A 70,000-nucleotide genomic window follows, 5' to 3' on the forward strand; every position below is an offset into this window, starting at 1 on the left:
GGGTGCTAATCCTATATAAATCAAATAGGCTATACGATACCGTGTAAGCAGATATCAGAGGCAGCACTCCAGTAGATAGTCAAAAAAAAGGTGTTTAATGTGACATATAAACCAACGTTTCGGTCCTCCACACGGGACCTTTCTCAAGGTGATGAACAAACAGAGTGAGTCATAACACACATATATACCCTAAACCCCCAAAACAAACAGGTGCAACACATGATGTAAAGTGATAATTGCTTACATGCTGTATGTAGGAGCTGCACAGTAGCACCAGACTGTCAGATGACAGTGAAAACACTTTAACACTCCTGCCACGTCTGCAGTGTTATCTGCGCATGTGTGTGTGTGAAGTTGAAATGTCAGAGTGCTTGGACTCCTGTCACATGATAACGGGCCAGTGGAGGGCGCATCTAGGCAATGTGAATGGTTACTGCGCATGTGTGAGCTAAATGCTGTAGCAGGGAAAGATAGGATCTGTAGAATCGCTATTGCGCATGCGCGAACCGCCGATAAATAAATAAATAATGCGGAACTGTTCGCGATCGCCAGCTGATGTACTTGGGCTTAGCTGCCACGAAAATGTGTTGTGGGAGACCCTAGTGCACATCTGAACTGTGTAGAGCCAATCTATGCCCCAAAATAAGTGCTGATACTCATGTGTATGGCCCCAAAGAGAATTCAATAGGAACAGCAGGGAGCTAATGCGCATGTGCAAACTGACAATCATAATTCAATAAAATATGATTACTGGATAAACTCAATGTCTGCTCTCTGCTAATATAAAGAAGGACTGTGGGACCAGGCAAAACACACCCATACTGATGTCCCATGGTGGCTACCTCTGCTGTGTGGCAGCAGGACTGTATACCCAAAGGTAGAGTCTGATGCTCTGCATCATGTAAGCAAAGCTGCCAGCTTAAAAAATGTGGTAGCATGAGCTAATGTAAATGGGCTATCAAAGAAAAGACGTTGGTTAGCCCCTGCACAGATATCATCATGAAACATGTTGCACCAACATAAAACACCAATGTAACAGTGCAATACAGTGATCCCCAATACATGTGAACATATAACCTGAGATGAGCTGACGCATTAATAATATGCATATATTTGTATATATAGTGTGTTGGACCAGAATCAACAGTGTGTGGATGGACCTGTGTATTAATAGATTACACCAACTTGCCTGATACCGTCTAAATAACATCAATCAAAGGGTGAAGTATTGAATAAGCCTTCTGAGATAAACATTATCCTATGAGGCATGACAACTTGTATATACAGTATTTATAATCGTGACAATGTATGGCGGTGGCAATCGTGGTGTCTATTGGCTATGTGCAGGAATTGGTATCATAGCATAAAGACAACTGCTGAAACAATGAGTTATATAATCATTAATTGGTGGTGAAAACCAATGTATAGAGACAAGATAAATCCTGTGGAATTGAATGATAATGTGTGAGTCTGCAATTGATAATGCAAGACCTATCCAGTAGATAGCTGATCTGAGGGCAAAGAGATACATGAAACTGGGTCCCCATTGGGCACTGTGTCCGTCATAATAGATAATTCAAAGGAAACAGCTCAGCGACAAGTCTTCATTTAGTCCGCGTGGACTTAATGTGTCCAATTTAAAGATTGTCCGTGCCTCCAGTTGAAGGAGAGCCTTGTTGCGGTCCCCTCCCCTGGGGGACAGTTGAACTTGTGCAATAGGCATACACCGTAGAGTAGCTAGACTGTGCTGTTTTTCTTTAAAATGACGAGCCACCGGTTGTTGTGTGAGGTCCTCCTTATTATCGGTGTCTGCCAAGGCCTTCCGGATTGCAGACCGATGTAAACTGAGGCGTTCTTTAAGCATCCTGATGGTCTTGCCAATGTAGTACAGCCCACAGGGGCACCGGATGAAATACACCACGTATTTAGAGTCACAATTCATGAAGTCCTTGATGTGGATGCGATGTCCATGATGTGGATGTGGGTAACTTTTGCCCAATACCATACTGCACCGACACACTTTATTCGAGCAAATACCCGGTATGTACCTGGCAGATACCTGGAATGCGCCACTCCTCACCTCTGACAAGCCCCGTTGCATTTGCCTTCCCAGCCTGGGTTCATGCCTGGCTGATGGGCGGCTGATCTGTTAAATGATAATGATTAGGATTTAATAGGCTGCAATGCTTCGCGTGTCTACCAGATGGCATAAATTCATGAATTGTAATGCAGTATATATATATATACTGTGCAGTATTGCAGCCAGCGGGAATAAAATGCTTCAATCCCTGCTTGGAAAATAACTCAATGCACTCGGGCAGAAAACAGTCACAAACCTCAATACACCCGGGTATACCCGAATTCGTGGGACTAGCCAAGCTCGAATAAAGTGTGTCGCCAGTGTATACTGGCAGTTGACACAACCTCTGCATTTATGCACTCCAACTGGTCTAGTCAACCAGGACTGTTTCTTGCTGTATTTGGAACGCGGGTCGGCCTGTGTCAGCAAGTCTCCCAAATTGCGACCTCTGCGGTAGCAAAACCGGGGAGGGTCCTTGAAATGCTGTCCAATTTGCTTATCCTTGGCCAAAATGTCGACATGTTGCAAGATGCTGCGTCTGATGAAACCTGACGCTGTTGTGTAAGTGCTTTTAATATTGAAGCGGTTGTCACTTGTCTTCTTATATTGCGGTTTTAGCAAGGTGCTTCTTTGGATACCTCTTGCTTTTTCCAGTGCCATTGTCACCTCTGCCCGGTCGTAGCCACGTTCCAGGAAGGATTTCTTCATGCCTTCGAGTGCTGCCTCTAGCCTTGATGGTTCACTAGTAACTCTGATTACCCTCAAAAATTGTGAGAAGGGTAATCCTTGCTTCATTGGTGCCGGATGGTGGCTGGTTGCCAATAATAATGTATTTTTATCTGTTGCTTTGCGGAACAGCCTCGTTGCTAAATGACCATTTGCTTTGTACACAATAGTGTCTAGAAAAGTTACCTCAATTGTGCTAAAACATAATGTGAAGCGTATGGTGGTAGGTAAATGGTTGAGTGTATCAACAAATGTAAGTAACTCTGCCTCAGTCCCAGACCAAACCAAAAACAAATCGTCAATGTAGCGAAAAAACTTGACCAGATATTTGCTGTACATTGGATTGTTGAAAAAATGTTCACATTCATAAGAATCCATGAATAGATTGGCGTACGATGGGGCCATGTTGGACCCCATTGCAGTGCCAATCAGCTGCAAATAAAAATTATTTTCAAATTTAAAATAATTTTTATGCAAAATAACATCCATTAATAGCAGCAAAAAATCAGGTGGAGGGCCAGTATGTGCAGTAAAGCTCATTAAATGTTCTCTGCTTGCCTGAATACCATCAATGTGATTAATGTTGGTATACAGGCTTGCAACATCCATTGTTGCCAAAATGTAGTCGTCAGTAATGTTTGTCAAAGTAGCTAATTGATTAATGAAATCAGTGGTGTCTTTGATATAAGATTTCATGTTGAATACCATTGGTTGCAGAAAAAAGTCCACAAATTGTGAAAGTGGATGTGTTAATGAGCCACGTGCTGAAATGATCGGCCTACCGGGAGGTGATGTGATGGATTTGTGTATTTTGGGAAGAATGTAAATGACTGGAACGATTGGATGGGATTGTTTAAGAAATTTGCTCGTCTCCTCAGAGATCCATCTATTTGAAAGGCCAAGATCAATAATGGTATCAATCTCTCTTTTGTAGTTTAGTGTGGGATCTGAAGGCAACAGTTTGTAATGTGTGTTAACGCCTAATTGATTGTTAATTTCTTGTTTGTAGTAGCTATATGGCATAACCACAACACCACCCCCTTTGTCAGCTGATCTTATAATGATATCAGTATTTGAGCTGAGTGACTTGATGGCCAGATGTTCTTCCCTAGAAAGATTTGAATAACTGGTTTTGTAATGTTTTAATTTGGCTCTGGTATCAAGTCCCACTAAGTTCATGAAAGTGTGAATGCTGTGGTTATGTGTCTGGGGATCAAAGGTACTACTTGGTTTGAATTTATGCAACTGTTTACTTGTGTCACTCACGGTGGGATCTGATGGTATTTTGCTGAAAAAGTCTTTTAGTTTTAATTGTCTATTAAGACGGTATAAATCAACTTCCCAAGAAAAGGGATCTTGTTTGTACGTGGGAACAAACGTAAGGCCTTTTGTAAGGAGGCTAAGTTCAGCGGGATTGAGGAGATGCTCAGACATGTTGAACACTACACACTCTACGTTGTGTACTTGTTCTGACCTCTGTTTTGCCGTGACGGATACCTTGTGCTTGTGTCCGCCCCTCCTGGTTTTGTGCCTATTTTGGGAATGGGGAGAGGTGGTGGTTTGCCTAATCCTAAAAAAGACTGAGGTCCCGCTACTGCACCTTCTGCGCTGTCTGATTGATCAGTGTCACTAGTGTTGCAAGTGCCACTAGTGGCCGTGGTTTTCTTATGTTTTGAAAAAAACCTTCTAGGTTTGTTTTTGGTCTGGTTTGGCTCATTAATCCCCAGCAGCCATCTATACACTCGTCTGTCAGAATAATCTGCTTTGACAATTTTAAGTTTCTCCCTTTTGTATTTTATCAGATTGTCCCTATATGCATCGATGGTATTCTGGATTTTATCCTGCCAATCAGTGGATGTGTCAGTGTCTAATGTGCCGCCATACTCCTTAGTAATTGTATCTATATTGCTTTTTATCTTTGCCAGCTCCTTACTTGACTGCTCAATGACCAAAATCATTAAGTCAAAGGAGCATTTGTTTAGAATCCCTATCCACTTTTTGCAGAAATTGGGGTCCCCCCTGCCAATGGTTGGTTGATTGCTGACGCGGAAACCCCTAGGGATAAGACCTTCTTTATGGTAGTGAGAGATGGTCACACCATGCAAATAGAAGTCAACCTCTTTTTTCTTTAATTTGATCAAATCATTAAATACATCCGATGGTTTATCTGGTCCAAACACCGCTTGTATATCATCAGTGTACCTGATCTGAGCAATCTCAGTATCAGAAAAACTCACTGTATCTGAGATACCCGTGAATATGCCAGCCACATCATCAGTATACTCCATAAGTCACCAAAGGAAATGTTTCAATAGTCGCACAAAATAATACAGTCAATGATTGAATCCTGTATGTCCTCAGGATCAATCCACACAAAATAGAGGGTGCACTTAGTCCATAAAGCAATACAGTGAATAGATGAGAACAAGGCACTCCGTCAGGTAGATATAGGTGGGTGCTAATCCTATATAAATCAAATAGGCTATACGATACCGTGTAAGCAGATATCAGAGGCAGCACTCCAGTAGATAGTCAAAAAAAAGGTGTTTAATGTGACATATAAACCAACGTTTCGGTCCTCCACACGGGACCTTTCTCAAGGTGATGAACAAACAGAGTGAGTCATAACACACATATATACCCTAAACCCCCAAAACAAACAGGTGCAACACATGATGTAAAGTTTGCACATGCGCATTAGCTCCCTGCTGTTCCTATTGAATTCTCTTTGGGGCCATACACATGAGTATCAGCACTCATTTTGGGGCATAGATTGGCTCTACACAGTTCAGATGTGCACTAGGGTCTCCCACAACACATTTTCGTGGCAGCTAAGCCCAAGTACATCAGCTGGCGATCGCGAACAGTTCCGCATTATTTATTTATTTATCGGCGGTTCGCGCATGCGCAATAGCGATTCTACAGATCCTATCTTTCCCTGCTACAGCATTTAGCTCACACATGCGCAGTAACCATTCACATTGCCTAGATGCGCCCTCCACTGGCCCGTTATCATGTGACAGGAGTCCAAGCACTCTGACATTTCAACTTCACACACACACATGCGCAGATAACACTGCAGACGTGGCAGGAGTGTTAAAGTGTTTTCACTGTCATCTGACAGTCTGGTGCTACTGTGCAGCTCCTACATACAGCATGTAAGCAATTATCACTTTACATCATGTGTTGCACCTGTTTGTTTTGGGGGTTTAGGGTATATATGTGTGTTATGACTCACTCTGTTTGTTCATCACCTTGAGAAAGGTCCCGTGTGGAGGACCGAAACGTTGGTTTATATGTCACATTAAACACCTTTTTTTTGACTATCTACTGGAGTGCTGCCTCTGATATCTGCTTACACGGTATCGTATAGCCTATATATATATATATATATATATATATATATATATATATATATATCAAACGACAGGGGGTTCCCAGTGCTACGTCCAAATGACAAAACATACATGGTAATAATTACAAGAAATAATGCTTCAGTACTAATAATAATGCTAATACTAATAAAATATGTTTTTTTTAGTTAGATATTTTGGCCAAATCATCATAAGCCTGCACACCAAATCGTCAAGGTAAACCATAATAAGTGCAAGCCCTATATATATATATATATATATATATATATATATACACACATATACAGTATATACACACAAACACATATAACTGCTTAGTTCCACACATATTTAAAACACCCTATGAGTGCTACTAATTGTTTTTGTTGGTTTGTTATTATATTTAGCTTTGTAGCAGCTTGTAGTGTTGTATTATCTGTATATTTACTCACATTTAAGATCATGAAATCCTATTCAGTGAGGTTTAGTAGACTAAATGAATTCATTTCAAACATTGATCCTTGTTGCAGGGTACATGCAACCACACATGCGGGTTCTCTTGATAAGGCTTCTTTATTGAGCCTTAAAAACATACAGCACACAAAACAAAATAGCTTCTCTTCAGCATACAAAAACAAAATAGCTTCTCTTCAGCAGACAAAAACAAAGTAGCTTCTCTTCGGCATAGAAAACAAGGCAGCTTCTCTTCAGCATGCAGGACATAGACAGTTCATCACACATGTACTTTGAAAAACAGACCTTATACTGTAGCAGTAATCTCTTCAGTATTTCAGTCCTGTCTCCTGACTAGCTAGCTTCCATGTGTGTACAGCCTGGGGGTTTTAAAACACGAAGGCCCCCTCAACCCCCCTTCCCTTCCTAGGTAGGAGGGAGCGCTCTCCAGCGGTGTGTGACGCACTCCACCCCCCCCCCGAGCCCGCTCCAGTAAGTTATGACGCACCCTCCCCCCCCCCGAGCCCGCTCCAGTGCAGGGCTGAAGCGTTCCACCCCCCAGCCCACTCCAGCACCAGTAGTTACCGCACTTAGGCACAGATGCGCTCCTTCCTTCCTCCTGGCTGAGGCTCGACGCTGCCATTTCTCCCGCCGCTGCTTCTTCTGCCGCCAGCCACGATCAGGTAGGCATGGGGGGGTGGTTGATGATGGGGGGACTGCGGAAAGGGACTAGGGGAGATGATGAAGGGTGCTGGGGCGATTAAGGGTGCTGGGGGAGATGAACGGTGCTGGGGAAGATGAAGGGTGCTGGGGGGACATGAAGGGTGCTGGGGGACATGAAGGGTGCTGGGGGACATGAAGGGTGCTGGGGGACATGAAGGGTGCTGGGGGAGATGATGAGGGGTGCTGGGGGAGATATCTTGTTTTGTACATTTTTGTATGTCTGCGGTCTCACCAAATAAACCCTATTTTATTCAACAATGTTGTCCTGCCTACTGAATTGATCCAAGAAGGTATAAAGGTGGTAAAAGGGCTGGTCTTCCGTGACAGGCGTTTAAAAAAAGAAATGTATAATTTTGAATAATAAATGCTATTTTACTCGTGCAGCCCAAATCTGTTTTCCTTGGAGCATATCGGCCCTTCTCACTTTACAAGTTTTAGAGGAATGGAAATAATGTTGCATAAATTACCGAATGTATTCCGTTTAATAAAGGCCAATTTTGTACAGTGGAGTAGTTTTGAATGCTCAGAAGAAGAAGATGGTATCATTTATACAATGTGAATGAAGGAGTGCATTTGCAGTTTTGCCAGAGTGGTATGAGAACAAGAGATTGGATTAACACAGAATGTGGGGAGTCTGTAGGCAAGTTGTAGTTAATATCAAGTTGTAGTTAATACAGGTCTGTTAATTATTTTTGTCCTGTGAAAAGTGAACATGGGTTTATTGTAATGGGCCCTAGGAAATTCCAATCTTATCCAATACTTATTTCTCTAAATGTGTATCTCTGATGGTATCATGAGCTCTATCTAAAAAGAACAAAGTAAAATATGTTAGGAAACATGAAGATGGACAATTTCATTGTAAACACAAGGTCCCACAAACAGTCTTATCTGTATTTAGTACCATAAAAAAACATTAAAGTATAAAAACTTTTAAAAATATTTCTACGCCTCTGTTTTTTTTAAGGAACCAGTATCTTATGTTCAACTAGCAAAACATACTACAGTATATCATTAGATTATTTTTTGTCAATGGAAAGCCCCGTGGCCTATATTTACTAAAAAGTGTTATACCATAAGACAATTTCCCGCAATGGAAGAAAGCTTATGGCCCATGCATTTGAACGGGGTCTTACAGAAAAGCACTGCTTAGTAAATATGGGCCTATTTGCTTAGGATAATTTAAATAGAAATAGCTGTGATAATAAAAAAAACAACACAACTTTAGAACTAGCATGTTAAGTGTCACAAAAACAATCCACTGCACAGTTCCGATACATTAAAGCCTTGTGTTTCTATCACTCCTCCTTTTAAATCTTTAGTCACAATACGTATAAAAGACATAACAAAAATTGCTTCACAAAAGGATACAGAGACCCAGGAGTTGAAGGACCTGTAAAAGAAAGATAACTATCATGTATTTTCAGATATTATTTTGGAGTATTACTACACTTAATAAACTTCCCAAACATCTTTAAAGAGTAATAAAAGGAACTCACCAGATTTAGGATAGGAGGCTATGAAGTGGTCGTCTGACCTGACCTGAAACACGTCGACTTTCTCCCAGTTGTCCACACATGCCTGCACCATGGGAATTCCCTGAACGATCTCCAACTCTTTACGTGGATACTCCTCAGGTAGCTCTATCTTTTCCATTTTGTCCAGCTGCTAAATACAGAACTATAAGAACATTTACAAACGTTTTAGGATTAAGAAACTCGGCTGCATAGTGAGGTTGAATACGCCCTAACGTCTCTAATCGCTTTTCTTTCATAGCTCCTTGTAATGCAGCAGAAATCATATAGTGATGTGGCCTGAGGATCCCCATGAAGTTAATAAAAGGAGACCTGTTTCTAACCACGTCGCTACCTGAGGGATTTGCAGCACTTGGCTCTGTGACGGGATTGACGGATATATTCCGTTAGGTCTTAATTGATCCTTTAAGATATAACTCAAATTGAGTTCAGAGTCAATAGTAATGCCCTGCACCACTATAAGGTTGCATGTTTAATATATCTTGATTATAGGAATAAACATGGAGAAACTTTGTCAGGTAGACTTTATGTGAAGTCTTAACATGTAGTGTGACTCTTACTCACTGCAAAATAGTTTAATTTAATTTTTAGAACCAGCGCTCTCAGATTGTAACGCAGTAGCACTGTTGCACTTCAGAATATTGTCAACACTTGTTAATTTTAAGTCTGATATCCCAAAATCTCCCTCCTCTAGGTCCTTGCTGGTGTCAAAACCCCCCTTATTTTCCTCAAAGTTACAAAGTGTTCTATACTTACCAATCTGTCCTGTTCGCCAAAGCACAAATAGGCTAAATCAATAGTTGAAATAACTTTTTATCATAACAGATTGAACCCGCCAAGATCAAGAGTCCAAAAGCAGAATACAGAAATGCTGTCTCAGGACACAAATCGGTTGTACATGACTTAGGTCAACGACTAATACTTTCTGAATCCTTTCTGAAATGGGAATTTAAAGGTACATCAGCAGGGCTGGGTGACAAAATCTATATGGTGTCTATTGCCTGGCCCCAAGACCAACTACAGCATAGTTTCCCAAAGCAGATATTAGGTACTAAAAATACACTACAGAAATGGAACACCTGTATTGGAAATCAAACATACTCAGGTGAATTGACACTGCATGAGCATATACAAAAAGCACATCATGAAATAGCTTGCACAATCTTAGTGGCGAGTCAAAATCAACAGAGAAAAGGTGAGACATATTTTTAAAAAGAAAAGGTATAAAGGAATATAACCAAGAAGTTGAATCATAGGCGCCAGGAAGGAATTTTTTTTCCCCATATGAGAAGCGTGTGTAACCGAGAACAGGGAGAACATGTGCGGTTTGATGGAATTACCAAGACCTTTGGAGTGACGATTCAAAACCGGTACGTTTTACCTAGCCTTTCGGGACAACAGGACAAACGCTCTAAAACCGGTACAGTCCCTGTCAAACTGGTATTGTCCCAGTCAAACCGGTATGTCTGGTCACCTTACTCCTTCCTCGTTTGGATAGTAAAGGACTGCCCTGTAAAGCCACACGGTAGGTGTAACCTCCACCTAGCGAGCCCCAACACTCTTAGAACTGTGACCCCAGTTTACAAGACCTGGGAATAGAGTTCCCATTAGAAGATGGAATTTGTTTGGACTTTATTGAATAAACCCTTTCTTACATAAATTGGTTTTGGTATTGCCTTCCTTCCTTGCTTCCCTACACAACTCACAAAGAAAGCTTTATGGTTGGTCTGGCAATTGACTTCACCCAGTGCTCCTCAGAGGCTACCTGTCTCCTACCCTGATCAGTGAATGATCCTCTAAGGCGATATATATATATATATATATATATATATATATATATATATATATACAGAGAGAGAGAGAGAGAGAGAGAGAGAGAGACAGAGAGAGACAGAGAGAGAGAGAGAGAGAGAGAGAGAGAGAGAGAGAGAGAGAGAGAGAGAGAGAGAGAGATATCTATCAGAATAAATGAGTTCTTCAGTATTAGGTGATAACTTTTTTATTTGGACTAACAATTTACGTAATAGGACAAGCTTTCGAGCGTTCTACTCGCTTAGGTCAGCAATACTGGTTTACAAAGGAATCTATGGCTAAAACAGAGGTTTAGAAGGCAGAAAAAACAGATTTATATAAGGGTGGGTAAGAAAGGGATGTCTGTAGACATTTGTAGACTCCCAGCATACCCTGAGCCTATCAGAGTGCAGACAGAGAGGCTTGGAACACAACAGACCTCCATGGTTGAAATGCTGATCCTTGCTTGCGGCTACACACAATGAACAGGTAGGAAAAGTGTGTGTAAGTGTGTGTGTGTGTTTAAGTATGTGTGTGTTCGTGTGTGTGTCTCATAGCATATAAAAAAAGTGCATCTAGTTTGTCCGGGGGAAGGGGAGGGCAGCTTTCCCCCCTGCAGCAGACGCCTCTAAACTGCTGTTGTGCCTTCATTGCGGGGCCTACACAGTATGTTCGGCGGCTGGATGGCATACCACCAAAGGTGATGTGCAAGGGAGTATTATGTGTGATGTGATGTGCAGGAAGGGGGGACGGGATGTGAGGGGGGCAATGTTCAGGGGGGATGGGATGTGCAGGGGTGTGTGTGTGTGTGTGTGTGTGTGATGTGCAGGGGGGGTGATGTGTGTGTGTCCATTAGCAAGAAAGCATTCGGGAAAAAATGCGGCCTAGCTTTTTAAAAACAGGAGCCACGCTGAAACCGCATTATAAGCGGATCCACGTTGTAGCCGATCACGCTATAACGGGGTTGAGCTGTATAATATCACTTGGTCAGCAAACTTATCTTTCCCCATTATCGCTTAGCAAACAACGCTTCTACTGCAGCCAGGGATTCTGGGTAATGACATGCAAAGGAGCCGTGTGTCACTCTTTAGTTCTTATCGATTTTAACATTTAACACAAACACACACACAATATATATGTATATATAAAAGTGTGTATTCCATATTTACTTTATATAAGTAAAGCACATTTTTACAAAACAGTAGTGATATCATTTTTTTATTTAGATATAATTTTGGTTACATATAAATTATACATATTGCAGATTTTACTCACACTATCTGCAAATCTAACAAAATATAAAATGGACACTTACTACACAGTAGGTGTTCAAGTGTAGAAGATTGAATACATGAATAACCGGTTTGCAATGTGACTACATGTATATCAATCACAAGTGCAATTATTTATTTCATATAATTTGAGTTCAGATTTCGGTCCGGAAACAAAGTGTGGTCCCTGACATTTTCTTCCTGTAATCTTCATCAAACTTATTGTTCTGCTCCACTGTAAAATAATTTTTCCAGTCTCCTGAAACCCCTGCAATAAAAAGCCACACACTGTATATGAGAGTTGTGAAATATGTTTCTCAGTTAATATACATTTGTAATTTTATACCCAGTATTTTGAGCTGACTGAAAACAACTCATTCTTGTACTGTACTTACTTCATGGTTATACAACAGATATAAAAAAAAATCAAGATACATTTAGAACCCATTGGTGGTTCTGACATGAACAAATGTCAATCTAGTACAAAAAAAACAGCTAATATAAAGTCCGGACAAAATATATGCATACATTTTCAGCATATTTTCTCTGTACCTACAGTACCCACATCATTGCACAATGAATTCTAGACAGTATCACTACACCTACTGTACAGTACATACATTTCCTTTCAAATTCCACATTTGGTTTCTAAGCACTACAGTATGTTATCATCAGACCTGGATTTCTTATAGAACAGCATAGCTAAGGCAGTAGATTAACTACAAAGAACCAGTGCAGGTAAAGGCCTTGAGCCATTGAATGTACCCACCTTTTCTCATAAATGGTGAGATTGACTGGTCTAACAAAATAGATGGTATTAAACTGTAGTTGGTCATTGGGTTATCTTTCATTACATCAAATGAAGCATGGCGGACAATCTTTTCCAAAACGTCGTTGTCCAGGTGCTTTTCCAGAAAGCCCACCACTTTTAGGATTTCACGTCTCAAGTCCTGTAGAATTACAATGATATAGCCATAAGTTCCCAAATCATATATATAAACTCCATCACACACACACGTTTAGTAACTCATACATACAGAATGACCAACTTAAATATGGTGTATTTAGAAACTACTAATATGATTGTATACATTTTTTACACAACACATGCTTATTCACGTCTTACACAAACATAGCAATAAGTTCCACCTTCTTCAATGCTCGAGTGTTGCTGGACGCTGTGCCGTCTTTACCTGTGATCAGGCTTTTTTACCAATACGCAACTTTAACCGATGTTTGCGAGTGTGATACATTTGGCTTTTATCTTCCCCTTTTTATATCAAAACTGTACTGTACTATGTAGCCTGTGCTTCTTTGTTTTGTTCTTTAAATTTCTATTCTGGATGTGGTTTCTCCGGTAGAAGCTGCAACGCTGCCTTCTGTGGAAGTTTTGTTTCTCATGTCGGTTTATATCGTTTTTAGACACTTTATTTGACCATATATACTCCGGACTAAGACTTTGTTCCTTATACAGTACTAACCCCCAAGTTGATATTTTGGATATTACATATACTTTCATTATTTATATTTATACGAACTTGTGACCAATAGGTGGTTGTTTGTAATATTTAGCTTTAGTTTACACATCATGAATTGAGCGCTGATTTTTTCCCCTTTTGTTACTGTGTGTGTGTGTTTAGCAACTCATACATACAGTATGACCATCTTAAATATGTTGCATTTAGAAACTGCTACAGCCGCGGCCCCTTTTATGGCCGCTTTTATTCTAACACTTCACCAATATTTTCCGGTGACTTTTTCCGAATGCCACGCACTTCGTCGCGTTCATGCGGCATTAGTGCCGTATTCATGTCGCAATCATGCCGGCGTCCACCGCACTTGATCTGTTTAATGAGAATGTTTCGGATTTAATTGGTTGCAATTCTTCGCATATCCGGCAGGTGGCAGATATTCATGAATTGTAATGCGCATGCGCTTCAGTAATGTGTCGACTTGCAGGTGTATAAAAAATGCCATAGTGGTCCTTTGTGAATTGACCTTGGTACTGAAGAAGTTGTACAACATTGTATCTATTTAGGCATTTCATATTAAAAACTAAATGCAAAGTGTCTGGTGTTCTATTCCATTGTCCAGAGAGGTCCAGAAATGAGTACTGTACATCACTGCAGTCCGTGTTCAGAAAGCCCAACATAACGTACGCTTATTTAATATGGTCAGCAATTAGTTCAGCAGATAAATTTGACCAACTGTGGCCATCTTATCAATATTTTATCGAAAATTATGACTTTTACAGATTTTCACTAGATGCTCTGGGGTGGAAGCGCGCGATAAGGAAAAAGTTATGTATCGATCCGCGGTTTTTTCGAATTGCTCCTGCAACCGGAGTTACAAGCGGAGGGTATTGGTGTGTTGCCCCTGAATTTTCCAGTACCTTTGTAAAAACAACTAGGAATAATCAGTCCCAGGCAAGCAATACGCCAGCGCCAGCACCGGCTTCCAATAACGGTCTGACCGTCTGTGAAAACCTGCTGACCGGCAACCCTTGCTATCAGCCCCCGCCTGGATACCTGCAGCCTGAGCAGGATTTCACGTGCAGATACCAGCAAGCTTGCATGTACCAAAGCGATTTCCAGCTTCATCAGCTGGCAACTACAGGTCTAGCAGGCCCGCTGTCACCTGTCAACTACGTGTATAATCAAGACTACGGGACTGGCAGTGGCTCGGCACCAACCGATTGGCAAAGTCTATGGTGAGTACGGCTGCCGTATTTTATTCTTTTTTGAAATATCAAAATCAATGCACATTACAGCAATTCTCTTGTAATCAATCTCTTTGCTTATGGTTATTTACTGTAGTTCTTTTAGTCACAATTCACCAAACTTTAGTCCAACAATATCATTGGCTGAGCAGCTTCTACAGTAGATTGGTGGACATCTAGGCGCATGTGCATTGGAACCTTGTTGAAACGCATACTGTATGCGTCTCATCACATCTAGGCGCATGCGTGTATTTGAACAAGAGACGCCCCCCGAGAAAATAATTGTTGGGACTGCGGGGACTGACTGTGGGAACTTCTTTAGGGGACTGACTACTGAACTAACCATTACAGTAATTACAGTATTTATTTTTCTTCCTCAGAAAAAGAAACTTTGTCATCAGGCTGAGAACGGCAAATGGAAGGATTTCGATGGATAATAAATATTTTTGTAACGATGCTTGCACACTGCTGAATCTGAATCAGTGCCATTTTTATTGATTAGGATAGAATAACGGAGCTTTATTACATATTTTTTTACATACTGTACTGTATAATAAACCCCAAAAATAAAAAGTATGCATTTATTCTGTACATGTATTACAGTACAGTATGTGTGTTCTACTGTAATAATAATACAAATACGGATAATGCGTTTTAATACTGTTTTGATGTACTGTAATGCGCAGTAAGTAAAAAACATTAATGGTGTACTGTAATTAAAAACATACAGGTATACAGTATTTAAAAAAAACAGCAATTTCTTTTATTGATGGGTGCAGTAAGTACAAATACATTAATGGTGTCCAATACAGTAAAAACATTGACAGTATGAATACAATCTACAAAAATCAACATTATTTTTATTGATGGAGTACTGTAAGTAAAAAAAACATTAATGGTGTACTGTAATTAAAAACATACAGGTATATTTAAAAAAAAACATATTAGAACAATTTTAAACAATGAACAAGTCAAAAATGAATCAACATTTTAACAGACGAGCAATCATGAAGCAAATTCGATCCCCAGCAGATTGTCCGTCCAGGGCCGATGCCTTGTATGCCGCAAAATGACATTGATGGAGTCTCGCACGATTTTCATTAAAGGAACGGTAATTTAAAAATAGCGCCGCAACTCGTCCACAATAGTCTGTCTCAAATTTTCAGGAAGAGCCTTTTTCTCGTGATTCCCTTCGTAGTTCACATTGTGGGCCCACCCTAAGTACAACGAGTATGGCACGTGGTGCTTGAAAATTAACAAGGCATGCTTCTGGGGTATACGAGCACTTGCAAACCTATACTTCTCCCTGAGTGGCTGGGGCAGCTTGCGCAGGATGATGTCGGGCACCGTCTCAATGCAAGCGTATGTGGGTTGGATTCTGGGAGCGGGTGTTCTTCTGGGAGTGGGTGTGCTTGTGGCGGCGGGTGAGGGTAGGTTGTCTGGGAGGATGCTTTCCTCCTGTCTTGATCTCCTTGTCAGTGTTGCCTCCTGGTGTGTCTTGACTGGGTTTGTCATGACATCCTCGTCAACGGCATACATGAACACATTCTTCTGATGGAGGGGGTGCGCTTTGCGATGGAAGGTTGAAGTCCCATTCATCCCATCCATGCCACCCTCCTGCTCCGGCGTCCGAGATATAGGGGCATGAAATCCGAGCAAATTATGTATCCCCGCTATGTCAGTCTCTATCCTCTCCATCCGTTGATCCATCTTCTCCATCCGTTGATCCATCTTCTCCATCCATTGATCCATCTTCTCCATCCATTGATCCATATTGAGCATGGTCTCTAAAAGATCTATCTTTCCCAGCATAGAGTTCCCAGGGATATCTACACAACCCATTCAGCATGCGGTTTACTGAGCTGGATCTTGTGCATGGGGTGCTGTAGACATTTGGTTGGATGGGTGCATAAGAGGATGAGCTGGGGGTTCCCTGGAGATAAGCGGCAGCGTCGTCGAGGAGTGATGGAGGAGGTGCCCTGTGGATTTCTGGGAGAGAAGCGACAGAGTCGTCGAGGAGTGAAGGAGAAGGTGTCCTCTGGGTTTCCGGGAGAGAAGCGGCAGCGAGGAGTGATGGAGAAGGTGTCCTCTGGGTTTCCGGGAGAGAAGCGGCAGCGGCGACGAGGAGTGATGGAGAAGATGTCCTCTGGGTTTCGGGGAGAGAAGTGGCAGCGGCGGCGAGGGCTGATGCAGAAGGTGACCATTTGTTTTGCTTTGAGTGTACATCACCGAATTTCTTCTTGACATAATAAGGCTTCTTTAAAGCCTTACCTGTAGCCTTTGGAGTCGTCATAAGGTTTTCTTTATTAGCCTTAGCCTTTCGCTTTGGCCTTGGCTTGGAAACGGCTGCCGCCTTTGCTTTTTCTGCATGACAGGCACGGCAGAGGCGAGTGGGTTCCTGCGTCCGTAGAATCGGGGTTGATACATTGAAGCAGATGGCACAATGCAGTATCTGGACAAGGGCAAGTTCAGATACAGATCATAGAGTGGGAGGCTATGCAATGTGTGTCACCTTTTATGCATGGCGGCGAGGTGCAGGTGTTAAAGTGGGCGGTTTCTAATGTGACTCGTTAAAGTATAAATACACCATCCATTTTGTGGATTCACTGCACATTGAATACACAGACTAAACATCGAATATACATTCTTGTGCTTGTATTTCTTTCTACAAGCATCGATGCCTGTTAAAAAGATTTCTAAGGATCTCAGCTTGAGAATAAAGGAGATGTACACCAGCAGCAACCGTGAGCTATCATGCCCACGGTAAGACCAAAAAAGTACTGTAAAGAGGACACCAACGGTAACTACCGCGTAAGTACTGTACTGTATCTATCTATTTTTATTGTTATCGCTGTATATTTATATAACTCTATTCTAAACAGTATCTTTCTATGTTTATTGTTATCGCTGTATATTTTTACAGTATAACTATTCTATTAAAGTAATATCTACTGTATATTTGGCCATACTGTAGGACTGAGCATAAATGTACCTGTACTTGTGGCCTACTGTAACGTACTTGTGTTTTTCCTTTAAACTGTAGGGAGACCACTGTTCTGGTTGACAGAATAAGTGAAGAGAATGATGAGAAGAGTGCCTTAAGGGTCAAAGACACTGCAGAAAAATCACAATCTACCCGTATCAGACACCAGCATTAAGAAGATAACACGCAGAATTGGATGGAAATATGGACGTTTGAGGTTAGTACTGGACAGTACAGGAGGTGAAAAGTGTGGTTTAATAAACTGTACTGTACCTATAAAATTATTCCTTGTCATTACAGAGGGTACCCTATGATAAGGGACGTCAACAAGATCAAGAGAGTGGTCCAGGCACAGGCATGGATCGACAGTGGAGAAACTTTTCAGGATTGCATCTTCATTGACGAGTCTACTGTATCGCTGGAGAGATTTGCCACCTTTGCATTCCACAAAAAAGGTCGCATATCTATGAAGCCGCGTCCAAAACACCCAGTGAAGATGCATGTGTGGGGTGCCATCTCTAGGCGTGGACCAGGATGCATCGTCATCTTTGATGGTACAGTATAATAATGCACAAAGTCACATGCCTTAGTTGTAGCCTTAAACACTGTACTGTACTACTGTAGTGTGCATTATTTTGAGCACTTATCTTTGCTTGTTACAGGAATCATGAATAAAGCGTTTTTCCAAGAGCAAATAGTGCCTGAGATTGTGGAATACATCACACGTGAATTCCCAGATGGTCACCGTTTCTATCAGGACAACCATCCGAAGCACACCGCGTCAACTGCGCATATTCTTGCCTGCGGTATCAACTGGGTGAAGACGCCTGCGGAGTAAGTACGGTAACCGTGTCTCTTTTTTTCACACTGTTTATTGTGTATCTCTTTAACTAATTCTCCTTTTTTTCCCCTCCAATGACAGATCGCCAGACTTCAATCCTATCGAAATGGTCTGGCATCAGCTGAAAGACCATATCCGAAAAGTGGTGAAGCCCTCAAAAAAGGATGAGTTGGCGAATGGCATAATGAGTTTTTGGAACGATGTGCTCACTGTGGAACGCTGTAATAAATATATCAACCATATTGCGACTGTGTTACCCATTGTGATAGAGCGTAATGGGCAAGCATCAGGAAGGTAGTATAGTACTATAGTATGGTAAGTACAGGCACACCAAGTACAGCATGATACAGGTAAGTATGGCACAGATTGTTTTACAGTATACAGCATGCACTTTACTGCACTAATTTTGAATTTTTAGAGAGAGCTGGCTGCACTACCAATCTTGTTACAAAGTATTTTACTGTACAGTAGTTCCAGTATACAGTGGCGGCCGAGCCTTCAGCGGCCGCCACCGCAATGTGCGGGCAGATGCGGCTGGGTTTTTTTTTCCCGCCGCGTGCCGCGCGTCACTGATGCGCAGTCACGCGTGCCAGGGTGCGTGCGCGCGTGGCGCGCGTGCCCAGGGTTCCCCGAAGGTGGTGGCGGGGTAAGGGGGGATGTGGGAAGCAGAGGGGGACCCGGAGAAGCAGGGCAGAGCAGAGGCAGAGGTCGCGAGGGGAGGGGAACGAGGGGAAGGATGCGGGGAAGATGCGGCTGACGCGCGGCCATGTTCGGCGCCAGCCCAAAAACAGCCGCGGGACAAGACGGGAAAGTGTGAGACTGAAGCTGGCCGCAGCAGTACAGTAGTTTGTCAGTAGTAACTGCATACAGTAGTCCAATATGGAGTAGTTTTATAGTACACAATGCAATTATATGCACTTAACTGCACTAATTTTTTATTTCCTTTTCAGAGACGGCAGGCTGCACTACAAAAGGACGGGTGGGGGGGGTATCATGTGTAAATTGTGTGAACTGTGTGTATAGTGTGTATAGTGTGTATAGTGTGTATAGTGTGTATAGTGTGTATAGTGTGTATAGTGTATCTACAGTCATGATTTACACAACCCCCCCCCCTCTTTCAATGAACTACAGAATGCAATGTGGCCATGACGAACAAGATAAAGACTAAAAATTTGTATTACTGTTTTTATTATTATAAATGTGCATTATTCATGATTATTTGTATTTTTCATTCTTCCATTATTATGTACCGGCCCTAAAATTTCAACTGGCAGAAGAACTACAGTACACTACTGTACATTACTGTACGTGTACAAAGAAGATAAACACTGAAAATTATTATTTGTATTTTTTATTCCTGATAAAATAAAATAAATATTTCAATATATTCACATTTTGTTTCCTTGAACTTTAAATTTACTGTGAATGTGTGTGTGGGGGGGGGGGGGATTCTTCAAGAAGGCTTACATTTTTATCCATTGGTTACATTTTTATTCATTGGTTACATAATCAGATTAACATATTCAATTCGAGAAGGGTTTATCACAAGTGCGCATGCGTTACCGTAAACAAAGCCTCAAAGGGTTGGGGGGGGGGGGGGTCATCATAATGGATTATCATAAGGGATTAGCCAAGCATTTGAAAATGATTGTGAAGTTATACACGCATGTGCATTAATCATCAACTAGGTCCCTACCCAAAGAGGATTACACGCAGGCGCAGAGATGTGACGCTCGGCTAGGGAAGATTAAAATCACAAAGCCAAGCTTTTGAAAATTAATGGTTTTCGAGAGGTGTCGATAAGAAGTTGAAATACTTGAGCCTTGTGTTGTCTGCGGGGGGAGGGGGGTAAAGCTGCATGAAGGATTAGCAGTGCTGAACTGTAGTTCAGAGACATATTTTCAACAGGTCATTATAATGTTTTGATCCCCAGACCCCCAAATCAATAAAAATTACATAAAGCATGTGAGTGACCAGTCTAACATTAAAAATCTACAGTACCGATAGAATATCAGAATAACAAGAATTTTTATGCAGGCACAGGAATTGTAGTTCCCAGGGAACTGCCTAAGCATTGGGGCCGCGTGCGCACTTGCCCTGCGCATGCGCGAACTCCTAATGGCCGCCACCAACTCCCTCTACTCTGTCCTGCCCTCGCACGATCTCTCCCTAGCTTTCCCTGCGCTTGCCGCCTACTGCGCATGCGCGAACTAACGCGCAATGGCGGCGCCCTCTCCTTCACAAGCCGGGCCGGTGGCAACGCGATCGCGGCCCTAGCGACGGCCCGATCGCGTCCCCGGCAACCGGCCTGCGCCTCAATACCTCGCGCTGCTCCCTGCACTGGCCCCCACCCTCGCGAAGTGCCGGCGGGTCCGTCGCAGCCTCCGGCGGCACCCGCTACCACACGGCACTCGCGGAGGGGGGCCAGAAAGAGTAAATTTTACTCGGGGCTACATTCTCCCCCACGCAGAATCCCAACGACCTCGCTTGGGTAACAACCATACAGAGGGTTATACAGTGGAAAATACATGGCATAAATCATTTCACATGTAGCATGCATTTTGTCATCAATACTCATATGGATACCCGAGGCCAGCTGAGTCCCCTAACAGATTGGGTGAGGGTATCCCACCTTGACTCCTGTGAGTCGTTTGGAGTGCAAGACCAGTCCCTTGCACCAACCCACCTTCTCCCTCTCGCAAAAAAAATAGTAAGGGGTCCGGGGTATTGACCCTTGCCGGACCCTCCGGTTTCGTCTCACGGGAGACAGGGAGGTTCAGTCTCTTGCCTCGGTCCACCACATGGCGGACATAACGCTCCATCGCGCACCTGGGAGAGGCCACAACTACCAGAGCGGTCTCAACACAGTCTTTGTCCGCTCCAACCATCCCTTTAACGGTGACTTCTTCTGCGGACGGCACAACTTCTTCGGGTAGTCCCGAGTCTCGGGAAGGCCAAGCTTGGAGACTCCTCGTGCAGGAGTATGTGTCGCTCCGGTCCGCTACACCGGATCCCTGGATGAGGTCGGATTCGTTCCATGATCTGCAGAGATCTTCTGGGGAAGACACCTCCACCAGGACGCGATGACGGGGTGAGCCCATCGCCCGGGTGACCCTACCTTTGGAGTCACCAGGCTCCACGATCACCGGGGAGCTCACACCCGACACCCCTGGGGCAGTCAACTTACCCCTATCGTTGTCGGCAGGTACTGATCCCAAGCCTGGGACCGCTGGTACCTCGGTGGTAGGCCGGACTGGCCATTGCAGGGCACACGGGCCCACATCATGGTCTGCATCAGTTGAGGTGGTTGGCTCAGTGACCTCACTGGAGTGGTCCGCCGGCAGGCGCATCACCACGCTCGGTTGGTCGCTAGAATCACCACACATGGGCGGGGGTACAAACACCTTACCCTGGGCCTCCGGAATCTGTGGTTCTGGCATCGGTGGTTCCTGCTCGGGAACCGGGTCTGGAACCGACATCTGGGGTCCCGACATCTGGAGCTCCGCCTTCAGCGGCTCCGGCTCAGCGTCTAGAAAGTCCATTTGGGCACACGGCCCCTCCACCACCTCCATCGCCGAAGTGGAAGAATTAGTAGCGGCTTCACCCACCTTGGTAGCACCATCAGGCGCATCTTTCTCCGCAGGTTCCGCCATCAGAGGTTCCTGCTCTTCCTTCTCAGGGGAAGAACAATCCATTTCTGCTACAGTGTCCTCCCCCACTGGCAGCTCGGTAGGCTGCGGCAGTTTGGGTTGCAGGAACTGCGCCGCACAGTCAGGACACTCAGGCCCTCTGGTCAGTTCACCAACGGGACACTCACATTCATTCAGACGGCCGTGCAGGCATTCTTCCCCGTCTACCACTGTCATCGTGAGGGCGACGGTTAACTCAGGGGACCCGTCCGTCCAACCACCCGTCACCTTCCAGTCTCTTAACGCACACGGGCACACCACCATTGGCAAGACTAAATGGGGGGCCCGTACGATTCTATACAGCCAAGGGTGCTTTTCTCGGCATCCCTTGCTTTCCTTAGGGGGAACAGAAATTGCTGATTTCTGCTCAAGACACTCCCTCCCCCTGGTGGACTCTAGAGGAGGAGCAGCACAGTCTTTTGGGGAATGTTGCGAGCTCGGTACTGAGTCACTCACAGTGTGGGGGCGGGGCTCTGGTTTTCCCGCCAGTCCTGGGCAGAGGTTTGCAACATTCTTCTGTGCAGGCTGGCAGTCAGCCGCACACGTGCCACGGTGATTTGACGGGAGTCGCCATTTTAGGTGGGGCTCACTGTCAATGTCTATAGGGCTCTCGGTGCAGGCAGATACTGCCAAGTCAGGGTAGATAAAGGGGCACCCACCGGTGGGACCCCCGGGCAGATTTAAGAATTTAGGGCCATCTTCCTCGCTTAGGGTCTGGCCTACATATATCAGGACAGCACTCCATTGGTAGGTGTCATCATACCTTTGCCCTCTGACCCACGTACCCGCCAGTCCAGGGAGCTTCCGAACCTGCGCCTGGACATCTAACAAGGGCACGCCAGCCGGGACTGCCCCCACGGCAACCACGCGGCTAGGAGTCACGTTCACTTTCAAGGCCCATGCGTAGACCTCCTGCTTTGAGAGCACTCACATGGTGGAACAAAAATAGGACACAATTTAGAACAAAAACATACAGGGCACCCCAGGTCTGATATCTCAGCAGCGCCTCCAAATGTAGCCCTTTTTGTGAACCGGCCTGACCCACCCAATCTCACATTGGCCCCTGTGGTCTAACCGGTCCCTTTCCTTGCGGCACACCTCTTCTAAGGGACTACTGGTAACTGCATAACACCTGTGGCTCCAGGAGATCTGAGCCTCCGCTAGCTGGGAGCCTGGGGAAACCCTTACCATTTACCGGGTGCAGCGCCTCCACTTACCCAGGATCCCCGTTATGAAAGATAGCCCTGGGTAAGAAATACAACAACAACACATATATGATACTAACACTTTACTTGAGAACATACAGTATAACACATTACATAACATCATGCTCTATCCGCATCACCTTAACCGTATCACCTCGGGCCCAATGTCTGGTGTTCCCACACAGTGTCCTGTAATCCCCCACACCCAATGTCCCGTACTCCTACGGAGGTCGTGGGTGACTGCGCAGTCACTAAATTATCTGTTAGGCCTGTTGGTGCACATGTGTAGAAATACCTTCCGAGCACTCCGATGCTCGGGCCTGCAACACTCTTCTAAAAGGGTCAGACGTGCGATGCATCCGTCTGATCCTATCCAGGTACTTCTCCAGGAACCCCAACGAGGGTCCCACCGCTTCACGGGAACACAACCGTCTCTTGGTAACACCACCGTCTCACGGGAACAGCAACCGCCGCTATCCCTATCTATCCCTAACTAACCCTAACGTGACAGGAACCCTAACCTAGGGCCTGTCCCTGATGAACCGCAACCTGGGGTGGCTTGGGGAAATCTCCTAGGGCCTGCGGAGTAATACCCTGCCCCACTCCCCTAGCTACCCACGTCCCTAATCCTCCCTACAACTAGCTACTCGCTACTCCTAACAGCCTGCAGCAGACACACAGCTCTCACCGTCAGCCTGCAGACATTCACACACACTGCGTCCAGCACATGCAGCGACAACGCACAGCTGGCAATCATATACAGCCACCTGGAACCCCGCAGCAAATCCACTGCACACACTCTGTGCCTATTTGCCAGTGCGCACAGCACTACCCGCTGTGGCACTGCCAAACCTGCACCTTTCACTCCTAAGGGTGACCTCCTTATCTAGGGCCGTCCCTCTTCAGTTACCCCCTGCCCTTACCGGGAATTGGGGCCTGCCTGGGGACCTAAGGAGAACCCTTACCTGGTGCAGGAGCCACGCGCTCCCTACACCCTTCCTACTCCTTCCTTCTGCTTCTTCCTGACTGACTCATGCAAAGCCCGGGAAATGTATCTCTTTTCCCGGGCTGAGCTTCCTCCAGCCCTATTGGCCACTATCAGGCACCTGGTGCCTGTCTCCCTATGTCTCCTGGGAATTGTAGTTCCCGGGGGGCTGCCTAAGCATTGGGGCCGCGTGCGCACTTGCCCTGCGCATGCGCGAACTCCTAATGGCCGCCACCAACTCCCCCTACTCTGTCCTGCCCTCACGCGATCTCTCCCTAGCCTTCCCTGCGCTTGCCGCCTACTGCGCATGCGCGAACTAACGCGCAATGGCGGCGCCCTCTCCTTCACAAGCCGGGCCGGTGCCAACGCGATCGCGGCCCTAGCGACGGCCCGATCGCGTCCCCGGCAACCGGCCTGCGCCTCAATACCTCGCGCTGCTCCCTGCACTGGCCCCCACCCTCGCGAAGTGCCGGCGGGTCCGTCGCAGCCTCCGGCGGCACCCGCTACCACACGGCACTCGCGGAGGGGGGCCAGAAAGTGTAAATTTTTCTCAGGGCTACATTCTCCCCCACGCAGAATCCCAACGATCTCGCTTGGGTAGCAACCATACAGAGGGTTATACAGTGGAAAATACATGGCATAAATCATTTCACATGTAGCATGCATTTTGTCATCAATACTCATATGGATACCCGAGGCCAGCTGAGTCTCAGAGTGGAGTGCCCCTAACAGATTGGGTGAGGGTATCCCACCTTGACTCCTGTGAGTCGTTTGGAGCTCAAGACCAGTCCCTTGCACCAACCCACCTTCTCCCTCTCGCAGAAAAAATAGTAAGGGGTCCGGGGTATTGACCCTTGCCGGACCCTCCGGTTTCGTCTCACGGGAGACAGGGAGGTTCAGTCTCTTGCCTCGGTTCACCACATGGCGGACATAACGCTCCATCGCGCACCTGGGAGAGGCCAAAACTACCAGAGCGGTCTCAACACAGTCTTTGTCCGCTCCAACCATCCCTTTAACGGTGACTTCTTCTGCGGACGGCACAACTTCTTCGGGTAGTCCCGAGTCTCGGGAAGGCCAAGCTTGGAGACTCCTCGTGCAGGAGTATGTGTCGCTCCGGTCCGCTACACCGGATCCCTGGATGAGGTCGGATTCGTTCCATGATCTGCAGAGATCTTCTGGGGAAGACACCTCCACCAGGACGCGATGACGGGGTGAGCCCATCGCCCGGGTGACCCTACCTTTGGAGTCACCAGGCTCCACGATCACCGGGGAGCTCACACCCGACACCCCTGGGGCAGTCAACTTACCCCTATCGTTGTTGGCAGGTACTGATCCCAAGCCTGGGACCACTGGTACCTCGGTGGTAGGCCGGACTGGCCGTTGCAGGGCACACGGGCCCACATCATGGTCTGCATCAGTTGAGGTGGTTGGCTCAGTGACCTCACTGGAGTGGTCCGCCGGCAGGCGCATCACCACGCTCGGTTGGTCGCTAGAATCACCACACATGGGCGGGGGTACAAACACCTTACCCTGGGCCTCCGGAATCTGTGGTTCTGGCATCGGTGGTTCCTGCTCGGGAACCGGGTCTGGAACCGACATCTGGGGTCCCGACATCTGGAGCTCCGCCTTCAGCGGCTCCGGCTCAGCGTCTAGAAAGTCCATTTGGGCACACGGCCCCTCCACCACCTCCATTGCCGAAGTGGAAGAATTAGTAGCGGCTTCACCCACCTTGGTAGCACCATCAGGCGCATCTTTCTCCGCAGGTTCCGCCATCAGAGGTTCCTGCTCTTCCTTCTCATGGGAAGAACAATCCATTTCTGCTACAGTGTCCTCCCCCACTGGCAGCTCGGTAGGCTGCGGCAGTTTGGGTTGCAGGAACTGCGCCGCACAGTCAGGACACTCGGGCCCTCTGGTCAGTTCACCAACGGGACACTCACATTCATTCAGACGGCCGTGCAGGCATTCTTCCCCGTCTACCACTGTCATCGTGAGGGCGACGGTTAACTCAGGGAACCCGTCCGTCCAACCACCCGTCACCTTCCAGTCTCTTAACGCACACGGGCACACCACCATTGGCAAGACTAAATGGGGGGCCCGTACGATTCTATACAGCCAAGGGTGCTTTTCTCGGCATCCCTTGCTTTCCTTAGGGGGAACAGAAATTGCTGATTTCTGCTCAAGACACTCCCTCCCCCTGGTGGACTCTAGAGGAGGAGCAGCACAGTCTTTTGGGGAATGTTGCGAGCTCGGTACTGAGTCACTCACAGTGTGGGGGCGGGGCTCTGGTTTTCCCGCCAGTCCTGGGCAGAGGTTTGCAACATTCTTCTGTGCAGGCTGGCAGTCAGCCGCACACGTGCCACGGTGATTTGACGGGAGTCGCCATTTTAGGTGGGGCTCACTGTCAATGTCTATAGGGCTCTCGGTGCAGGCAGATACTGCTAAGTCAGGGTAGATAAAGGGGCACCCATCGGTGGGACCCCCGGGCAGATTTAAGAATTTAGGGCCATCTTCCTCGCTTAGGGTCTGGCCTACATATATCAGGACAGCACTCCATTGGTAGGTGTCATCATACCTTCGCCCTCTGACCCACGTACCCGCCAGTCCAGGGAGCTTCCGAACCTGCGCCTGGACATCTAACAAGGGCACGCCAGCCGGGACTGCCCCCACGGCAACCACGCGGCTAGGAGTCACGTTCACTTTCAAGGCCCATGCGTAGACCTCCTGCTTTGAGAGCACCCACATGGTGGAACAAAAATAGGACACAATTTAGAACAAAAACATACAGGGCACCCCAGGTCTGATATCTCAGCAGCGCCTCCAAATGTAGCCCTTTTTGTGAACCGGCCTGACCCACCCAATCTCACATTGGCCCCTGTGGTCTAACCGGTCCCTTTCCTTGCGGCACACCTCTTCTAAGGGTAACTGCATAACACCTGTGGCTCCAGGAGATCTGAGCCTCCGCTAGCTGGGAGCCTGGGGAAACCCTTACCATTTACCGGGTGCAGCGCCTCCACTTACCCAGGATCCCCGTTATGAAAGATAGCCCTGGGTAAGAAATACAACAACAACACATATATGATACTAACACTTTACTTGAGAACATATAACACATTACATAACATCATGCTCTATCCGCATCACCTTAACCGTATCACCTCGGGCCCAATGTCTGGTGTTCCCACCCAGTGTCCTGTAATCCCCCACACCCAATGTCCCGTACTCCTACGGAGGTCGTGGGTGACTGCGCAGTCACTAAATTATCTGTTAGGCCTGTTGGTGCACATGTGTAGAAATACCTTCCGAGCACTCCGATGCTCGGGCCTGCAACACTCTTCTAAAAGGGTCAGACGTGCGATGCATCCGTCTGATCCTATCCAGGTACTTCTCCAGGAACCCCAATGAGGGTCCCACCGCTTCACGGGAACACAACCGTCTCTTGGTAACACCACCGTCTCACGGGAACAGCAACCGCCGCTATCCCTATCTATCCCTAACTAACCCTAACGTGACAGGAACCCTAACCTAGGGCCTGTCCCTGATGAACCGCAACCTGGGGTGGCTTGGGGAAATCTCCTAGGGCCTGCGGAGTAATACCCTGCCCCACTCCCCTAGCTACCCACGTCCCTAATCCTCCCTACAACTAGCTACTCGCTACTCCTAACAGCCTGCAGCAGACACACAGCTCTCACCGTCAGCCTGCAGACATTCACACACACTGCACTCACTGCGCCCAGCACATGCAGCGACAACGCACAGCTGGCAATCATACACAGCCACCTGGAACCCCGCAGCAAATCCACTGCACACACTCTGTGCCTATTTGCCAGTGCGCACAGCACTACCCGCTGTGGCACTGCCAAACCTGCACCTTTCACTCCTAAGGGTGACCTCCTTATCTAGGTCCGTCCCTCTTCAGTTACCCCCTGCCCTTACCGGGAATTGGGGCCTGCCTGGGGACCTAAGGAGAACCCTTACCTGGTGCAGGAGCCACGCGCTCCCTACACCCTTCCTACTCCTTCCTTCTGCTTCTTCCTGACTGACTCATGCAAAGCCCGGGAAATGTATCTCTTTTCCCGGGCTGAGCTTCCTCCAGCCCTATTGGCCACTATCAGGCACCTGGTGCCTGTCTCCCTATGTCTCCTGGGAATTGTAGTTCCCAGGGGGCTGCCTAAGCATTGGGGCCGCGTGCGCACTTGCCCTGCGCATGCGCGAACTCCTAATGGCCGCCACCAACTCCCCCTACTCTGTCCTGCCCTCGCGCGATCTCTCCCTAGCCTTGCCTGTGCTTGCCGCCTACTGCGCATGCGCGAACTAACGCGCAATGGCGGCGCCCTCTCCTTCACAAGCCGGGCCGGTGGCAACGCGATCGCGGCCCTAGCGACGGCCCGATCGCGTCCCCGGCAACCGGCCTGCGCCTCAATACCTCGTGCTGCTCCCTGCACTGGCCCCCACCCTCGCGAAGTGCCGGAGGGTCCGTCGCAGCCTCCGGCGGCACCCGCTACCACACGGCACTCGCGGAGGGGGGCCAGAAAGTGTAAATTTTCCTCGGGGCTACATTTACAAAAGTTAATTGAATTCTTCTAACTGAACTTGGACGCATTGGCCCATCTCTAAGAGTAATTGCCACATCCATATTGTACATACCTCCTTCATATCCTCATAGAAAAGGTACAGAATGGGCAGATCCATCCTCTTCTCCCACCAGCCTTTCACGTGGTCATACCAGGAACCAAATGAAACTGGGAATAAATATTATGGGGGTTATACACTGTATATTAAGCTGCAATAATGTCAAATGTGGCATTGTCGCACAGAAACTCCTGTTAACTTGGTAGTCCAATTGGCACAATCACAGTTTAATGAATAACCTTAGGAGTGTTGGAGTAGATGGCTCAGAAACTGGAACAAATATTATAACAAACAATTTGAGAATCTCTCTTTCTAAAACTGATATTTATTCATGCTTATTAGGAAAGTTCATCCTTTGTTCGGTTTTCATTTTTTTCTCTCAGAGTAAATCAGGGTTTTGTCCCAGAAAAATTGGGATTTTACTAGAAATGTGCGAAATTTTTGCATGTTTGCAAACGTTGCTAATTTAACCCTTTTCGGTTAGGCTAAATGTTTGTTTAGATCAAAAAGTTTGCTTAATACTAAAAGTCACTGGACATTGCCTGTTCTATTAATTTCAATAACTCTTGCTTTCGAAATGCGATTGAACTTAAGAAAATAAATAAATGTAAAGTGGTGAGGCTGCTATTTTGACTTAAAAAAAAATGAAATAGGATTTTAAACAATATTGGCAATTTCACTAGAACTTGGGGATTCAATCTAAATTTGCCAATTTATCCAATGTTTTGGAAAGTTTGATCGAATCAGTGACACAGCAAATCGCATCAGGTTTGCACATTGCTTGCACTTACCTCTCCCTGCTTTGAAGTTCTCCAGATACTCCTGCATGGTACCAGGATGGGGGTGAAGTTTGTTAGCCGAGTAAAAATAGTAAGAGGAAACAGCCACATCCTTGGCATTCCGTGCCACATAGACGATCTTTATAAAAAAAAATAAAAAAAATTATATATATATATATATATATATATATATATATATATATATGTTTTTCCAATCATAAAGATAAGAACTAAGTGATAACCACTGGCAATGTTGGAATATATTGTTATTGGTACTGATAATAGGCATTGACATCTAATATATATGTATATATATATATATATATATATATATATATATATATATATATATATATATATATATATATATATATATATATATATATGTAACCCATCTATGGTACCCCACCCGACATGAGATTGGGGGGTACACTCCTTCTGGTCACTCTGAGTGGTCTGGGTGCTGTGACCTGCTGGTAAACAGGAGGGCTGAGGGCTCCGCGGTGTTGTGGGAAGAACCAGGACAGGAGGTGGTGTGGGACAGGTTACCTTGCTCTCTCTGGGTGGTGCAGTGCCTCCAGCCAGTAGGGATCCCCTGGGGTCTCCAGAGGAGAGACCCCCACTGACACTCCATTCTCCTCACACCAGGAACAGTGATACACACACAGCAGCTTCTTTCTGTGGTTCTTTATTCAGAGCAGCATACACAGCATACAGCAGAACATCATAGGCCTGATCTTGCTCTCTGCATTTCTGCTCATGGCAGCTTAACTTCCCCCCCCTCCTAACCCAGGTGGGGCAAGAGGGGGAGACTGATTCTCTGTCCCCTCTCTTCAATCTCTTCTCTCCTACTCCTACTAACTAACTGACATACTATACTTTTGGAGACATGTCTCAATTTGAATATCCTCAGGGAGTGTCTCTAACTTTGAATCATTACAACTCAAAGCTGGATACCGATTGGCTCACACACACATCAGGGGGTGTTCCAACCCATATCCACCCTTTGGATTAACATGCTCACAGGTTGCTTAGGCCCGCCTCTGAATATTGCTACAATACTTCAGAGCTGAAACTCACAAACAGGCCAACTGAAGGAATTAACCTTTCCACTGCCTGTTCTAACAGGACTGACAGAGGGAAGGCCCAGAATTAGCAATAGCTGCCGAAGGCCAGGCTATATACTCCCTCTGGTAAAACTCCAACCGTCCCGGCTTGGACTGCAGCAGGTATAACCCTTACCTTGCTGAGCAACATCTGTAAATTACATGAGCTGAAATGCAATAACTCCTATGCACTCCAGCTTGACAGAACTGACATACTCACTACTGCATGGACACAGATACATGGCAATACAGTGACTTACTAAACAGAACCATTTCTACTACAGCAGTAATAGAACACATTAATAGTAATGAGCAGGCTTCCTGATCATTCTCCCAGTATCATTAGGTAGATATGGGAACTCATAGCCCATCTTTTTGAACCTATGAACTATTACTCGGGCTGCTCTACTAAATTTCACCAAGCTTCTGTCAGTAGCAGTACCCGGCAGCACCCAGAATATAGGACCTACCCATACAGGGGTCCCTTCTGCCTCCTCTCTGACAGGAGACAAAACATTTTCAGATTGCATTGAACTCATCCCCTCATCATCACTATCCCCCCAATGCACAGACCCTTCCAATTGCATAACAGACATAACATCATATTGTCCATAGGGAGCCACGGGGCTTCCAGGTGAAGAGGGCCTGGGGGTCAAGGGTCACACCTTGGGACTGGTGTTGGATGGGGAATGCAGGGCAGAAGGGGCAGATGACTCAGGGACTGGGGCCTCCGGTGACAAGGGGCCAGCACCAAAGTCTCTAGGGGGCATGTTCAGGGAACTCTCCGCGGGAGGAGCAATGGCACAGTCCTGGGTCAAGTTCATTTTGCCCCTCCCTATGCTCTTACAGCAGTGGTCTTCAGCCAGCGCCTGGGCCTGAAGGGCCTCCTGGGACTTCTTCCACTCCCTGCATGTCAGGAGGAAAGGATCAACCGGAAGGGTATTACTCACCGGAGCGGCCTGGATCTCTCTGGAGCTCACCCGGCTGGGCGACTCGGCGGCCATCTTAGCTCACGGTGGCGGAGTAGCGACAGTAGAATCGATGCAGTCATCAGGGGTGGTGCCGGCCGGCACTTCTCCTGCTGACGCCGCAGATACAGCTCCGCAGCTTTCTGGGCTTGATCCCAGCGGGGATCTGTAGACAGGATATGCAGCTCACCGCCATCTGTAGCAGCAGGACGGATCCCAGCAGCATCGGGTACGTTGGAGGCATCGGCCGATACCTCTGTGGTGTAGCACCCACGCTGGCAGCGTGGATCAGATGGAAGGCACCAGCAACAGTTAATGGAACTGACAGCTCAACAGCATACTCGGGTACGGTGGAGGTAATGGTAGAGACCTCAGTGATGTAATCAGCCTCTGTGCTGCTGACAGGCTTCTCAGCACACAGGCCCAGTCTCTCATAATGAAGCAAGCAAGGCAGTCTGGCAGACACAACCACCAGTGTTTGAAGTGGAAGTGCATCTGGCCCCTCATTTCCTGTAGCTCCGTGGAACACACTTAGCTCCTCCCCCTGGTAGATAGGATAGTCCAATCCAGAACAAGCAAAGGGGGAGGGGTTTGAACAGTTCCCGCACTTTCTTGCAAGCTGAAGATCACACAAGCTTGCAAAATGCAGAAATCCTTGCAGAACAGCACATGGCTTCCCTGGTAAGGCGGGAAACGCCATTTTGAGAGCACAAAATACATGACATCCCTGTAGGAGCAGGAAACGCCAGATTGAACATAGTCCAGCACAGTGTGGTCTCCATTTGCATTCAGGAGCCACAAATACATTTCTGTCCCTGAAATCTTTTCAGTATCACGCACCCTGGGGTAGCATCAGGGAACGCCTCGCACAGGGACCGCAGTAACTCTTACTGCAGGGTGCACAGGGACCGACAGACATTTCCCATGTAGTCCCTGCCCCCTTACCTCTCTCTTCGTTGTGGGTACAGGAGGGTGGCCACACTTCCCTGGGGATGCCTCAGGTCAGTCGCCCCAACTGCAGTGCCATTAAGGGACCGTCAGCTCCCTGGTGAAGCATCAGGGACCTGTCTCCCTTTTCTTCTTAGATGGGGTGCACAGGGGTCATAGGCGTAATCCCCAGAGTTCCCTGTCCCCCTCACTCTCCGCTGTGGGTACAGGAGGGTGGCCACACTTCCCTGGGGACGCCTCAGGTCAGTCGCCCCTGCTGCAGTGCCATTAATAGGCAGCCAGCTCCCTGGTGAAGCCTCAGGAACCGGCCCCTATTTTCTTCTTGGTAATGTAGATGGGTGCACAGAGGGTCCTATGCAATCATAGAGCAACCTCTGTCCCCTTGAAGGCATGTAAAGACGTACGCTCCCTGGTGCATAGCCACCAGGAATAGTCCCACAGCAAGGTCTTCTTCATTAGGGTAACCCCCTCCCTGGGGAAGCTTCAAGGAGGGGTTCCCTCACGGCAGAGTGTATGGCTGCTGTTCTGTGCTGCATACAAAGTCTTTGAAACTGCTGCATGGTCCTCTGTCGTTGAAAACCTGTCCCGTTGAAAAACCTGTCCTGTTGGAAAAACCTGTCCTGTCCTGGGGCGCCGTCCTCCTCTCAGCAGCGCCTCCAATTGTAACCCATCTATGGTACCCCACCCGACATGAGATTGGGGGGTACACTCCTTCTGGTCACTCTGAGTGGTCTGGGTGCTGTGACCTGCTGGTAAACAGGAGGGCTGAGGGCTCCGCGGTGTTGTGGGAAGAACCAGGACAGGAGGTGGTGTGGGACAGGTTACCTTGCTCTCTCTGGGTGGTGCAGTGCCTCCAGCCAGTAGGGATCCCCTGGGGTCTCCAGAGGAGAGACCCCCACTGACACTCCATTCTCCTCACACCAGGAACAGTGATACACACACAGCAGCTTCTTTCTGTGGTTCTTTATTCAGAGCAGCATACACAGCATACAGCAGAACATCATAGGCCTGATCTTGCTCTCTGCATTTCTGCTCATGGCAGCTTAACTTCCCCCCCCCTCCTAACCCAGGTGGGGCAAGAGGGGGAGACTGATTCTCTGTCCCCTCTCTTCAATCTCTTCTCTCCTACTCCTACTAACTAACTGACATACTATACTTTTGGAGACGTCTCAATTTGAATATCCTCAGGGAGTGTCTCTAACTTTGAATCATTACAACTCAAAGCTGGATACCGATTGGCTCACACACATATCAGGGGGTGTTCCAACCCATATCCACCCTTTGGATTAACATGCTCAAAGGTTGCTTAGGCCCGCCTCTGAATATTGCTACAATACTTCAGAGCTGAAACTCACAAACAGGCCAACTGAAGGAATTAACCTTTCCACTGCCTGTTCTAACAGGACTGACAGAGGGAAGGCCCAGAATTAGCAATAGCTGCCGAAGGCCAGGCTATATATATATATATATATATATATATATATATATATATATATATATATATATATATATATATATATATATATATATATATATATATATATATATATATATATATATTGTAGCCATGCTGTAAAATGGCTTACAGTCATCTCTCCTGCTGACAGTAAGGCCTGGTAAGTTATGGGCATGCCAGCAGTAATTATGGAGGTTTGCCCTCACACCCTGGTGAGGTGCCCTATGTATGGATGGGAGTGGTCACATGCTCTGAATCCATGATTAGTGATGTCAGAATTGTGCCAGCCCCCAGAGGATACATAAGGCACAGCACTGCTTAAAAGTTAGTCTGTTGGAGGTGTTGGTGTGGTTGAGTTCCAGGTTGCTAAGCTGTTGGAAGATTATGTAAGAAGTTATGAGACAAGGAGCAAGTCTGAGTGCAGGCTTGGGAGGAGACAGCTTATAAGACTGTGACCAGGTATCTGGCACAGGGACTATCTCCCTGAGGGGAGATAGGGAATCCACCAATTGGGTAAAGGACACATTTCAAAGGGAAGTGCGGTGGACATGAGGGGCTAAGTACAACCACTGTGAGGGGCAGCTGGCCCGCCGCAAGTCAACAAAGATGCTCTTGTTAAATCATACCCTCGTGTGTAAGTGTGGAGTGATTACACCGAGGAGTGCACCACAGAGGAGTTCCTCACCAGGACCATCCACAAGCAGACGCTGGGATCCTGATGAGGTGGAGGCACTGCACTGGATATAGGTAGGACTCAAGCACACTACCTCAGCTGCCTGTCTGGGCGGGCAATCCCCACACACCATCATGCGGGAGACTCAGGAGTCATGTTGCCAACAGGTGCACCACCAGACACTACACTGTAATGGGGACTGGTTAGACCACAGGGGCCAATGTGAGATTGGGTGGGTCAGGCTAGGCCAGAAAATCCGTTACAATATATATATATATTAGATGTCAATGTCTATAATCAGTACCAATAACAATATATTCCAACATTGCCAGTGGTTATCACTTAGTTCTTATCTTTATGATTGGAAAAGCATACAGTAAAGTTGCAAAAATGTTTTGTTTTACTTCCAGCAACATGTTTAAGGGGTTAAATCTGGGTGATTGATGCCTTTAAAACTACTTATAGATGTCAGCTTTTGGTAAAAATAATAATCAAGTTTGTTTGTAAACACAGTGAGCTGTGATTTGGGGAAAGGTTTTATTTCCTCTGGCTACTCCCTGTTGTCCGATGTCCCTATGTGTTTAACAAGAGTTTGCACAGGCACAGACCCACTCTCACACTTAGTATATCAAAAGGAAAGCGTGTACAGAAAATAAAAATACCACTTGTGAGCACATTCGCACGTCTCAGACAGGTCGGCCGCCCTGCCTTTCCCATTATCTCGTAGCAAACAATGCTTCCACTGCAGCCAGGGATTCTGGGTAATGACAAGCAAATGAGACCTCACAGTGTGTCACTTGTGCTTCTGGTCCCTTTTAACATGGGCCCCTATAAGCATATGTCTGCTGTATTACACAACTTTGTCAGGACAGCCTGATTTTAAAGAAGTGCATAGCTAGTAAACTACTCACAGACAGACAATGCTGTACAGATAGCCAACTAGTGCATATTTTGGAGAGTAGGAGCGGCTCAGTGAGTACCGTGTTCAATTCCCGGTGTCAGTTCCTTGTGACCTTGGGCAAGTCTCTTTATCTCCCTGTGCCTCAGGCACCAAAAACATAGATTGTCAGCTCCACAGGGCAGGGACCTGTGCCTGCAAAATGTCTCTGTAAAGTGCTACGTAAAACTAGCAGCGCTATACAAGAACATGCTATTATTATTATTATATTTTACAAGCTTTCAATATTGTAAGTGAAAAGCCTAAACTTAAACTGATATAAAAATTGCTACTGATGCCCTCTCCTCTTGCCCTCATTATATGTTCAAACCTCTCTCTCTAATCTAAATGGGGGAAAAACAATAAAACCTAACGATAAAATGCATTGGTACTATTCAAATGGTGTTTACCTTACAATTGTTCTCCCAAAACGATTTGGGAAGGAGCTGGATGGGAAGATGTGTCTTGATTAGTCTCGGTGATGGCATTTTAGACAGCAATTCTGTACCTATGAATTGCAATTTGAAAGTTACTTTTCATTATTCTAAGAAATAAGATAGCGTAGATTACTGATCTTATTAGTAGAGACGGGCGAACAAGTTTGTTTCCCGGAATTTCATCTGCGGATTTGGTTTTTAAAAAGCCGAGCAGATTCATTAAAATCCGTCATTAAAAACAAGACGGATTGGGGAGAGGGGAAACATTCAATTCAGTAGTGTTTCCAGGTGTGTTTGCGTGTGGGTGTATGTGTATATACATATATATATGACATGCCTGTGCTGAAAAAGAAGTGCACCTGAGGTACCTGGCTGGGAGAAATACTAATGGGTATGCAGAGTATACAGTATTTAAATGAGTCTCATCCCACACTTCCTAAAAGGATTTCCATAACAACTATATAGACTCCCCCCCCCACACACACACTGCCCCCCCCCCACACACACTGCCCCCCCACATACACACACACTGTCGTCCCCCCCACACACACACACTGTCGTCCCCCCCACACACACACACTGTCGTCCCCCACACACACACACACTGTCGTCGTCCCCCCACACACACACTGTAGTCCCCCCACACACTGCCCCCCCACACACACACACACACATTGCCCCCCCCCACATACACACTGCCCCCCCCACACACACTGCCCCCCCACACACACACTGCCAACCCCCCACACACACACACTGCCCCCCCACACACACACACTGCCCCCCCCCACATACACACACACTGTCGTCCCCCACACACACTGTCGTCGTCCCCCCCCCACACACACACACTGTCGTCGTCCCCCCACACCCCCCCACACACACACACTGCCCCCCACACACACACTGCCCCCCCCCACACACTGCCCCCCCCACACACACACTGCTCCCCCCACACACTGCCCCCACCCCCCACACACTGCCCCCCCACACACACTGCCCCCCCCCCACACACTGCCCCCCCCCACACACTGCCCCCCCCCCACACACTGCCCCCCCCCCCCACACACTGCCCCCCCCACACACACACTGCCCCCCCCACACACACACTGCCCCCCCCACACACTGCCCCCACACACACACACTGCCCCCACACACACAGCCACACACACACTGCCTCCCCCACACACACACACACTGCCCCCCCCCCCACACACACACACACTGCCCCCCCACACACACACTGCCCCCCCCCACACACACTACCCCCCCCCACACACTGCCACCCCACACACACACACTGCCCCCCCCCCACACACACACTGCCCCCCCCCCACACACACACTGCCCCCCCCCACACACTGCCCCCCCCACACACACACTGCCCCCCCCCCCCACACACACACACACACACACACACTGCCCCCCCCACACACACTGCCCCCCTCCCACACACACACACTGCCCCCGCACACACACACACACACACACACACTGCCCCCCTCCCACACACACACACACTGCCCCCGCACACACACACTGCCCCCCCCCCACACACACACACTGTCATCATCCCACACACACACACTGTGTCCCCCCCCACACACACACACTGTGTGTCCCCCCACACACACACAGTGCCCCCCCCCCACACACTGTGTCCCCCCTCCCCCACCCACACGGTCCGCCCCTCCCCCACACACTGTCCCCCCACGTCCCCACACACACACAGCCCCCCCCCACACACACACACACTGTGTCCCCCACACACACTGTCCCCCCCTGCCCCACACACACTGTGTCCCCCTCCCCCACACACTGTCCCCCCCCCCCACACACACACTGTGTCCCCCCACACACACTGTCCCCCCCTCCCCCCCACACACACAAAGCCCCCCCCACACACACACACTGTGTCCCCCCACACACTGTCCCCCCCTCCCCCACACACACTGTCCCCCCCTCCCCCACACACACTGCCCCCCCCTCCCTTACACACACACTGTCCCCCCCTCCCCCACACACACACTGTCCCCCCCTCCCCCACACACACACTGCCCCCCCACCCCCACACACACTGTCCCCCCCTCCCCCACACACACACTGTCCCCCCCTCCCCCACACACACACTGTCCCCCCCTCCCCCACACACACTGTCCCCCCTCCCCCACACACACACTGTCCCCCCCTCCCCCACACACACTCCCTCCCCCCACACACACACACAGCCCCCCCCCACACACACACACTGTACCCCCCCACACACTGTCCCCCCCTCACCCACACACTGTCCCCCCCTCCCTCCCACACTGTCCCCCCCTCCCTCCCACACTGTCCCCCCCTCCCCCACACACACTGTCCCCCCCCTCCCCCACACACACTGTCCCCCCCTCCCCCACACACACACTGTCCCCCCCTCCCCCACACACACACTGTCCCCCCTCCCCCACACACACACACTGTCCCCCCCTCCCCCACACACACTGTCCTCCTCCTCCCCCACACACACTGTCCCCCCCTCCCCCACACACACACTGTCCCCCCCTCCCCCACACACACACTGTCCCCCCTCCCCCACACACACACTGTCCCCCCCTCCCCCCCACACACACTGTCCCCCCCTCCTCCCCCCCCCCCACACACACACGGTGTCCCACACACACTGTCCCCCCCTCTCCCCACGCACACACAAAGCCCCCTCCCGTGTTACAGAACTCACAGCACCGCTCCTCTCTCCCGCGCTCCTCCGATTGTCGCGCGCCTAGCCCTTCTCTGCTCTCCCTCCTCCCGTCCAGGGAGCGCTGCGCACGCGCCCCCTCTCTGCACCTGTGAGCGTGAGCCAGCGGGAAACGTGCACCAGGGAAGGTGCGGGGCCTGTCCATCTGAGGGGGGAGAGTGACGGCCACCGGGAGGGGAAGGTGCGGGGCCTGTCCGGGTGACGGGGGAGAGTGACGGCCACCGGGAGGGGGGGAAGGTGCAGGGCCTGTCCGGGTGACAGGGGAGAGTGACGGCCCCCGGGAGGGGGGAAGGTGAGCTGCGGTCCGGGTGACGGGGGAGAGTGACGGCCGCCGGGAGGGGGGAAGGTGCGGGGCCTGTCCGGGTGACGGGGGAGAGTGATGGCCACCGGGAGGGGGGAAGGTGAGCTGCGGTCCAGCTGACGGGGGAGAGTGACGGCCACCGGGAGGGGGGGGGGGCGGAGTGTGTGTGTGTGGTGTTGGTCAGAGGCGCACGCGGTCACGGTGTGAAGAGGCTGTGAGTGTGCGTGTGTTTCTTCTCCCTGCCTGGCCCGCAGGCCAATGAGCTGTCCAGCTGACATACACACACAAACATTATTTGAGACTTATATATATAGATGATTTAAATACAGTTTGAAGTTTCTTTAACTCTACATTAGCCTTGTGTGTGCTTCTTCTATTTTTACATTGTTTAATGTGTAATCTCTTAACTATGGCATATTCTCCAGATGTTTCTTTTGATTCTCTTCTGATTTACTATTTTATTATTCCTTCTAATAATTGCCATGCACATCCTTAGAATATGTAAAGGTCCCTCCTAATACAAATCTCCACATTACATACTGTATGAATGTTTAACTGGTACTTACCTGGGAGCATCGTTTTTATTCCAGCTAATTCCAACATAACAACTCTATTGTGAATTGAATCTCGTTTACATTTTTCCACATCCCCATTGTTGAGGATCATGTCCACAATTTCACTGATCCAGGTGGTGCCTGAAATATAAAGACAGTCAATTAATTATGACAAAGACAAAACAAAATCATTAGCAGTAATATTTTCTATATTACAGGTACAGTATGGGGAATACAGTTGGTAAAATATTTAGTTTTGATTAGTTCAAGGTATGGTAACCTATAAAGGTAGTCAGGGCCGCCAACAGCGGGGGGAGGAAGGGCACTGGCGTCCCGGGCCCCGTGGGTCAGGGGGGCCCGGCGGCCGACCCACCTGCGCGACCGGGCGCCAGTTAATTATATAAATTTAAAAAAAAGTTTTAAAAAAATGGCGGCGATTCCCCCGCGATCTCGGCGCGCATGCGCAGGGCCCGCTCCCCCCCGCTCTCAACGTGGGACGGAGGGGGAAGTACCAGCTCCTCCTGCGGCGACCCCTCCCCCCCTCCACTCAACGTGGGATGGAGGGGGAAGTACCAGCTCCTCCTGCGGCGCCCCCCCCCCCCCTCCACTCAACGTGGGACAGAGGGGGAAGTACCAGCTCCTCCTGCGGCCTGCTTCACCCCGCTTCTCCCCGCGGCCAGCTTCCCGCGCTCCCCCCGAGCCCACCTCCCGTGTCCCCCGCCCCCCCCCCGAGCCCACCTCACGCGCCCCCAAACCCACCTCCCCTCCCGGGCAGCTGCCGCGGGGATATCGGGGGCAGGAGAGGAAAGAGTCCGGCGGCAAGCTGCACCCAACCGGTCAAGGTAAGTCACTGTCACCCTCCCAGTCACCCACCCAGTCATTGTCACCCACCCTGTCATTGTCACCCACCCAGTCACTGTCACACTGTCACCCAGTCAGTCTCCCACCCACCCAGTCACTGTCACCCACCTAGTCACTGTTACCTGGCACTGTCACCCACCCAGTCACTGTCACCCACGCACCCAGTCACTGTCACCCAGTCACTGTCTCCCACCCACCCAGTCAGTGTCTCCCAAGTCACTGTCATCTACCCACACACCCAGTCACTGTCATCCAAGTCACTATCATCCAAAGTCACTGTCATCCAGCCACCCACCAACCCAGTCACCGTCATCCACCCACCCAGTCCGTCATCCACCCACCCAGTCACCGTCATCCACCCACCCAGTCACCGTCATCCACCCACCCAGTCACCGTCATCCACCCACCCAGTCACCGTCATCCACCCACCGTCATCCACCTACCCACCCAATCACTGTCATCCACCCAGTCACTGTCTCCCATTCACCCACCCACCGTCATTCACCCACCCACCCACAGTCAACATTGACCCACCCACCCACCCACCATCATTCAAGCAGTCATTCAACCACCCACCCACCCACCGTCATTCAAACACCCACCCACCGTCATTCAACCACCCACCCACCGTCATTCAAACCGTCATTCAACCAACCAACCAACCCGCTCCATGTGGGGCCCGCGACGGCCCCCTCAACTTCCCTTCCCTTCCTTGGTAGGGAAGGAGCGCACCCCCCCCAAGCCCACTCCAGTGCAGGGCTGACGCGCTCCACCCCCAAGCCCACTCCAGTAAGGTATGATACGCTGACGTGCTCCCCCCCACGACCCTGCTCCAGCAGTTACCGCCTATGAAAAGTGAACATGGGTTTATTGTAATGGGCCCTAGGAAATTCCAATCTTATCCAATACTTATTTCTCTAAATGTGTATCTCTGAGCTCTATCTAAAAAGAACAAAGTAAAATATGTTAGGAAACATGAAGATGGACAATTTCATTGTAAACACAAGGTCCCACAAACAGTCTTATCTGTATTTAGTACCATAAAAAAACATTAAAGTATAAAAACATATTTAAAAATATTTCTACGCCTCTGTTTTTTTTAAGGAACCAATATCTTATGTTCAACTGGCAAAACATACTATATCATTAGATTATTTTTTGTCAATGGAAAGCACCGTGGCCTATATTTACTAAAAAGTGTTATACCATTTGACAATTTCCCGAAATGGAAGAAAGCTTATGGCCCATGCATTTGAAAGGGGTCTTACAGAAAAGCACTGCTTAGTAAATATGGGCCTATTTGCTTAAGATAATTTATATAGAAATAGCTGTGATAATAAAAAAAAACAACACAACTTTAGAACTCGCATGTTAAGTGTCACAAAAACAATCCACTGCACAGTTCCGATATATTAAAGCCTTGTGTTTCTATCACTCGTCCTTTTAACTCTTTAGTCACAATACGGATAAAAGACATAACACAAATTGCTTCACAAAAGGATACAGAGACCCAGGAGTTGAAGGACTTGTAAAAGAAAGATAACTATCATGTATTTTCAGATATTGTTTTGGAGTATTACTACACTTAATAAACTTCCCAAACATCTTTAAAGAGTAATAAAAGGAACTCACCAGATTTAGGATAGGAGGCTATGAAGAGGTCGTCTGACCTGACCTGAAACACGTCGACATTCTCCCAGTTGTCCACACATGCCTGCGTCATGTGAACTCCCTGCATGATCTTCCACTCTTTACGTGGATACTCCTCAGGTAGCTCAATCTTTTCCATTTTGTCCAGCTGCTAAATACAGAACTATAGGAACATTTACAAACGTTTTAGGATTAAGAAACTCGGCTGCATAGTGAGGTTGAATACGTCTTAACGTCTCTAATCGATTTTCTTTCATAGCTCCTTGTAATGCAGCAGAAATCATATAGTGATGTGGCCTGAGGACCCCCGTGAAGTTAATAAAAGGAGACCTGTTTCTAACCACGTCGCTACCTGAGGGATTTGCAGCACTTGGCTCTGTGACGGGATTGACGGATATATTCCGTTAGGTCTTAATTGATCCTTTAAGATATAACTCAAATTGAGTTCAGAGTCAATAGTAATGCCCTGCACCACTATAAGGTTGCATGTTTAATATTATCTTGATTATAGGAATAAACATGGAGAAACTTTGTCAGGTAGACTTTATGTGAAGTCTTAACATGTAGTGTGACTCTTACTCAATGCAAAATAGTTTAATTTAATTTTTGGAACCAGCGCTCTCAGATTGTAACGCAGTACGACTGTTGCACTTCAGAATACTGTCAACACTTTTTAATTTTAAGTCTGATATCCCAAAATCTCCCTCCTCTAGGTCCTTGCTGGTGTCGAAACCCCCCTTATTTTCCTCACATTTACAAAGTGTTCTATACTTACCAATCTGTCCTGTTCTCCAAAGCACAAATGCACAAACAGGCTCAATCAAGAGTTTAAATAACTTTTTCTCATAACAGATTGAACCTGCCAAGATCAAGAGTCCAAAAGCAGAATACAGAAAAGCTCTCAGGACACAAATCGGTGGAACATGACGTACAGTACTGCACCGACACACTTTATTCGAGCAAATACCCAGTATGTACCTGGCAGATACATGGAATGCGCCGCTCCTCACCTCTGACAAGCCCCGTTGCGTTTGCCTTCCCAGCCTGGGTTCATGCCTGGCTGACGGGCGGCTGATCTGTTAAATGATAATGATTAGGATTTAATAGGCTGCAATGCTTCGCGTGTCTACCAGATGGCATAAATTCATGAATTGTAATGCAGTATATATATATATATATACTGTGCAGTATTGCAGCCAGCGGCAATAAAATGCTTCAATCCCTGCCTGGAAAATACCTCAATGCACTCGGGCAGAAAACAGTCACAAACCTCAATACACCCGGGTATACCCGAATTCGTGGGACTAGCCGAGCTCGAATAAAGTGTGTCGCCAGTGTAGGTAACGACTAATACTTTCTGAATTCCTTTCTGAAATGGAAATTTAAAGGTACATCAGCAGGGGTGGGTGACAAAATCTATATGTGTCTATTGCCTGGTCCCAAGCCCAACTACAGCATAGTTTCTTAAAGCAGATATTAGGTACTAAAAATACACTACAGAAATGGAACACCTGTATCGGAAATCAAACATACTCAGGTGAATTGACACTGCATGAGCATATACAAAAAGCACATCATGAAATAGCTTGCACAATCTTAGTGGTGAGTCAAAATCAACAAAGAACAGGTGAGTGTAAGAGGCGTGTTCAGAGGTATGCAATGGAGACTGTTTTAAGGTGAAATTAAAATAAGGCTTTATTGCGCCTGTTGCTTTAAACACAGCAAACATGTAAATCAGCAAACAAAATCCGCTCCACTCTGGAGTATATATACACTTGTGATCCAGTTCTCTCTAACTGCATGATTAACCCAGCGATTCACCAGCCCAAATCATAGAGACATTCATATACTTAGATAGACATACTGCTGCGGCAGACTTTATTCTTACAAATACCCGGTTTGTCCCTGGCTGGTTCCTGGAATGCGACACTGTTCACCCGGAGCATGCCGCATTCCGTTTGCTTTCCCAGCCACGGGTCATGCTCGGCTGACACGCGGTTGATGTGTTAATTAATAATGGTTCAGGATTTAAAAGGCTGCAATGCTTCGCGTGTCCGCCAGATGGCATAAATTCATGAATTGTAATGCAGTATATATATATATATATATATATATATACTGTATAACAACAACCCCTATAACCCCTAACATACAGTACTGTACACATACAGTACTGTATATGCACATCAATGATACTATGGGCCGGCGGGGCCGAGATGTGTTTGCAGCAGAGAGAGATCCGCTGCTCTCTCTGTGCAAACATCGGCACATTAAAAATGATTTAAAATACATTTTTATTCCTAGTGTAGATGTGCAGGGGGTCTCGGGAGCTGAACCGCGTTGGTTTCAGGTCCGGGGACCCCCTGCTTCCCGAGATACAGATCCCTCTGCATTTAAAGGTCCCGATCACGTGACCGCGGCCTGTAAACCAAGCAGAGGGATACCGGCACCCCCTAAAGGGGCCTGTATCTCGGGCAGCAGGGGGTCCCCGGACCTAAAACCAAAACGTTTCTGCTCCGGAGACCCTCTGCACATCTACAGTATGAATAAAACACATATATAAATAAACACTCGTTCCTTACCTTAGCGGCTATGTGCTACGGTAACGAAGCAGCATTTCTGTATTTTAATAATATTGTACAGTGAGCAGGGGGTTCCCTGAGCCAGAAATTAATGCTCATGGGACCCCCTGCTCCTGCACAATATTATTAAAAATACAGAAATGCTGCTTCATTACCATAGCGTATAGCCGCTAAGGCAATGAAGGGGTTAACCCACTGTGCCCGCTTTATTGTGGGTAGCGGGGGTGGGTGAAGGGGGTATTAGCCCCAACGGTGTTTTTTTAGGGCTTGCGGGGGGTAGCGGGAGGGGTTAACCCCTTCATGACTGTAGCGGTATTAACTGCTACGGTCGTGAAGGGGTTAACTGCACCCGCAACCCCCCCGCAAGTCCTAAACTCACACCAAGGGCCAAATACCCCCCTCACCCACCCCCGCTACCCACAATAAAGCGGGCACGGTGGGTTAACCCCTTCATTGCCTTAGCGGCTATACGCTATGGTAATGAAGCAGCATTTCTGTATTTTAATAATATTGTGCAGGAGCAGGGGGTCCCCTGAGCATTAATTTCTGGCTCAGGGAACCCCCTGCTCACTGTACAATATTATTAAAATACAGAAATGCTGCTTCGTTACCGTAGCACATAGCCGCTAAGGTAAGGAACGAGTGTTTATTTATATATGTGTTTTATTCATACTGTAGATGTGCAGAGGGTCTCCGGAGCAGAAACGTTTTGGTTTTAGGTCCGGGGACCCCCTGCTGCCCGAGATACAGGCCCCTTTAGGGGGTGCCGGTATCCCTCTGCTTGGTTTACAGGCCGCGGTCACGTGATCGGGACCTTTAAATGCAGAGGGATCTGTATCTCGGGAAGCAGGGGGTCCCCGGACATGAAACCAACGCGGTTCAGCTCCCGAGACCCCCTGCACATCTACACTAGGAATAAAAATGTATTTTAAATAATTTTTAATGTGCCGATGTTTGCGCAGAGAGAGCAGCGGATCTCTCTCTGCTGCAAACACATCTCGCCCCCGCCGGCCCATAGTATCATTGATGTGCATATACAGTACTGTATGTGTACAGTACTGTATGTTAGGGGTTATAGGGGTTGTTGTTATACAGTATATATATATATATATACAGTATATATACTGCATTACAATTCATTATAGGGGACGGCTTCAAAGACAACAGCTCGCAAACGCCCCCATGTGTTTTTACACGGCATTGCAGTATTGCAGCCAGCGGGAATAAAATGCTTAAATCACAGCTGGGAAAATAACGCAATACACTCCGGGCGAAAACGATACAAAACCTCACATCACCGGGATATTCTGAAATTTGCGGAACTAGCCGAGTTAGAATAAAGTTGGTCGCCTCTGTAGATAATAGTCTTAAAAGAAAAGTCTTATCTGTTAGCTGGGTTGCTGTAGGGGAAGGCTGCTTTTTTTCTCCTGGTGTCCACACCCATGTGTGATAAGGCAATGTCAGGATCCAGGTATAGAAGTATTATCCCCTGTGTCTTGTTGTCAGCGTGCAGTCTCTTCTGGCACAAGACATCTGTCTCCTTGTTCAGCTCACTTGTGGACTAAGGAGTCTCACTTCCTGTCTCAGAGGCAGGCTTTTTCTAACCCCTGTAATCAGCCAGGTGGTGTTAGTTAATTGCCTACCAGCAGTTAACCACCACACTGCTGGATTAGAGGCACATTTGTGAACAGTGAGACATATTTAAAAAAAGAAAAGGTATAAAGGAATATAACCAAGAAGTTGAATCATAGGCGTCAGGAAGGAATTCCTCTCGCCCTCCCCCCACCCCCCACATATGAGACACACATGGCAAATGTTTCACTGTTTTTGTTTACCTTCCTCTGGATCAATATATTAACAAATATGAACTTGAATGTAAAATGTTTAATGTAGAAAAGCAGTGATTGTGGTTCAAGTCCTGTAGGGCCTGACACCATTCCAGTCATTAGATTGGTATCTTAAGCTTATCTATATAGTTGGTATTGACATCCTTTTAGGAAGTGTGGAGGGGACTCATTTAAATATACTTTGCAGAGCCATTAGCATATCTCCCAGCCAGGCACCTCAAGTGTGCTAATTTTTCAGCACAAGCCTGTCTCCCTAATATATCTGGAGGAACCATTTAGGGGACACTTGCTACATTTGAAAAGTCTCTCTCTTGAAAAAAAAAATCCGAAATGGTGTATTGGCTTTTTTGAGAGTGATCCACGGACCAAAGGAACTGTGAACTGGCTGATCCGAGGCGCATCCAAATTGTCCAAAAAAAATAATCTCTAATTCCGACTACTACACTACCTACCATCTGCATCGCCCCAAAGGCGGACGCCTGATTTGACGCCCCCAGATCTGCTCCCCTCTGCACAGAACTAGCGTGCTAAGGGTTAACGTTTGCATGTAATATGTGGAACGTCAACCCCACCCACTGGAATATTAATGAACCAAGAGGATAAAGGACTTTGAATCCACAGCTGCATTCAATTTGAACCCCTCCAATTTACACCTTTTGTCGCCCCAAAGGCGTACAGCTTTTGGCACAGCTAAAGGGTGTGAGCCATTTGCTGATGTTTGGCGATGTTAAAGCTTCTCTATTTCAATCTGAAACTGACCAGCCCTTTTATCCCCTGTACACAATGTTCCAACTCTCTGTCCGTGAAATGTCTTTGAATTGGCTGTATAACCTCTGTTCTTTTAATGTAACCATGTATTGTTATAACTCTGTGCCCAGGGCATACTTGAAAACGAGAGGTAACTCTTAATGTATTACTTCCTGGTAACACATTTGTATAAATAAATAAATACCATGCAATGCTTGGCAGTTTTACTAAATCCTGAGGCACGCAGCTCCCCACAACCAACAATCCCCCACCATCTACAGGAATGACTTGCCTCCTAGGAAGGAGGGGTTAACCCTAAGCAAAAAGTGATACACTGAGTGCATTTGCATGTCATTACCCATAATCCCTGGCTGCAGTTGAATCTTTGTATGACAAGAGATTATGGGGAATGGCAGGTTTGTGGACCTGCCTGAGACATGAATGTACTCACAAGTGGTATTTGTATTTGCCACAGGGTTAAGGGAGGTATTTAAAAGCAATGCCTTACTAGCTTATGTAGCCAGGTACCCTCCGGTCTCCCCGTGCTCCCGGTTTCCCCCCCTCTCCTTACCATCAGAGATGTGCGGCAGGGTGACGGAGTCGCTGGCGGTTCCCTCCGCAGGGCGCCGCCATGTTGGTATATGTGCTCGCGCGGCGAGGTTGCACATGAGCTGCCCAACTCCGCGGCGGCCATTTCAGGGGGCCCACGAGTGCAAGCTGCAGAGCGGCAGCCATTAGAGGGAAAGCATGAGGCTCCCTATATTAAAGGCTGCGGGTAGAACTACAATCCCCATGATGCTCAGGGGCAGTGACACCACCTGACACCAGGGAGCCAGTAGGGCTGCAGGATTCTGCTGAATAGCAGGAAAGACTATTGCATGCTGGAACAGGAAGCAGTCAGTGAAGACCAGGAGCCTAAAGCTGCAGGTTAAATCCAAAGAGCAGTGCTCCAAGGATTAGGCCAGAAGTTAAACCCCAGGGCCCAGTTAATTCCCTGAGTCACTGTAGAGAAGTAACTGTATTGTGAAGGGAACTGCCTTAAGACAGGGACTCCTTCACTGTACTTCTAGTGAGAAAGAGATTGCAGGACATAGCCTGACTGTCAGCACAGTGTGTAGCAGGAAGAGACTCTGATTGCATAACAGAGACTGTTTGCAAAGGGATAATCCGGCTGGGAATCCCTCCCCTGTGGAGTCAGCGTGTGCATTCATTTCTGCAGAGAGCAGTGCAGTGCTACGTGGGATCACGTTGCGGTATTGCAGACTCCTCAAGGATTCTCCTGGTTAGGACCATAACCAGGAAGGTATATTAAAGTGCACCAACGGGCCCCAACACAGGGAAGCGCTGTCCTTCACACACACACTCCAATCTATAGCTGGTGGACACTAAGAGGTTAAGTGCCCTGGCACATTGGTACACCAAGGACTAGGGTGATATAAAGACTGACACTAAAGTGGTGCAACCATTTACATGTGTGGGGTGATGTGATGATATTCATGCAGGGGAATGTCATGCTGTTTATGTATGAAACGTTATGCAGAGGTTATTATTATTATGCTAAGTAAATACTGTTTTATCCAACTGCGTGTGGTTACTGTATATGTTGGTTCTGATAAGGGAACACTCCCACCAAGTTGGGATCCCTCATCAGTGGAGGCGCTGCACCCAGTGTAAGTATACCCCAGGCTCCCAGTGGCGGAGGCTCAGGCCTCTTGTTAACCTCACAGGTGACAGCAGCATCAGTAGTTACCGTACCCCAGGGGTACAAGGGCTACATTTGCTTCTAATGTCCTAATGCCTATCCAGAACATGTCTCTACATACCGTGCCGCTTGAAGTAGGACAAAGACTGGGTTGAATTTATCCTGTGGACGACACAGTGACCGTTCACACTGCCCGTGTGGGAGAAGAGCCCGAGGCACTACAATTCGACTTCGGAGAGTCTGCCCTGGAGGAAGAATGGAAGGAGAGGCTACGTGCTCAGTTGAGAGAGAGACGAGATGTGTTCTCTACTAGTGAGATGGACGTGGGATGCAGCAGAAGCGCTCAGCACACGATTCGTCTGAATGATGACACGCCGTTAAGGGAAAGGTCTCGCCGTATAGCTCCCAGAGACGTGGAGGATGTGCGTGGTGTCCTGAACGAGATGGAAACGGCCGGTATAGTGACCGAATCTCGAAGTCCCTATGCCTCACCGATTGTGGTGGTACAAAAGAAAAATGGGTCTGTTCGATTGTGCGTGGACTACAGAACATTGAACAGACGTACTGTGCCTGACCAATACACACTACCACGAATAGAGGAGATCCTCAGTGCACTGTCCGGAAGCCAGTGGTTTAGCGTGTTGGACCTTCGATCTGGGTATTACCAGGTTCCTATGAGTCCAGCTGATCAAGAGAAGAGAGCATTCGTCTGTCCTCTGGGATTTTATCAGTTCACCCGGATGCCCCAAGGTATCTGCGGTGCTCCGGCCACTTTCCAACGGCTTATGGAGAAGACGATTGGAGATATGTGTCCTCGGGAGAGTCTGGTCTACCTAGACGACATAATTGTGTTCGGAACCACACTTGAAGAACATAAGACTAGGCTGATGAAAGTGCTGGATCGCTTAGGGAAAGAAGGCCTGAAGCTCTCCTTGGATAAGTGCTGCTTCTGTCGAACATCGGTCACTTATGTGGGTCATATAGTGTCTGCAGATGGAGTGGCCACCGACCCGGCCAAGGTGGGGGCGGTGGTGAATTGGCCAAGACCAGAGAATGTGATGGAGCTGAGGTTATTTCTCGGGTTCTGTGGATACTACCGACGGTTTGTGGATGGATACTCCAAGAAGGCGGCTGTGCTGAACAATCTGTTGAAGGTCTATCCAGAGGAACCCAAGCAGAAGACGACCACCCCAAGGACCCCTTTCGGGGATCGGTGGACGTACGCTTGTGAAGAAGCATTTAAGGGGCTGAACAATAGTCTAACAGAGGCTCCCGTTCTAGCCTATGCTGACCCGGAGAAGCCTTACATTCTGCACGTGGATGCCAGCCTCAACGGATTGGGAGCTGTGCTACATCAGAAGTACCCCACTGGACATCGCCCTGTGGCATATGCAAGTAGAAGTTTGACTCCCAGTGAAAAGAACGTTCCAGTTCACAAATTGGAGTTCTTCGCCCTCAAATGGGCCATATCTGAAAAACGACATGACTACCTATATGGGGTCACCTTCGAGGTCCGAACAGACAACAATCCGCTGACCTATGTACAAACCACGGCAAAGTTAGATGCGACCGGTCATAGATGCTTGGCCACCCTCACCAATTACCAGTTTTCTTTGAAATATAAGCCTGGACCTCTCAATATAGGAGCCGATGCTCTATCTCGGAGATCGGGACTGGGTGAGACCGCCGACGATCGTCCTTGGGAAGAAATTCCAGGGCCAGGAATGTGAGCTATGTGTTCCACTGCTGCTATTGTAGACGATCGAGTGGCATTTTCCGAGCTACGAGTAGTGGATTCTTTAGGGTGCCGACCTCAAGCCCTTCCAGAAGCTTACTGCCACCCTGATGGCATGGATCTAACCCAAAACGTTATCTTCACTTGGAAAGAACTGGTACTAGCACAGACACTTGATCCTGCAGCTAAGGCTGTCCGAGAGGCTCTACACAAAAATGACTCTTCACTGGTGAAACGGGCTCCTCCAGATGATGTGAGCCTCCTCATGAGAGAATGGGATAAGTTTGAGATGGATAACGGCCTACTCTATAGGGTTGTTCAATTCCACAATCATCCTGACCGTCGACAACTATTTCTACCCCGGCGTATGCAAGGCCTCGTTTTAAGATCACTACATGATGATCATGGACATTTGGGGGTGGATAAGACCTTGGGTTTAGTGCGAGACCGGTTTTTCTGGCCTAGAATGCGGGAGTCAATTGAACAACACTGCAGGAAATGTCTACGGTGCATTCATAGGAAGACACTTCCCACCCGTGCTGCCGCAATGGGCCATCTCAAAAGCTCCGGGCCTATGGATTTAGTTTGTATGGACTTTTTGTGCATAGAGCCAGATTCAAAGGGTATAGGAAATGTGCTAGTAGTAACAGATTACTACCCTCGATACGCTCAAGCCTTTCCCACGAAGGACCAGAAGGCTACCACAGTGGCTAAAGTGCTGTGGGAGAAGTATTTTGTGCATTATGGTCTGCCCAGCAGGATGCACTCAGACCAGGGATGGGATTTCGAGAGCAAGCTGATCAAAGAGTTGCTAGCACTGTTGAATATTCAGAAGTCAAGGACTACTCCCTACCATCCAGAGGGAGATGCGCTCCCTGAAAGATTTAATCGGGCATTGTTGGACATGCTAGGCACTCTGAAAGATTTCCAAAAAGGAGAATGGAGTAAACATGTGGAGGCCTTGGTGCATGCCTACAATTGCACTAGGCACGAGTCCACAGGGTACACCCCATACTTCATGATGTTCGGGAGAGAAGCCAGACTGCCAATCGACATCCGCCTACGGGTATCTACTGACGGGGTACCCAACATGGCTCATTATCGATATGTGCAGAGACTCCAGGACAGTCTGCACCGTGCCTATCAGTTAGCCGAAAGAGCCACCGCTAGACTGAATGCTAATAATAAAAGAAGGTACGACCACAAAATACGCTATCGAGAGCTCCAACCGGGAGACGCAGTTCTCCTACGCAACTTAAGGATTCCCGGCAAGCACAAGTTAGCTGATCGCTGGAGAGAGGGACCTTTCCAAGTAGAGTCCCAAATGCCAGGCCTCCCGGTCTATCCCATACGTGATGTGAATGGCAGTGTAAAGGTCTGGCACCGAAACCACTTGTTACCTATCCCACAACTGGGAGAAAGTGAACCCGAAACAGAAACAGTAGTAGACGACAGTGAGCCTGAAGAGTCTACCGAGAATTCAGGATCCACAGATGAAACGATTCAAGATCCTTTGGAGGGAACATCCAACAGAGATTGGTGGGCACCTCTCGAAGGAGCAACGGGTAATGGGCCTGCTATTCAAGTACCTTCATCAGGAAATTCACCAAGTAACCAACCGTTAGATCCTACCACTCCGAGTTTTGTGCCTCAAAAAGACAATGTTCAGTTACAAAGAGACTTTCCCCAAACTGGTTCACCCTCTGCTAGAGAGTCTAGACCTCAAGCCTACGATGTTCTCTCTCAAAATGAAGAAATGGAGACTGAGACTCGCAGGAGCCAGCGAGTGAGACGCCATCCCACTAGAGTGGCTTATGATTCATTAGGGGCACCTCACTATAAGTCTCAGCAGCAAACTAAAGCCAAGCTAGCCTCCGTTATAAATGTTTGTTGAAATGTACAATCTCGTTTAGAGTAATCGTTAAGTTGTATTTTAACACTGTATTTTTATTATATAATATTTTTATGCATGGGTTAGTTCAAGTGGGGACGTTGATGTTTTCACCAGGGGGAGGATGTAGCCAGGTACCCTCCGGTCTCCCCATGCTCCCGGTTTCCCCGTGCTCCCGGTTTCCCCCCCTCTCCTTACCATCAGAGATGTGCGGCAGTGTGACGGAGTCGCTGGCGGTTCCCTCCGTAGAGAAGTAACTGTATTGTGAAGGGAACTGCCTTAAGACAGGGACTCCTTCACTGTACTTCTAGTGAGAAAGAGATTGCAGGACAGAGCCTGACTGTCAGCACAGTGTGTAGCAGGAAGAGACTCTGATTGCATAACAGAGACTGTTTGCAAAGGGATAATCTGACTGGGAATCCCTCCCCTGTGGAGTCAGCGTGTGCATTCATTTCTGCAGAGAGCAGTGCAGTGCTACGTGGGATCACGTTGCGGTATTGCAGACTCCTCAAGGATTCTCCTGGTTAGGACCATAACCAGGAAGGTATTATATTAAAGTGCACCAACGGGCCCCAACACAGGGAAGCGCTGTCCCTCACACACACACTCCAATCTATAGCTGGTGGACACTAAGAGGTTAAGTGCCCTGGCACATTGGTACATCAAGGACTAGGGTGATATAAAGACTGACACTAAAGTGGTGCAACCATTTACATGTGTGGGGTGATGTGATGATATTCATGCAGGGGAATGTCATGCTGTTTATGTATGAAACGTTATGCAGAGGTTATTATTATTATGCTAAGTAAATACTGTTTTATCCAACTGCGTGTGGTTACTGTATATGTTGGTTCTGATAGGAGAACACTCCCACCAAGTTGGGATCCCTCATCAGTGGAGGCGCTGCACCCAGTGTAAGTATACCCCAGGCTCCCAGTGGCGGAGGCTCAGGCCTCTTGTTAACCTCACAGGTGACAGCAGCATCAGTTGTTACCGTACCCCAGGGGTACAAGGGCTACATTTATTTGGTATGGAAGAATGGTAGGTGGTGTAATTGTAGGGTGTTTATGTAGTATGTTAACCTCTTTAGTGCAATACATTAATAGCGCCAGTTATCAAAAGAGTTAAATCATTTTCTCCCATAAGGTTTTGTAAGAAATCCTATGACATTACCGCAGTCTTTCCCAACTCCAGTCCTCAGGGAACCCCAACAGGTCAGGTGTTAAGGATATCCCTGCTCCAGCACAGGTGGCTCAGTCAAAATGACTGAGCAGCTGATTGACCCACCTGTGCTGGAGCAGGGATATCCTTAAGACCTGACCTGTTGGGGTTCCCTGAGGACTGGAGTTGGGAAACAGTGTGATATCTACTCTCCCCCCTCTCCACCCCCAAATGCATCACAAGCCATTCTTAATACTAATTAACAGCACAGTAATTTACCCCATATGTAAAGCATTTTACTGATTACCACCAATTTCTCAATAGATCATTCATAGGTGAATATGGTGGTATTTCAAAAATTGAGAACTTACATTTTTACCGGGTGCGATATTTACTCAAGTTGAGATGGATCCTCAGACTGGCCTCTTTTACAGAGTCTAGAAGCAGCAGAAACCAATCCACTTGCACCAGGCGGGGAGGCCACCTCCATCTGAAGACATTCCCTGCAGAGTAAGCAGGAGTAGATAAACCAGCTGCAGCCAGAGCTGATCCAGCAAACCACACAGATGTCCTCCGGGCAGCAGAAAACCACCTCGCTGCAGCAGGAGCACATACGGCAGAATACGCAGTGCCACATGCTGGTCAAGGAGAAGCACGTCCCTTCCATTGTGACTCAGCCTCAGCAGACTGGCTGTAAAAACCACCCTGCAGCTGCCCAAATTGCCGCAGGTGCAGAGCCAGCAGAAGATATACATGCAGTTCCACCTCTAGCACTGGAGAAACCACCTGCAACAATATTTGAGTAATTATATCCCCAAGTACTAGTCCTTTGATTAATACTATACATCTCATATGCACTTACCATAACACCCTCCTACTGCCTCTGTAAGTACTCCCTACTTACCAATTAGATTGTAAGCTCTTCGGAGCAGGGGCTCCTTTTCCTAATGATTACTTTAAATCTGTAGAACTTATTGTCATTATGTCTCCTATTATTTTGTCATGTGTATTACTGGTGAAGTACAGTATTATATACATGGATGGCGCTATACAAATAAAGAAATACATACAAGTTCATCAGAATTTCACCTGATTAGTGAATCAGGCATTAATGTCTAATTATATTGTAACATCCAGAGTTCTGTAGCACAATATAGTATAAAAAAAAAGGTGACGTGAGGAACATTTTGAAATTCTGTTCACTGAGCATACACATATGTAACAGGTTTCCCCCACCCTCTGGGAGATCACTGTTACCTGGTGTTGTTGTGCTGTTCCCCTGCTAGGCTTACAGGATACTGAGGGCCCGCTGGTAGTAGTGGGGACGAACAGGACAGGCTTCAGATTATCCCGTGCTAAACCTTCAAGTAGCTTCCCCACTATTGATGTTAGACTTACAGGTTTGTAATTCCCGGTTGTGATCTAGTTCCCTTTTTAAATATAGGCACCATGTCTGCTTTACGACAATCTTGTGGTACAAATAATACATGGTTACAAATACATATTTACATTATTTATTTATTTATTTAAAAAATATTTTACCAGGAAGTAATACATTGAGAGTTACCTCTCGTTTTCAAGTATGTCCTGGGCACAGAGTTAAGACAAATAATTCATGGTTACAGATACAGTTACATAAATGAGCAGGTTTTACATTATATACAAGACATTGCATGCACAGTTAAAGATAATAAATATTATGGGCTTATGAAACAGTTACAGACCAGATTAAAATGTGTGACAGCCTTAGATTTGAAAGAACTTAAACTGGTGGTGGATGTAAGAGTCTCTGGTAGGTTGTTCCAGTTTTGAGGTGCACGGTAAGAGAAGGAAGAACGTCCGGATACTTTGTTGAGCCTTGGGACCATTAACAGTCTTCTGGAGTCTGATCTCAGATGATAGGTGCTGCATGTGGTAGGGGTGAGGAGCTTGTTCAGGTAGCTGGGTAGCTTGCCCATAAAGAATTTGAAGGAAAGACAAGAAAAGTTGAACTTTGCGCCTAGACTCGAGTGATGACCAATCTAGTTCTTTGAGCATTTCGCAGTGATGTGTGTTATAGTTGCATTGGAGAACAAAACGACAAATTGAATTGTAGTGGGTGTCAAGTTTGCTAAGGTGGGTTTGAGGTGCCGAACCATATACTATGTCTCCATAGTCAATAATTGACATTAACATCCGCTGTGCGATACGCTTTCTGACCAGGAGACTTAGGGAGGATTTGTTCCTGTAAAGTACCCCTAGTTTGGCATAGGTCTTGGTTGTCAGGGTATCAATGTGCATCCCGAATGTTAAGTGGGAGTCAAATCATATGCCCAGGTATTTAAAACTAGTGACAGGGGTTAGGGTGGTGTTAGCGTTGGTACTAATCTGGAGCTCAGTCGCTGGAAGCTTTAAAAATTTAGTCTTGGACCCAAATACCATTGTTACAGTCTTGTCAGTGTTTAAAAACAGTTTGTTTTGGGAAATCCATTTTTCGAGTTTCAAAGTCAGACTGAAGTACGTGTTCAAGGTCGGAGAGGCTATGGCTGTGTGCATATAAGATTGTGTCATCAGCATACATGTGTATTGAAGCTTCTTTACAAGTTGTGGGAAGATCATTGATGAACACTGAGAAGAGTAGGGGCCCCAGAACAGAGCCTTGCGGGACACCACAGGTGATATCCAGGGGGTTGGAGTTAGAGCCTGAGATGGACACATGTTGGGATGTACCTGATAGGTAGGACTGAAACCAGTTTAAAGCATGCTTCCCTATTCCAGAGCTCTGGAGTTTGTTAAGCAGGATAGCATGATCAACAGTATCAAAAGCCTTTGCCAAATCTAGGAATATTGCACCAGTGAGTTGACCCCGTTCCATTCCACACTGGATTTCATTGCAAACTTTTAGCAGGGTGGTTACGGTAGATTGTTTGGGGCGAAAGCCAGATTGGAATTGGCTAGGGAAATTTGTCTTGGAATAGTAATCGCTTAGTTGGGAGTGGACACATTTTTCCATGACTTTGGATAGGATTGGGAGAAGGGAGATTGGCCTGTAGTTTGAGACAGTGTTTTTGTCCCCACTTTTGAAGATTGGGACAACTCTAGCGGTTTTCCAGGTCTTAGGGATATGGCCTGCAGACAGGATAGAGTTGACTATGGAAGCAATTCGTTTGGCAATTGCTGGGGCACCAAGTCTTAGGAACCTAGATTGTAGTAAGTCAGGTCCACATTGGCTGCTTAGTTTTAATTTGAGGAGCGCTTGTGTAATCTCCTCTTCGGATACTGTGCCAAATTGAAAATTGTGGGCAGTGTTGGGAGGGGGTGGGGCTATATGGGTACTCCCAGGATGAGATTCAGGTTTGTGGTTTGGGTTGCGTTTCGCTAATAAGTTAGTAGCACACCCCAAAAAGTAGTCATTGGATGCATTTGCAATATCGGTTGGGTTTGTCAGAGTATTATCCCCCTTAGTGATATTACTTGGCTGTTGGTGGTTAGAAGGCTGGAATATGTTGTTGATAACCTTCCAGAAGTTAGCTGGGTTTGATGTATTCTGGAGGCGATTGTCAGAGTAATATTGTGCTTTTGCATGCCTTGTTTGCCTTGTGCACATGTTCCGCAGGCATCTGTAGTGATTGAGATCCTTGGTAGTGCCAGTTACTTTGTGGCTTTTCCACAAGGCATCTCTGAACTGGTAGAGTGCTATAAGGTCAGGTGTAACCCATGGAAGGTGGGCACCCCGTGCCCTTATTCTGCGTAGTGGAGCATGGGTATCACAGAGTTTTAAGAACTCGGATTGGAAATAGTCAAGCGCAGAATCAGGGTCAGGAATTAAATTGATTCTGTGCCAAGGGCAGTTGGTAAGGTCAGCCAGAAACTGTTGTGGGTTAAAGTTTCTAAATGTTCTAGTGAGGAGAACTTTAGGGCTTGATTGGGGCAGTTTAATTTTCCTTACACAGTAGACTATTGCATGGTCACTGAAAATGTCAGGAAGGATGCCAGAGGATTGGATTCTGCTGGGATTTGATGAGAGAATCCAGTCAAGCAAGGAATGGTTGTGCGATTTCAGATTTGTCCGTGTGGGTTGGGAAATGAGTTGCGATAGGTTAAGCGATTTTATTTGTGTGTGGATTTTGTGGTTTTTTGGGTCAAGCCAATTGAAGTTAAAATCCCCAAGAACTAGCAGCTCACTCTTTTCATTCAGAGAGGAAATGGAGCCAAGAAACTGGGTGATATCAGTCAGGGATTGTAGAGGGGCTTTAGGGGGGCGGTAGATGCCAGCAAGCAAGATGGTCTTAGAAAAGGGGAGGCATATTCTGCCAACTAGGATTTCAAAAGAGGGTGGGCTTGGGGGGGCAATTTAACAGTGTAAACTGTAAGGTGTCTGCAATATAAAATAACACCCTCCTCCTCTCTTTGACCTATCTCTCCTAGAAATGGAGTATCCCTGAATGGCAATATGTGCATCAGGGGTTGTAGGGGTTAGCCATGTTTCTGTAAGAACGATGGCTTTTGGTTTACGCATAAGGCACCATGCTCTTAGTTCGTCCAATTTGGGCAGCAGACTCCGGATATTTATATGGGCGACAGATAGCCCTTTTTGGAATTTGAAGGGGGTATTCTCAGGAGTATGGGACAGAGTTGAAGTGGGAGGGCCAGGGTTAGATTCAATATCACCTGCTAAAGAGAGTAATAGTATGAGTAGAAATTTGAGTAGTTGTTTGCAAGTTGTAACTTTATGATTTTTGCCATTTGAGTGTGTGGTGGTTGGAGTGCTGGTTTTCAGGGTTCTCCACCAACATTCAGTAGATAGTGCAAGGCTTTTGAGTAATCCGGGGTGTATGGTGATGTTGGGCGTGGGCCAGGAGGGGGGAGTTTGTAGTGGATAGAGAGAATAACATTTCACTGAGGCCACGAGAAAGAACAAAGTGGAGGTAAAAAGCAGGTTCATTATGCCAGAGGTAGGTAATGCTGCATGGAGGTGTTTTGAGCCAAGTGTGTGTGTGCAGACTAAACAGCAGGGATCATATTGTGGTAAGAACAGCTTACCGATTGTTGCCATGTGCAGAAAAGTTTGCAGTAGATCCAGTCCCCAGTCACCTCAAGTCAAACTGTAGTCTAACTATATTTTTCACTTAAAAGTGACCAGGGTATACATTATATACAAGACATTGCATGCACAGTTAAAGATAATATATAATAGGCGTATGTAACAGTTACAGACCACATTAAAAATATAGACTGGTGGTGGCTGTGAGAGTCTCTGGTAGATTGTTCCAGTTTTGGGTTGCACGGTAAGAGAAGGAGGAGCGGCCGGATACTTTGCTGAACTCCGTGCTGCATGCCATTGGGGCAGTGCCTTATTTACTTTAAATTTATCAAGCCACCTATGCACTTCTTCTTGAGTTAAAAATGTTTTTGTTAATATAGAGGTTGTGGCTTCCTCCTGCGGCACTATTATTGCAATTTATTCTTCCTGATAAATACAGAGTCAAATAATTTGTTTAATACCTCTGCTTTATCGTTATCAGCAAAAATCTACCTACTCATCTCGCACTGCAAGAGTCCTATATTTTCTTTTCTAATTTTTTTTGTTATTAATGTACTTGAAGAACTTTTTAGGGTTGACCTTACTTTCTATTGCAATCCTTTTTTCATTATCCATTTTTGCTAATTTGATTGCCCTTTTGCAACTTTTGTTACATTCCTTATAATTCTGATATGATAAACGATTGGCGCACAGCCAGGGAGCCAGGTGTAGGATAAAACTGCTATTCTTTATTCGTGCATGCAGGAGGACAGGCAACCCCCTTGGGGAACAAACAGGAACCTCCTACGCGTTTCGGACCTGGGGGTCCTTTATCAAGGAGTATGGGATGTGTTTGGATAAGGCCCCTTATGTACCTGCTTCATAATTGGTAAATTTCAAAAGTCTGTGCAAAATCGCCGCCGCCGCCTAGTGCGCATGCGCGTGACGTCACCCGAGGCGCCGCACCACCAAGCCGAAGGATTGTGGGTAGGTACCGCCCCCTGTGTCTGCCCGCGCATGCTCACATCGGGGCGTGAGGCTGGCAAGACTTCTCTAGTCAGTGTCTCCGCTCCTGCCAGTAGTGACGTCATCGCGGGTCTCCCATAGGCCGGTGCATATCGCTGGCCCACCAATGGGAGTGGTGCACTAGAGACACTGACTAGAGAAGTCTTGCCAGCCTCACGCCCCGATGTGAGCATGCGCGGGCAGACACAGGGGGCGGTACCTACCCACAATCCTTCGGCTTGGTGGTGCGGCGCCTCGGGTGACGTCACGCGCATGCGCACTAGGCGGCGGCGGCGATTTTGCACAGACTTTTGAAATTTACCAATTATGAAGCAGGTACATAAGGGGCCTTATCCAAACACATCCCATACTCCTTGATAAAGGACCCCCAGGTCCGAAACGCGTAGGAGGTTCCTGTTTGTTCCCCAAGGGGGTTGCCTGTCCTCCTGCATGCACGAATAAAGAATAGCAGTTTTATCCTACACCTGGCTCCCTGGCTGTGCGCCAATCGTTTTTCTTGTGCCTTCACCTGGACTGTGGATTCCTTCATGGCTGGCACGCCTGTTCTACACCCCTGGAGATGACGTGAGTGGGTTTCTTTATGGGTTTAGACTGTCATAGTTAAGTTGGACAACTGTCATTATGCTTACAATAGTCTACATTGTACCCACCCACTCCCACTGGTATCTCCAGGGTTTTCATTTATAGTCCACCGAGTTGGATGGATTTCATCTGGGTTGAGCACCCTAATTTTTTCTACTAATTCTGATATGATGCCTGTCTCTTCTGACTTTAAGAATCTAAATGCCTGCCTCTTCTTTTCAATTTCCTCCCCTACTGTACCTGTTTATTTAGCCACATTGGTTTAGACTGGTTTCTTTTATATTTATTACCTAACGGTATACACTTAAGTGTGCTTTTCTATTCCTCAATTGATTAAAATCTGCCTTTCTAAAATGTAAACTCTTTGTTGAACCCATGAAATATGTTTTTTGATCATTTATTTCAAATGAGACCATGTTATGAGCACTGCTTCCGAAATATTCCCGGACTTGAATATTTGTTTTTACTTATGCATTGTTTGATATTACCAAATCCAATATTGCTCTCTCCTGGTTGGTTCCTCAATAATTTCCGTCAAAGTACAGTAATTGTCTTTAAACACCCCCAAAACCCTGTTTCCTTTTGTTGTAATGCTAATCTCATTGCCCCAGTCTATGTCTGGATAATTAAAATCACCCATTATGCAATTATGAGCTTGGTTTGATGCCTTCTCTATTTGCAACAAAATTTTGCAAAATCTGCTTCCTCAATCTCACAGCTATTTGGTAGTTTATAACATAACCCTACAAACATTTTCTGTTAAGAGGTGTTACTTAAAACTATTTTATACATGTGTAACTTAGTACAACCTAGCGTTAACTTCCAATAATATGGCGCTAAACATGTCTTGCCTAAATGTTGCGTTACTTCCGTACAGACACTGAAATGTGTTTTGATATGGGGGGGGGGGAGGGGGGATACTATTTTTGTAAAGTACAGAGGGACTTATTTACCTCCTAAAACAATCCTTGATACAGATACCTGTGAACAAAACTGAACACATACGAGCCACTTGGGAAATATGCCAACTTAACCAATTTCAATATATTTAGCATATTCCAATAAGCATATTATCCAAGTATGTCAAGTGTGTTCACAGGTATCTATCCACGTGTATAAAGGAGCGTTTGTGGAGATATTAAAGTCACTTGGTACACGCTCTTGCATAAACGCTATAGAAACTGTTCTCTGCTATTACAGATGTAGAGCAAATAAGACCCATGTTTCATAAAAGGAAAATATGCAGTGGTGGAATGTTATAGCCATATCTTTAACCTTCTCAGGGCCCTAAACTATGAGGAGATGCTAAAGCTAAAATCTGTAATGCATCAATCACTGTCGCCCTCAGATTTGCAATTTCTTTTTCACCTGGTCCAGCATGGTGTCCTAGCAGATTTGGCAATCCTCATGAGGCTTGTCATATCAAAAAAACGAATTCGACCCAATACCAATCTGCTGTACTTAAAGAAAAAAAAAAACACACACACAATTGTAATATTGAACTAACCTCTCCCCAAGGAAAACTGCCCCCATCAACCACCCTCCTCTACCTAACACAACACTAGTCCCCCTTTTCAAACAAGGCCTATGTACCGATGAGTCAAACAAGGTTAATAGGCGACTAACTCATAAATAATAATAGGTACAAATATAGTGTGATTTATGTTCAACTGCTGTGCTAAAGTGCGGCATGAGCACTTTGTTGTCCGCACCTCGACCGTGGCCTCGCTGAGCCATACAGGCCTCATTTATGGTCAGACGCAATTATTATTTGTATTGTTGCAGTTCAGTGCATGGCTGGTAGGTGGCGCACTGAATATCTTCGCCTATAATACACTGAATGCCACAGTTCAGTAATAACCTAGCAGGTGTCTGAATACCAGATAAAATGTACAGCTGTTTCTAATGACCTTGTACATCTCTACTGTAGCAGTTTTACACTTTACTAAAAACCACTATGCATTAACCGAATCTGTCTCATAACCTTTGTACGGTACTGTACATGGCATGGGACATGGTACTTTCTCTATGACACACAAGAACAGCCTGCAGTTATGACCATATAATATATTGTGCAATTCAAGTCGGGACAGATAAGAATACATCTCTATCTGAGATCCATCAGCATATCATTAAGATGTACCCATTCTAAAAAAAAAAAAAACACCAAACCAAAAAACCTGGACGAAATCAATTTGAAACAACTTACGCATTAATGATTGCTTTATTAGAACACAATGCCCAGGCAAAAGACGCGGATGCTGGGCACTGCACACTTATGGATGGGTATGTTCGAGGATGGCAACTTTCGAAGGAGAAAGATTGAATAATAGACCTTCCCAAATCGATCCCTCCAACCTGCCCCAACCTGAGTACCTGCCTCCACCCAAGTACCTGCTCCAATACTATTACTAGTATTGACCAACCAACTCCAAAATGGGATTAACCTATATCCCAAGTACCGTACATTATCGACTCGAAGATCTTCTTACAGCACACCCCCTGCATCAACAATAGGTTGCTGCAACCCAATTTTCAGCCTGTGTATAATCAAGGTAAATGTAAGGTTACACAAGTTTACACACAGTACTGTAAAGTAGAACAGTAATTCCCAAATGACCCGCATATGCATTCCATAGACCAGGGGTGCGCATGATTTTTTTTCTTCACCGAGGCATTTAAATTAAATCCCGGGGAACCGTGTGAGGGCTCTGCAACCTCAATTTACCGGGATTCAGCCGACTTCTGGAGGCGTCGCCATGGCAATGCGTGTATAATGACACTGCAGGGTCACGTCACCCACAGCATCATTTGACGCTGTTCACAGGAAAGGGGGGCGCGAGCACTGGGGCTGGCAGGCAGGGGGACGCAGCGCAGAAACTTTGTGCACCCCTGCCATAGGCCCTGCATGCGCCTACATTAAAAGACTCCGCATATGCATTCCATAGACCACACGTGTCTACATTAAAAAAACAGCATATGTGTTCCATAGACCACGCATGCGTACACTGTACGGGTCCTGGTGTCTTGCTAGCAGAACAGTCCTGTGCTCAAAACAATGTCTGTTTCTTTAGACACAGTTCTATGTTCTTAAGAGATACAGTTCTATGTTCTTAAGAGATAAATTCTTGCGAGTCTTCTGCCAACACAGTTATCATTGTGCTCAAGAAGTAGGCATTTCTACATGTCTGATTAGCCAGGTGGAGACTGGTTAATTGCATCTAGCTGCAATTAACCAGTTCCCTGCTGGATTCCTCAGACTAATACAGGCTTTCCATTGAAGCCCTTTTAGACAGGGGTTAAGGCACCGTTACATGATATCTTACCTTTTGTTAATTAATATTCACACAAGAAAAAGATATATAATATATACAGTATATTTAAAACATTATTATACTTAACTACTTTTAAATAAAAACATTGTAACTGCAGTGATGTGGGACAATTAGACTGTTAACGATGGGAGCTTCTCTGACATAACATTGTAACTGAATGTATGTCTTTATTATACAGCGCCATTAATGTACATAATGCCTCACAGAAGTAAAATATGTAACAATCATATAAATAACAAATAATACAAATAACACAAAGGGAAGAAGTGCTTCAGACATAAAAGTAACTTTTAGGAAGAGGAGTCCCTGCTCCGGAGAGCTTACAATGTAATTGGTTGGTAGGAAGAACATACAGAGGCAGTAGGAGGGCGTTCTGGTAAGTGCGTCTGCAAGGGGCCATGGTTTATGTATGAGGTGTTAATTATCAGCCACGGAGCTACTCATATGCTTCCTTAAGCAGGTGTGTTTTAAGTTTAGTCGTAAAGGCAGATAGAGAGGTGCTAGTCGATTATTGAGGGGAAGGGCATTCCAGAGGCGTGGGGCAGTCAGTGAGAAAGGTTTAAGGAGGGTGAGGGCTTTAGATACAAAAAGGGATAGAGAGAAGAAATCCTTGAGCAGAATGCAAGGGTCGAGATGTGTAGAGCGAGAAATTAGGGCTGAGATGTAAGGAGAAAAGAAGAGTGTAAAAGTGAGGCGGAGAATTGAGTGATTCGGGATTTGATAGGAAAATACAGTAGGAGAGGGATTTCAGCAGGGGAGACGCTGAGACAGATCTACAGTAGGAAAGAGTAGAGTGATTATGGTAGCAGCATGGATAAAGATATATAATATATACAGTAGGGTCCTGCTTCTCGGTGATCCGCCAATATGGCGGTACCGAGAAGGGGGCCACCAGGTCTGCGCATGCGCAGGAGGACGGCTGAGTTTGTGCATGCGCATAAGGGGGCACGGCAGAGTTCGCGCATGCGCAGAACGGGGGACTGCAAGTCTGAGCATGCGCAAAAGGGTAGAAGATGCCGAAAATTGCCGGTTCCACTTTTCAGCTTTTTTTACTTCGCGGCGACACCATGGAACGGAACCCGCTGTATGAGCGGGGCCCCACCGTATATTTTTTTTTTATATACTATCAATATTGAAATCATTATTATACTTAACTACTGCACTTTTAAATAAAAACGCTGTAACTGAATGGATACAGATACATTACATCCAAATATATATCAATAATTTAGTTATACTGAACAATTTTACACAAACACACACACACACACCCTGACAAACTGGAGAAAAACCAACTCTCCCCCCCCCCCACCCCCAAATGTCACTGGCCGCCCCAAAACACACTCAACCCCCCCCACCACTCATGAGTCTTTACCTGTGGCCGGGTACGACGGCGTGGTGTGGCCTTCTCTGTCTTCTCCCCTGCAAGTTGATCTTATTCCCCTGCAGTTCCAGTTAAAGCTGCAGTTCAGGCTTTTTAAAAAAAAAAAAATTATAGTTTTTTTTTACTTCAATAGTTTCATGTGGGCAATCTCTAATTACCTAAAGAACTGCATAGCTGCCGGTCAATTCGTTCTCCGTCTATTGATCGAGAAAGTTTGGTGACATCTTTAAATATGGGGGATGTTATTTCCTCTGTTTCTGTCACTCAGTGGAAGCTCATGAATATTCATGAGCACTCCTGCACTGACATGTGCTAGAGGGAGGGCAGGGCTGACAAAGGGGTGTGCCAGGGCTTGTGACAGGACATGAAGGGGCAGTGCCTTAGCAAATGGGCTGTTAAATAGAATACAAGAAAATTGGTCTTTCAAATTTGTTTTTTTTAAAAACAGAAAATACTAAAAGTATTTTTTTCTTACTACAAAAAACTGATTTATCAAAAAAACCACACATGCAGGATATTACCTGAATTGCAGCTTTAAAATGGCCATGCTGCGTCAAGTGACGACGTGTTGCCATGGCAACGGGATGCGGGGATGTCACATCCTGTTGCCATGGCAACGCGGTGTGGGCCATTTTAACTGGAGCTGCAGAGGGAAAAAAAATCAATTTGAAGAGGAAGACGGAGAAAGCCGGGAAGACGCCACTGCAGGTAAGCACTCGACAGCGGCCAAAATGCACTCGCCCGTGGTGATCGGGCAAGTACATCTGTTGAGACACACACACACACACACATATATATATATATATATATACTAGCTGAGAGACCCGGCGTTGCCCGGGATGTAAATGCGTAATAGGTAGTATTATTTATAAATCGTGGAACAATAGATGGACTATTTGTTGGAAAGGTTGGATAATAATGTTGAAAAGAAAGATGGAAGAAAATGTAATACGATGTTGTATAAAAATGGTTTAATTGCAACCACACCACAGTACAATGTATATTTTGGTGACATAAGTGATGTGAAAATGTGAGGCGTGTGTCCTGCTAGGGTGTGAGCGTGTGTGAGGCGGCAGGTGGGTGTTCAGTACGGGTGGCGAGGGGGAGGGGGGTGGGGGAGGAGGGGAAGGGGAGATGTGGGGGAGGAGGGGGAAGGGGGGAGGGGGGAAAGAGGGGTGAAGGAGGAAAGGGGGGGAGAAGGGGGGGAAAGGAGGGAGGGGGGAGAAAGGGGGGGGGAAAGGAGGGAGGGGGGGGAAAGGGGGAAAGAGGGGAAAGAGGGGGAGGGGGGAAAGGGGGAGGGGGGAAATGGGGAGGGGGGAAAGGGGAAAGGGGGGAGGGGGGGATGGGGAAATGGGGGGAGGTGGATAAGGGGAGGGGGATGGGGAAATGGGGGGAGGTGGAGAAGGGGAAGTGGGGGAGGTGGAGGAGGGTAAGGGGGGGAGGTGGAGGAGGGTAAGGGGGGAGGTGGGGGGGGGTAAGGGTGGAGGTGGAGGTGGGGGAGGGTAAGGGGGGAGGTGGAGGTGGGGGAGGGTAAGGGGGGAGGTGGAGGTGGGGGGAGGTGGAGGTGGGGGAGGGTAAGGGGGGAGGTGGGGGAGGGTAAGGGGGGAGGTGGGGGAGGTGGTGAGGAGGGGGAGGTGGGGAGGAGGGGGGAGGTGGGGAGGAGGGGGGAGGTGGGGGAGGAAGGGGAGGTGGTGAGGAGGGGGAGGTGGTGGGAAGGGGGGAGGAGGGGGGAGGTGGTGGGAAGGGGGAGGAGGGGGGAGGTGGTGGGAAGGGGGAGGGGGGGTGGGGAATGGGGGGAGGAGGGGGGAGGGTGGTGGGAGGTGGTGAGGAGGGAGGAGGTGGTGGAAGGGGGGAGGAGGGGGGAAGGGGGAAGTGGTGGGAAGGGGGAGGAGGGAGGAGGTGGTGGGAAGGGGGAGGAGGTGGTGGGAAGGGGGAGGAGGGGGGAGGTGGTGGAAGGGGGGAGGAGGGGGAGGAAGGGGGAGAGAAGGGGGAGGAGGGGGGAGGAGGTGGGGAGGAGGGGGGAGGAGGTGGGGGGAGGTGGTGGGGAGGAGGGGGGAGGTGGTGGGGAGGAGGGGGGAGGATGTGGTGGGGAGGAGGGAGGAGGTGTGGGGAGGTGGGGGGGAGGAGGTGGGGAGGAGGGGGGAGGTGGTGGGGAGGAGGGGGGAGGTGGTGGGGAGGGAGGAGGTGGTGGGGAGGTGGGGGGGAGGTGGTGGGGAGGTGGGGGGGAGGTGGTGGGGAGGTGGGGGGGAGGAGGAGGGAGGTGGGGGGGAGGAGGAGGGAGGTGGTGGGGAGGAGGGGGGAGGAGGGAGGTGGGGGGGAGGAGGAGGGAGGTGGTGGGGAGGAGGGAGGTGGTGGGGAGGAGGGGGGGAGGTGGTGGGGAGGAGGGAGGGAGGTGGGGGGAAGGGGGGGGAAGTGGTGGGAAGGGGGGGAGGTGGTGGGAAGGTGGGAAGGGGGGAGGTGGTATGAAGGTGGGGGGAGGTGGTGAGGAGGGGGGAGGTGGTGGGAGGTTGTAAGCGGGGAGTGAAGGGAAGGTGAAGGGGGGGTGAAGGTGGGGGTGGAGGGGAGGTGAAGATGAGGGGTGGAGGGGAGGTGAAAGGGGGGTGGAGGGGAGGTGAAGGGGGGGTGGAGGGGAGTGAAGGGGGGGTGGTGGGGGGGTGATGGGGGGGATGGAGGGGAGGTGAAGGGGGGGGTGAGGGGGGGTGGAGGGGGAGGTGAAGGGGGGGTGAAGGGGAGGTGAAGGGGAGGTGAAGGGGGGGTGGAGGGGAGGTGATGGGGGGTGGAGGGGTGGTGTAGGGGGGGGGAAGTGTGGTAAGGGGGGTGGAGGGGAGGTGAAGGGGGGTGGAGGGGTGGTGAAGGGGGGTGGAGGGGGAGGTGAGGGGGGGGGGTGGAGGGGAGGTGAAGGGGGGTGGAGGATAGGTGAAGGAGGGGTGGAGGGGAGGTGAGGGGGGTGGAGGGGAGGTGGAGGGGAGGTGGAGGGAGGTGAAGGGGAGGTGGAGGGGGGTGGAAGGGAGAGGAAGGTGGAGTAGGGGTGGGGAGGGGGGGTGGAAGGGAGGGGGATGTGGAGTGAGGGGAGGTGAAGCGGGGTGAGGGGTGGGTGAGGTGAAGGGGGGTGAGGTTTGGGTGAGGGGAGGTGATGAGGGGTGGGTGAGGGGAGGTGAAGGCTGCTCCCTCACCCGTCCGGCTGTTCACTCACCCGTCCGGCAGCTCCCACGTGGATCTGAGGCGGGAGGCAGCGTGTTGTGGCCGCTCCCCCGCTGTGTCCCGGGCGCTCGGTTGCTCCGCTCCCCCGCTGACTGTAGCGGCGCCGGGGCGGGGGGGGGTGGAGGGGAGATGGAAGGGAGGGGAAGTGGAGTGAGGGGAGGTGAAGGGGGGTGAGGGGTGTTGAAGGGTGGGTGAGGGGAGGTGAAGGCCGCTCATTCACCCGTCCGGCCGCTCATCACCCGTTCGGCAGCTCCCACGTGGATCTGAGGCGGGAGGCAGCTTGTTGTGGCCGCTCCCCCGCTGTGTCCCGGGCGCTCGCTCGCTCCGCTCCCCCGCTGACTGTAGCGGCGCCGGGGGGAGGGTGGGGACTGAAAGCGCGGGAAACATGGAGACACGGGGAGAGGAGGAGATGCGCGCGGGTCACAATGTTCGGGGAGGAAGAGGCGGAGCCTCCGGGACCGGCGGGTAAGAGAGCGGGAGATATATATGTGTGTGTGTGTGTGTGTGTCGTCACTCCGCCTCAGGCCAATGAGAGGTGTGCGGGGGCGGGCGGACCAAGGGACCAATGAGATTTCCCCTAGGGACACAGGAAGATGCAGACAGGCATACAGTGCTTTCACTAATATATAATAAGATATATAACAGAAAGGTCACAAACTCATGGTTTACCATTACAGCCATGACAGTCTTTATGACCTATGTGTTTACTTAAATATCGATTAGATATATATTGCTAATCAATCCATTTCTGGCATCTTCAAAAAAAAAAAAAAAAATTAAAAAAAAAAGACAGCATGTGCTTCAGCCACATAACCAAAAGGGGAAAAACATTTTTGCAAACCCTTTACCTCTTTTATTAAATTTTATTATTTTTGCCTTTACTAATTTTTGTATGCAAGTGAGCTTCCCCTGAAAAATATGCATTGCTAATTTTCAGTGTATTCAATTTTTTTCAGGGGATGAGCAGCAATTTTTTTGCCATTGTGCAACGTCTTTATCAGAATTTACTATATTGAATTGAACCCTTAAGTAGAGCTGTGAAAGTGGCTGTGATTTGAAACTTACATTAGTAAGTTGCAAATCTAAAATATATTTCTAATTAAAAAATGCTATTTTACATTTTTTCCAATAAAACTTTTTAAGGTAACAGCAGAAAGAACATAGAGGAGTACACACCATGGTAACAAACACACAGGCAAGTGTTAAGTTCTCTACTTCTCTATAGATAAGAATATTTATTGTCGACGCCTATTATACCACTTGTTTGTGGTGTTTTTGTGTTGTTTTTTCATATATAGAAGAAAAAGAGCAATAAGACCACGCGCTGGAGGACAACTTTATTTTCTACAATACTACACATGAGGAGTTTGAATAACCTCCTGGGACACCAGCTGCGGGACTTAAAGTAACTATTGCAC

The 70,000-nt window shown here is 47.5% G+C and overlaps 1 protein-coding gene across 1 annotated transcript; it reads right to left on the reverse strand.

Moving 5' to 3' along the window:
- Positions 1-11,859: 11,859 nt before the first annotated feature.
- On the reverse strand, positions 11,860-43,311 carry LOC142469045 (sulfotransferase 1B1-like). Its single transcript, XM_075575894.1, has 8 exons — positions 43,163-43,311; positions 42,370-42,550; positions 39,889-40,017; positions 36,258-36,355; positions 29,772-29,898; positions 28,996-29,090; positions 12,699-12,879; positions 11,860-12,197 (listed from the first exon to the last, which is right to left on the reverse strand). Exons 2-8 carry the CDS (start codon positions 42,524-42,526, stop codon positions 12,085-12,087), a joined length of 900 nt encoding a protein of 299 aa, XP_075432009.1. The 5' UTR covers positions 42,527-42,550; positions 43,163-43,311; the 3' UTR covers positions 11,860-12,084.
- Between the last annotated feature and the right edge of the window lie 26,689 nt (positions 43,312-70,000).

Source organism: Ascaphus truei, chromosome 18, assembly GCF_040206685.1.
Source record: "Ascaphus truei isolate aAscTru1 chromosome 18, aAscTru1.hap1, whole genome shotgun sequence".
Taxonomy (NCBI): domain Eukaryota; kingdom Metazoa; phylum Chordata; class Amphibia; order Anura; family Ascaphidae; genus Ascaphus; species Ascaphus truei.

Coding starts and splice junctions, on each gene's coding strand:
- LOC142469045 (XM_075575894.1), bottom strand. CDS start 42,526: ATGGAAAAGATTGAGCTACCTGAGGAGTATCCACGTAAAGAGTGGAAG. Junction 40,018..42,369: donor AGCCTCCTATCCTAAATCTG/GTGAGTTCCTTT, acceptor TTTATATTTCAG/GCACCACCTGGATCAGTGAA. Junction 12,880..28,995: donor TCTATGAGGATATGAAGGAG/GTATGTACAATA, acceptor GTAATTCTACAG/GACTTGAGACGTGAAATCCT.